The 72089-nt window shown below is 45.7% G+C and overlaps 1 protein-coding gene and 1 long non-coding RNA gene across 8 annotated transcripts in view; one reads left to right on the plus strand and one right to left on the minus strand.

The window, feature by feature from the left end:
• Nucleotides 1-37306: 37306 nt before the first annotated feature.
• On the plus strand, nucleotides 37307-58364 carry LOC112658769 (uncharacterized). 6 transcript variants are annotated; one of them, XR_007408389.1, is made up of 8 exons: nucleotides 41015-41214; nucleotides 49491-49628; nucleotides 51866-51993; nucleotides 52536-52874; nucleotides 53340-53403; nucleotides 53650-53798; nucleotides 54610-54703; nucleotides 57072-58364. It is a non-coding gene; the product is annotated as an uncharacterized LOC112658769 (long non-coding RNA). The 6 variants fall into 6 exon arrangements; XR_003135956.3 differs by lacking the exons at nucleotides 41015-41214; nucleotides 54610-54703 and adding an exon at nucleotides 37307-37466; XR_007408388.1 differs by lacking the exon at nucleotides 54610-54703 and having other exon boundaries at nucleotides 41009-41081.
• A 10909-nt stretch (nucleotides 58365-69273) lies between these two features.
• LOC112659916 (uncharacterized) overlaps nucleotides 69274-72089 on the minus strand; it is a 23971-nt gene continuing 21155 nt past the window's right edge. The window contains exons 2-3 of one of the 2 annotated variants that reach the window (XM_025447156.3): nucleotides 70894-71014; nucleotides 69274-70383 (exon numbers count right to left, since the gene is read on the minus strand). In XM_025447156.3, the coding sequence (XP_025302941.1) occupies nucleotides 70308-70383; nucleotides 70894-71014 (197 nt within the window). In that variant the 3' untranslated portion in view covers nucleotides 69274-70307. Of the gene's footprint in view, nucleotides 70712-70893; nucleotides 71015-72089 lie in introns of both variants that reach the window. The other variant, XM_025447147.3, reaches the window with a different exon arrangement.

Genomic DNA, 72089 nt, shown 5'->3' on the forward strand with positions numbered 1-72089 from the left:
AATGGTCTAGAGATTAGCCTTTGGTCTACTAAAAATGTTGCAAAGTTTCGTCCAAGACTCTCCCTCGACTTTTCCTCACTTTCTGTCATCTTTTGTCCTGTAGAACTTCTAGTTTTTGTATAATCCATAATACACTTCCCACTGAATCCTGTATTGCTAGAAATCAGAGTCTTCCAATCAACGTTCTTCTGAGGCAAAATAGTCTTGCCATGAACGGAAAGAATTTGGGAGAGGCAGTGGTAAGTAAAACTCAGGAGGGAAATAAAGGAATCAATAAAGGAAGAGGTGAAATGGGAGTCAAAGGTAGCTGCCATGGGGCAGTGACTCTCCACCAGGGTCTCATGTTTCTGCCCATCTCGCAGACAGAGGCAGGGACCACCTCTGCTCCAGATAGTCTTTTCCACAATATCTGCATAGAGAACAGCCTTGGAAGACAGAGATATCGTCTCCCTCTGGAGCTCAGGGCTAGTTTGTTGGCTGTCCAACATGATAAAGATAAAGCCTTCCCCAAGCAAAGGTTGCAGGTTTGCTTGTGGTCTGTTAAAACCCCAATAAAAGATTGGGGTTTTGTAAACTCGGAAAGATAGAGGTGTCATCTGGGTCAGTTTGCCCACCCTGTGGGAACTGTGGCTTGGAAAAGATGATACTTTGATTCCTGCTACTGCTCGGAGGATGAAATTGTCCTTTGTCCCTAACCCAGAAGTCACAAAGCAGGGACACCTGGGTGGCTAGCGGTTGAGCTTCTGCCTTCAGCTCAGGGCGTGATCCTGGAGTTCCAGGATCGAGTCCCACATCGGGTTCCCCGCAGAGAGCCTGCTTCTCCCTCTGCCTGTGACTCTGCCTCTCTCTCTGTGTCTCTCATGAATAAATAAATCAAACCTTTAAAAAAAAAAAATCTAAGACGCTGCTGGTGAGGAATGCTGTTTCGGTGGACCATCCAATCAGGTTTATTGTCATACCCAGTAATGAAGAAGGTGAGCTGATAGAGACAGCCGGGACTCTCAGAAAGCTGCACTTGGTGGGACCTTCATAGGTTTAAGGGCTTGGTCTTGTAGAAACTCAGTCAAAGCGAGCTCACCCAGGAGGCAGTTGGTGCTGGAGAATGGAGTCATGCCAACCAAGTTCATCAAGATAAGAAGCTGATTTACAAACCTGGGAGTCAGAGACTTATTTGTAAAGCAAAAGACGAACATTTCCAACAACTACAATTTTGTCATCCAACATACCGAGCACCCTACCCCTCTCCAGCTGCTGGGTACTAATGAAACAGAATTAATAACCACAGTGTTTGTCAAGTTCACCAGACCAAGCAAAAGGGATTGAATGACCCTGAAGCTTGCTTCTTCTGCTAGAATGCATTAGATAGTTGCATTAGGGGGTGATGAACATTCTCTTCCCCAATGAAAAATATACTTTTTTAGTGACCAGAATGTTCTTGTTCACTAAACACAATGCCTGTCTCCTTTGACTGTGCTGGAAATACTCCTCACTGCTTAGCGTCATCCTCCCTCACTAGATTCCAAGAGGCTCACCGCCTTACCGCTTGCAGTTTAAAACAGATTTGTGCATTTTAACATGCTCACACGGTGTGTGTCGTTAGGCTCCTTTTCAGTCAGCAGCTTTGTAAAAGATAACTCAGGAAATACCCTCATTCCCTCCGTAATAAAAGAGTGCGACACATCCCTAGATTTAGTCTCTCGGACTCAGCTCTTCCATCTGCTAGCTGGCTGTCCTTACACAGGATCGTAAATTCTACAAGTTTCAATTTCCTCACTTGTAAAAGATGACAATACCTACTTTGGATTAAAACTCAACAATCACGGGGCACCTGAGTGGCTTAGCGGTTGGCTCAGGGTGTGATCCCCGGGGTCCTGGGATTGAGTCCCACAACGGACTCCCCGCAGGGAGCCTGCTTCTCCCTCTGTCTATGTCTCTGCCTCTTTCTCTGTGTCTCTCATGAATAAATAAATAAAATCTTTAAAAAAAAAGATCAACAATCTTGTATATAAAAAATACCTTATAATCTCTAAATATCTAAAGGGTTATACAGTAATAATCATAAAAGCAGCAAATCCTAACAGCATATAGGTCATGTTACAACCGATGGCTTTCCTGCATCAAACTTATCCCAATCGTGGTGTGAGGGTCTAATTAACTTTTAGCTTTCATTTTCAATTAGCACTTTCTTTTCAATCTTGCCCTACATTCTAGCTTCCATCTGATTTTTGAGACCCATAGCTGCTTCGTAATGGTAAGAGCTGAGAGAGATTTCTTTGTCCTGTGCTCCAAAAGTGGATTGGATGAGAAATTGTGTGCAGAGGCCTGTTATCAATGGGAGTGTTGCAATGAGGAGAACCTGGTGTGGTGAGCAGTTTCACAGGGGCCCATCCGGGGCCTTTCACTGTGAGCAGGATGTTTTGCCGGTGAAGAAAGCAATGAGACATAGCTAGCAGACAAAGGGACACACAAGCAGTACAACCCCGTGGGCAGCAGAGCTGGCAGCTAAGAAGCCAAGATTGTTACATTTAGTACCACAGACCGGAGGATGGTGGGAAAAGCCTTTCACATCCCAGACCAGGGCGCTTCCCAACTGCTCCGGGAAAGACAGTCGCCTTGCTGCCACAGCACTTGGCAGTTTCTGCTTTGATCTGGGAGCCCTATCTGGAACAAGGAAACTCAGAAGTGTATCAAAAAAGAGAAGTGGAAAAAAAAAAAAGTGACCCAAATTCTCTTAAAATGAAAGGATTTTAACTCAAAGAAAGATAAAGGGCCATGACTTTGAGTTTTCCCAAGTTAGTTCATTCATGTTCAATGCTGAAAACCAACACCAGCCTTACTCGGTAATCCACTTACTGAAGCTGGAACCTGACGTGTGAAAAGTTCTGTGTTGACAAAGTTTTGCATCAGCTGCTGCTGCTGCTATACAACATGTAAAAACGTGTAGTTTAATTTTAGCTTTATAACAAATAAGTGCTTTCCCAAACCCACTCAGAAGTACAGGCTGTCACTAGGTCTACAGGTGTGCTCTGAAATCAGATACCACCAAGAGATTCCATCGTGCTAAAATGTGCAAGGGCCAGGACAAAGCCATCCATCATTTTTTTTTTTTTTATGTTTTTGTGAACCGTCCCAACAAGTGTGAGTGTCCCAAAGAAATCTTACAGTCAAGTTTTGTTGTGCATATATAAAGCCAGTGTGCATAAATGAGGGAGAAGGGGAGGGAAGGTGAGCCTGTGCAAATGTGCATATGTTCTATATTAAAAAGTGTCAGAAAAAGAGTAATAAATAAGATAAAGAGGTGAGGCTTCAAAGACGACAATTAAAGAAGCTTGGGAACAGTCAGATGGCATAGATCATTCATGTAACCCACCCCATTTAATGTGCTCCTTCTATGGTCCAGGCACTGTGCTGGGTCCCAGGAGTGACTTCAACCACAGAGCACTCTCAAGAAACTCCCAGCCTAATTAATATACGAACCATGGTGACACCATACAGAAGAGCCATAAGGTGGGTCAGGTGAAATGCTTTGGAAGCTCTGTGAATGACGGTCATCGCCACATGTCATCTTCCAGGGCTTCTTGGAGTCACCTGAGGAGGGCCTTATTGAACAAATCTTTCTATCAAGGATGAAGGTTATGGAGTGTCTTGAAAGGAAATATGAAGTACATAGGCAAAAAGAATAGATGATATGGTTGGATTTATGAAATGTAAGGAAAGGGAAAAGTATTGTATCTGGGTAAGAGAGACTTTTCTAATTCTTAGCCATAAAATGAATAATGCAAAATTAAACCCTGTCCCTGTGACTAAGAATAACACCTAAGCCAGGAAGCATCCTGCCAATGTTTCCTTTTCCTACTGACGTTAGATACAAAGACCATCCTCCTAGAGGGAACTCTCTTGGAAGTTGTGTTTTAGCTTGGCCTCTTAGGTAACTTCAACCACAACCTCATCACGATGTGTGAAGATTAATGAAGTAACTGAGGTGTCTGCAAGCCCAGCTACAGAACCTCCAGGTAAGAAATCACCTCCCCCAAAAGACTACACTGAGTCAGATTCATTCCTCTGATGATTGCTTGCCTACTGTGTGCCAAGCACCATGGTGGAGGGTGGCCAATGGACAGGGGTATGTGAGCCAGCATCCAGACTCCCACTGAGATGCCTGAGTTCTTTGCTCCTGACCCCCACGCAGCTAGATGGCCAGAGCTCTCACCACCCTCTTCTCTGATTGTTGAGTTGATTGTCTGAATCCCCTGCTAATCTGTGAAGTCCTTGGGCAAGGACGATGGCTTTTATCTTTATATTCCCAAAGCCTGGCACATTCTAACTGGGAATAGAAGCAGCTCACCTTACTCATATTTCTTCTTACTCATTAAAGCATTTCGTTTTACATGCTTAGAACACACACATAAAGGGTGGCTCATTACACAGAACTTTTTAGTGTATTTTTTATTAAATTAATATTTCTTTTCATGTACGGATATGTCTATGTATGTATATATGTATGTATGTATGTATGTATTTTGAGAGAGAGAGAGCATGTGAGCACGCATACGGGGGGGGAGAGGAAGGGGCAGAGGGAGATGAAGAATCCCAACCAGGCTCCATGCACAGCACGGAGTCCAACATAGACTCGATCTCATGACCCTGAGATCATGACCTGAGCCAAAATCAAGAGTCAGATGCTCAACCGACTGAGCCACCCAGGCGTCCCCATGTATGAATATATTGAAATCTTCCTATTCATCTTTATCTGGTACAGGGATCCTTTTACATGCAGATGTAACATTCAACTGGGATACAAAATCACTGAAATTGTATAATTGGCATTTTACAATACCATATAGCTCACATATGCCTTTTATTCCTATTGAAACAATGGAAACTCTGAGTAAAATGAGCCAAACTGTGTTTATTGCACCTCTTGTTATGTGCACAGTCTATCAACACTCTCTATCTTCAGCTTATTTAAAAGGAAGGAAGAACAAATGAGAAAGGAGCTCTTGGGTTACCCTAGCTTTCCCTATTCTCCATCATCATCTTCAGCCAAAGGGTGAGCTAACACAGGGAAGTGACATGAGTGAGACAGGAAATGATAGAGTTTCCTGGTCACTGGTGTTTCTTGGAACAGCACTGCCTTCTTTCTGCATTGGGAGCACGTTCCAGTTCTACCTGGAAAACATGGCCTCTCTCCCCTTTTCCCCACTTCCTCTCCTTACTTACTTCTCCTTCTCATTTCACTTAGTCATGGACATAACACACTTGCCTTGTACTCATTTTAAGTGTTGCTAGATTCCCATGTGTCATGGGTCGGCTGGGATTCTGTACTCATAGGGCATCATGAACAGCTACACATGAAGAGGGAAGCAGGGAAGGGCAGACATGCATATTACATGTATCTCCTCTGCTCACATGTGTATTCCAGTGTCCTTGGCCTTCACTAACAGAACACAACTACAAAGAGAAAATTATTGACAAGTTCGAGAGCCAAGCACCATCCAAGCGTGGGACCCTTCTACACACAGGACCCTGTGCAACTTCACAGGTTACATGTGGGTGAAGTGTGCCTTGGCTGTCCTGGAGAGTTATAATCAATCTGTACTGAAGAGTTACAATCAATCGGACTTCACTTTTGAGCAGCGATCAGATTGAAAATAGCTAAAAGAGAAGGCCTGGTAACTTCAAGACTGTAACAATAAAGGAGAATGCTATCCAAAGTCAGACACACTGAGAATATTACAATGTGACTTTAAAAGCCATCAGACAGGACTCTGACATTCTATTAAATTCAACAAACATTTATTGTGCTCAGCACTATCCAAAACCCCGCCAGGACAAGGGTGGGTGGAGGAGTATTCCTTGAATGAATAGGCACTGTCCCTGACCTCAAGAACACTAGTCTCACTGGGGAGACAGAGAGCTACAGAAAAACCATATTGCCAGACAGATTACAACCACTGCTGTGATAGTAAAAAAAATAAGCCATAGGGAAGCAAACCAAGGGAGCATCAGACTCTGAGAAGACAGAGGTCAATGAGCAATAGATGACATTGAATTTGCCCTTAAAGGGGAGTAAAATATTGATAAAGGACAAGGAAAGGAAATTTGTCTTAGCTTGGATTCTTCCCAGAAGTAGAGCCTGAGACAAGGGTTTGCATGCAGTTGGTTTATTTTAGAAAGTGATTGAGAAGAGGGAAAGCTAACCCAAATGTGTATTACTGAGCTTGTTAGTACTTTGGGCAAATGGAACTCAGTCCCGGTGGAAACTACTTAGGAGCCATGTAGAAGGTATCTTCACCCCAAGAACATGGGAGAGCAATATATCCACGGGCTTCCCGACCCCCATTGGTCCAAGGCTGCCCCGGGACTACTAATGAACTCCTTAGCATTTCCAGGTTAGCACATGCCCAAGAAGAGCTGAGCAGGCTCCCCCAGTTATTCCACACTGCCGAGGAAGAGAAGCCCAGAGGCAGAGAAGATATCTCTGCCGTGCAGCTGAAGTGAGGTGTGGTCAGGCTACACCTATGCACTGCTGGTTGCCACAGCAACACCTAGAACAAAAAGGTGTGGTGTGAGAGAAGCATCGGAGATGTTCTGCACAACATCTTGCCCTGTGCTCCTTAAACCTGAGCATGCGTCAGACTCCCCACAGGGCTTGTTACCACAGACTGATGGGCCCCACCCCAGAGTTTCTGGTTCAGTAGATGTAGAGTAGGGGCTGAGAATTAACATTTCTAATACGTGCTTTATACAGGCATCAAGACTTTTAAAGACAGTGGTCCACTCTGTACAGGGCTACAAAACTGATCAAGAAAGAGAAGTTTCCTAAAACAAACAAAGAAAAAAAAAACTATATACAGATCTCCAGAAGAGCAGAAATTGATTTCATCATAACAAGAATAGAACTGGCATGCATTCGTGTGTATTCATCACCATTGATAATCTACTGAGAATCGCTCATCTATTGATAATCTAATGAGCATTTCAACAGCCAAAAGGAAAGAAGAGGCTGATGTTAGTTATTGTTTGTGCCTTATTCCCACCTCAATCCAGATCTATTCTCTGCCCTCCTCTGTGACAGGGAAGATAACCTCTCTGGACCAGATCATCCAGATTGGTCAATCAGGGGCACCACTAGGAAACCAAAAACTGGGAGAAGAGATGGTTGGGGTTCTTAGTCTCCCTGCTCCTTCCATGTCTTCCCAAAGAGCTGTTGGTGGCTCTATCCCCATGTGGCTACCCTCCTGTTGAAGCCTCCTCTGGCTCTGACAATTCTATCCACACCCCTCATTGCCCCTTAGCCCTCAGGGAGCTCATGGCTCCTCACTGTTCTTGGTCCCAGGTGCCTTGCCATCCTGGGTTGGTTCCTCTAACTCTGCCCAAAGTGCTTCATTAATATTCTTTTCAATTCAGCCATCTTCTTTCTATCAGGATCCTGACTAATAACAGTACCTCAAGGGAAAAAAAAATTAGAGCCAGATAAAGCTACATAAGTAGATCAGTATTTTTGAGCCTTTGGCATGAAGAAAAACCCTGATAACACTCAAGGTGATATTGAAATTTTAAGACTTAAATAAAGGATAAAATTAGATATAAGGTGAAAAAAGTGAATGAATTAACACATCAAAATAAACCAAGGCCTTGAAATGATTGCAGAGATTAAAGTTATATGATAAAAGCCAAAAGGAACTCCGTAGAGTCAGATTTTTCTTTCACACCCTGAGGAATTTGCTACAGGCAAGGGAGAGGTCCCCAAAGCACCAATTTGTGTTACATAAAACGGTTCCCCATCTCCGTGCGCTCCGGGAACACGGAATAGTGGCAGGAGAAAAGAAAGTGTGATTTAGGCTGTGGACATGAAAGCCTTCAGAAGCATCTTGGGAAACACAAGATAAGATCAGACCAGAAATTAATCAGAGAACACAGTGATAAGGTAACATGTTGCAATCCATTTAAAGTTCACATCTTGCTTGATTTATGCATCCATAATAAAATCCATCAAAAGCTGGTGGTTCTTCAGTCAGTTTTAACTCTCTTCTTTGGCATTCCCCGTCCCCCACCCCACCCCCAGCCCCAGGCTCTGCCTAGAGTTCCTGGCTCAGCATCTCAGAGAACACCAGATGCTTCGCCTTCCATCGTCAGCAACCACGGGCAAGTTAGAGTGGAGGGAGGAGGCGCTATGTTCTTCGGCAAGGACGGCTGGTTACTTCAGACCTCAAAGGGACTTTTCTAAGTGAGGTGCTTAAGTGAGACAGTGGGTGTTGTACAGGGAGGGAGGATTTTGTTTAAGCCTAGCAGCTCTTCTAAAAGGCCCTCTGTTCTTTTTTTACTCTGTTTACACTGTGCCCTGTTGTTTTCCAGATTTCCAAGGTTAAATCCGGCACCCCTATTAACACTGTTTGAGTCCTTCAGAATTTCCAGAGCTTCTCTGCTAATCCGATGTGTGTAGTGCTTTTCTTTTAGCTGAGCATGAATGTAGGGCGAATCAATGCTTTTGTTCACTACAGCAGAACGTTTCCCCATGTGATCATCTAAAATGTGGTCTGTGTCCTTAATCTTCTTATTGCTGAGTTGTTCCAGTTTATTGGCTACAGTATTTTACCTCAGGTGAGAGGGTATGATTATCATCGCAAAAATAGGTGATGTTTATTGAACATGTACTATGTGCTAGATAATGCATATTTAAGTATTTAATCCTATAGTAATCCTGTGAGGTAGCCCTATTTTTACAGATGGAGAAATTGAGCTCAAGAGACTAAGAGACTTATCCAAGATCATGGAGCTAGTAGGTGGCAAAGCTGGGCCGTGAATCCACTTAGCCCTTTCTTTAACCTAGTTGTTCTTGACCAGGGGTGGTGTTACCCCCGAGGGGACATGTGGAATGTCTATAGACAGTTTTGGTTATCAAGACCAAGGCAATGCGTCTAGTGAGGAGAGCCCGGGGATGATGCTAGACACCCTACAATGCCGTGCACAAACAATTATCCAGTCCAGAATGTCAATAATGCCAAGGCTGAGTGAACTTGGTCTAACCACCATGCCATATGATAAGACTCAAATCCCTTTCTGTTTATTTTTATGTCTTTGTATTCGGTAGGATGCCTTTGTTGGAAGAGGTCCTCATAGCGTCGCTTTCAGATTTACCCTTGATATATGAAGTAAGAAAGCTCTGCTCTTCCCCACCCACTCACCCCCAGCTTCCTTTGTCTCTCTTCCCTTCCCTGAGTAGGAATGAAGGGCTGATTAACTGCTTAGTAGAGCATTCATTCTGTGAGAACAGAATGTCGAACTCAGATGTTCTGTGATGGGCTATCTGGTTCTGGGATTGATTCAGTAAGATACACCCAGGCAGCTTTGCAGATTTTTTTTTTCCAGTTACCATAGGAAGTTGAAAGGAAAACAATAATTCTCTCAGAATTTCTCTGGTTTTTGCTATACTTTGAAATATCATACCAGTTCTATAGTAGCTTGAAAAAAATACAGGAGCAGAGCTGAAAAGATATACTTTCAGCTTTTATAAAAAGTCTTTGATGCCTAGAGGCTCATCTATTTGGGGCGATGCAATGTTCAGCTCATATGCATTTGCCTTGGATTTGAGCCAGTGAAAGGCAGCATCAGGATGTGGCTGTTCCTTCTCCCCCAGATCCTCATTCTTGTTTCTTTGAGGCCAATACATCCTGGAAAAGAGGGAAAGCTTCCTTTTCATGCTGTTCATGAACTGAAGGGATGCTGGTAGGTTAAATAATGTTTGAAAAGATACCCGCAGAAAATGAGACCCCCAGGCAACTTTAGAAACTTCTAGAAGCTGGTAGAGAAATTTGGAAAATAAAGGTCACAACTGGGGATGTTAACATAATATTAGAGAAAGCCTGATAAGACAGAGAACTATGAGAACAGATTATAACTTCCAAAGGCTGGACATGAAAATCTGGTAAAGACAATTTTTAAGCACTTGATGAGCAGAAACATCTTGAAACACATCTGTGTCCTGGCTGCTAAATATAAATAACCTGACTGAGGAAAGCCATGGGATACAGACACGGATGAGCAGCCCTAGCAGCATTACAGGAAAGACAGCCTTTCAGAAAACACTTCAACTGAGCAATCCTCAGCCCCAAAGCCCCAGTACCCTGTGCTCTTCTTGCTCATGGAGCTCAGCTTTCCAGCAACACAATGGGGAAGAGGGTAGCATTTGTAAGGCAAATACTCTGAACCTAAATATGCAGTGTAGCCCAGACTGTAATGGTCTGGCAATCTGGGGGGGTCTCTGAGGTGGGAACTGAGATGCTGCATTGCTGATGAGCTCACAAGTGAAGCTAGCCTTGCTGGTCCTCAGAGCTAGCTCACTGGAAGCACAAAGGATGTAAGGAGGAAGTAAAAAGGATTCTGGACTGCTGCAAAGCCAGACAAGGCTTCTGAGACACAGATTTTGATCACATCATGCCACTGTACTTTCTGTCAGAATGAAGTTCAAATCCCTTGCTTGGTAGTTCAAGACTCTGGACAGCCTGGCACCAGCTCACCTATGCCATCATCTCTCCCTGCTCTGGCTGCACCCAGCTCTCCCCAAAAATAGAGCATCGAGCCCCTCCACATCTTCACACTTTTATTCTGTGGCAACCTCTACAGGCAAAACCCTCCTCCCAGAGCACCTGCACCCAATGAGTTCCTCCTCACCCCTTGACACTTCCTTCTCCAGAGCCTTGGCCACTTCCCATGACCTTCTTTATATACTTCTAATAAAGCACATAGGATGCCGTATTATATTTTACTTAAGTTTCCAAGTCCTGCACTAAACTCCGAATCCTCAGGGCCAGAAACTGTATCTTGTTTATTCAGGTTACCCCACATCTTCACAGAGTTATGTGGCACCAGATATTTATCACAAAAATATTAGTTATGTAAAGGAAGTGTCATGCCCATTCCCATCATTGTGCTCTTTTATTCTTTTTCAAAAGTCTCTAGGGTTTTAAAGTTTTGGGTATATGTTTTAAGTGGTTTTTAAATAATCATAGTAAGAGCTAGCTTTTATAGAATATTTACTATACATTAGACATTGTTCTAAGCACTTCTGTCTCATTAGGCACTTAATCTTCATAATGATTTCCATGACCCTATGTGGTTACTGTCTTTATTATTCCCATTTTTTAAAGACTTTTTTTATTTATTCATGAGAGACACACAGAGAGAGAGAGGCAGAGACATAGGCAGAGAGAGAAGCAGGCTCCGTGCGGGGAGCCCGCTGCAAGACTCAATCCCAGGACCCTAGGATTATGACCTGAGCCAAAGGCAGACACTCAACCACTGAGCCACCCAGGTGTCCCTATTATTCCCATTTTATTTTATTTTTTTAAAGATTTTATTTATTTATTCTTGAGAGAGAGAGAGAGAGGCGGAGACACAGGCAGAGGGAGAAGCAGGTTCCATGCAGGGAGCCTGACGTGGGACTCTCCGGGATCACGCCCTGGGCCAAAGGCGGTGCTAAACCACTGAGCCACCCAGGCTGCCCCATATTCCCATTTTAAATATGAGGAAATTGCAGCACAGAGAAGTTTAGTAGCTTGATCAAAGGCACACACCTTGAAGTGATTGCACCAGGATTTAAACCAAGACAGTGTGATGTTAAAAATAAGAATGAGTCTTTGGAGGACCCAAGAATAAGACAAATGGACCACAACTGTGTTCTGCTCTCCCTGTCATTCTTCAGCCTTACCCAGCCTACAAAACAAAGAGCCCTCAGTCAAGTTCTGCCTTTATAGTGGGCTCATCCTGGAGCTAGAATATACCCTGGTATCTTCTTTAAAGGTCCTCTCCGACCTTCTAAAAGGTCACTGGGGGCAGCCCTGGTGGCTCAGCGGTTTAACACCGCCTTCAGCCCAGAGCGTGATCCTGGAGACCCGGGATCGAGTCCCGTGTCAGGCTCCCTGCATGGAGCCTGCTTCTCCCTCTGCCTGTGTCTCTGCCTCTCTCTCTCTGTGTCTCTCATGAATAAATAAACAAAATATTTTTTAAAAATAAAATAAAAATAAAAGGTCATTGGCAATGTCAAGTATGACAGCCTCTTGCATCATTCATCAGAGGGAAAGAAGCATGGAGTTCAAAGATATGTTCACAACCAAGTTGAGAGGGTGTGGGTGCTGACTTCTATCTTCATAGAAAAGCTTGCCCTCAAGGTATTAACAGCAAACCCACAGCTTCCGGTCAGTAATTATAGCACATTAAGCTATGAACTGGCTTTTAGATTTTACAAGGTGGATCTCTTGATCACAATTGGGTCTTGGTCTAGGTGTAGCATCTGTGTTCACTAACACTGAGAAGTTAATAATAGCCAACCCATCACTGGATGCCACTACCCCAACTAGGGCCCTCTGAGAACTTCTTTTTTTTTTTTTTTTTTTTTGAGAATTTCAAGTAGATAAGTGGGCTGGCAGGGGCTGACTTCCTAAGTATGCTATTAAATGGTTCACTCTTCCATTGATGCTCAGAGCTAGGCAGTGGACAAGGGTTCCCACTAGGGTATAGTGGGTATGCTGGGATTCAACTTCTCCCTCTGGCCAATCCTGCCTCTTCCCTCCTTCATTAGCCCTGATGGCTGAGAAATTTCATGCTCACAAAATCCATCTCAGCATCTGGAAAACCCAACCTGCAACAGACTGGCCTTGGAATAAGATGTGTCCTTCCATTTTCTCCTCTACCTCCTTTCTCCTCAGAACTCTACACTAGAGAACCCCCAACCACACAGAACTACTGTTTATGCCTACAAGATCATGCATTTCTGCATGGCCCTGTGTTGGCTCATTACTATTCTCTCTGCTCTGAAATGTCCTTCCCCTCCCATCCCCCACATCAGCCATGTGACAGCCTTCTAACTATCCTTTATCGCTCAACTCAAATGGCCAGCCTCTCTAGCTTACAGCCAAAGATTGATTGCTCCCCCATCTTTCATCCCACAACACCTTTTGCATACTTCATTATGATACTAATTACATTTTTATATTCTCCCACTGAGCTGAGGGACACTTGGCAATAGATTGTTTCTTGTTCATCTTTTTAGCCCTAGCACTTGGAACACAGTAGGACACAATGTGTGTTTACTCAATTAAATACATTTGAATTTGGGATGCCTGGGTAGCTCAGCAGTTTAGCAGCTGCCTTTGGCTCGGGGCATGATCCCAGAGTCCTGGGATCGAATCCTGCATCAGGCTCCCTGCATGGAGCCTGCTTCTCCCTCTGCCTCTCTCTCTCTCTCTCTCTCTCTCTCTCTCATATATAAATAAAACCTTTTAAAAAATATATTTGAATTTGTGATGATCATCTGGTGGGACTTAGGTTCTTACATGAATATTCCCAAAGCCACTGGTTCCTTTAAAGCCCTCCCAACCCCCCACTCCCACAACAAGGGGTCGTCCACTATGGCACAGGTATGACCCATGCATAGTGAGCTCAAATTCTAAAGAGGGCTCAAGGATTCTCACATACAAACACACACGCACACAAAGTTGCCCCTCTCCTCTACTGAATGAGTCAGGATCAGGAGTAAAAGTCCAGGGTAAAAGAGTAGCCTCCCTCCACCTCCCTTATACACACAAAGTATAAGAGGATGTCCCTACAACCCTACGGCCAAGCTTGTATCAGGAATCAGATGATCAACCTCTCTGTGCCTCTGGCTCTTCTTTCCCTTGAATGATGGTGACCTGGGGCCATCATTCTTCTATATTAGATTACTGTTCCTTCTATATCACAGCTTGGTCACAGGTTATTATCACACATCTATCTTCCTGTGGGACTTTTTGGAGAGGAACACTGAATGGGCCGCAAAGAATATATATATGCTTTGGTCCCTGACCAAATATCATATTTTAGTCTTATAATGTTATGACCACCCCTGTCAAGTAATGAGGAAATAAGGTCAGAAAGCATAAGGACAGACTTGGGAAACTCTAAAAGAGATGAATTCTAAAGACGCTGAAACTGCTTCTGGAATGTAGATGTGAGGGTGGATAAGGGGGGAAGGGCAGGGACAGGTCAGGAGAAGAGTTATAATAGCATGCTCATTTCATAAAAAAGGAGATTTAGAGGATGTTTATAATTAAATGTATACTTTTGGAAATCTGTGGCATGAGGTTCATGAGATATAGACCTGGAACCAGGACAGTGGTAGTTCATTCAACAATATTCACTAAGCACTTACAACATGTCAGGCACTGTTCTAGACACAGGGGGTAAGCTAGGAGCTGAAAATGGTGGCCCCGTCTTGGGCCAGTGTAGCATTCAATTAAACACTAGTTCAACATCCAAAAATATATTGAGTTCTTTACTGTTATTTCCCATAAAAACACTAAAGAAGGAGTGTCCATTTGTTACATACAACACACTCTTTAAATCCTCCTCTCACCTCCCCCATTGGCTACTCTCACACTCAACTGCCCTCGAGTCCCTTTCCTCCTCACCGCATCCCCCTCAACTCCCTCAAGACCAGCTCAGCCACTCCTTTATGCAAAAATAAGAGGCTGAGATGATAGAGTTAAAGAAAAAAATAAATCATTACCCAAAGTTGTCTCCCAAGTCAGGAAGGGAGCCACTACCATCCAGGGTCTGAAACCAGGGAACCCCATCAGTTACCATTCTTTAAAAAAAAAAGAGGGGGCAATGATAAATTCCAGCAGCCACCGACTTCATCCTCCATCATGGCAGTGAATTGACTCTTGGGCGAAAGTTCCCTCCAGATGGTGTTTATCAAGGAAGATGGTGAGAAGGAACAGCAGTGTTTATGGTGAGAAAGTAAAAGACCCTTTGTCATTGTTTATTGACCATTCCTGACACATCCAATGACCAGCATGTTCTTCATCATTTTGTTGGATGGATATTAATGTAAAAAAAAAAAAAAATCACTTATCGAGTGCTAAAGAACTTGCGCCTAAGGCATTCTACAGACTTAAAGTTGCTAATAAATCCTGCCAGACATTTTCATCCTTTACAAACCAGTGAGCCAGTCTACATTTATCACATGACCCAGGGCTTGTAGGAAATGGAAAGACATTTGCTTGAACCCCCACCACCAAGAACTATTTGTTTCATTGTTTTTTTAGCTACCTGACCACCCATGCTAACAAGGATAGCTAACATTCATTCATTACACACCAGGTGCTTCATGTTAACCCTTTTACATGGATTTTCTTCATTCATATTCACAAATCCGTGAAGTGAATTCTACTGTCATTCCCCTTTGAGGTGAAGAAGTCAAGACTCAGTGGGATTAAGTGGCTTGTCCAAGGCCCCACTACTAATACCAAGAGAAGCCACATGGCCATTCCAGGAATTGATGCCCTAGCCTCCTGAAATTTTATTGTCCAGATCATTGTGCATCTCAGAGAAGACAGAGGAGCAACCCTACATTCAGTGTGAAGTTTGTGCACAGCTCACAGTGAGGCTGTGTCCGCAGAGAACTCTAACCCTTCAACCAAACTACTGGTTGCTTTCGTAGAGAAAGGACATTGCTACTTAAATACCAAAGACACAAACTAGCTGAGTGCATCCGGAAGCTCCCTACTAGACAGTGACTTTGGAAAATAGGATGTGAAATCCAAGTTCTGCTGTCTCTGGGTTATTCTTTGGCACACTGAAGCTCTGAACCTCTCAGGATAAACTTTGATCTTTGTGTCTTTTACCAAACCTGACATTGACCCAATCCCATTTAAAATGCTCATTTTTCCTCCCAGCTTTCTGAATAAGTTAAATTTTAAACAAGTAGAATTTTGCTTTCTTGCTAAACACTTAAGTAAAAGATGAACTATTTAACAGGTGAAGGAATATTCGAATATTATTGTAACAAAACCCAAAATCATGTCTGTTGTAATTTTTCTTAAATTACATATTGTTTCCATCACTTGGCTCTATGTCTTTCAGTTGTTTCTGACAACATTGCCTGCAGACAACTTAGTATGGAATATACAGACAACTAGATCTCATCCATTAAAGTTCAACATTCACTTTGGAAATTCAAAAAATTTTTTTAGATGTTAGTATTGGAATAAAGATGAAAAAAAATGAAAAAAAAGGAATAAAGATGAGTGGATACTTTTTCACATTTTTAAAATTTATTTTTCTGGGATCCCTGGGTGGCTCGGCAGTTTGGTGCCTGCCTTGGGCCCAGAGCATGATCCTGGAGACCTGGATCGAGTCCCACGTCGGGCTCCTTGCGTGGAGCCTGCTTCTCCCTCTGCCTGTGTCTCTGCCTCTCTCTGTCTCATGAATAAATAAATAAATTTTAAAAAATAAATTTATTTTTCTTATTTATTTTATTTTCTCCTTTTTCTTATTTATTTCATTTTTTTTTAAAGATTCATTTCTTTATTTGAGAAAGAAAGAGAGTGTGCAGGGGGTAGGGGCAGAGAGAATGTCAAGCAGACTCTGTGCTGAGTGTGAGGCCCAATGCCAGGCTCCATCTCAGGACCCTAAAATCACAACTTGAGCCAAAATCAAGAATCTGTCGCTTAAATGACTGAGCCACCCAGGCACCCCTTTGTTTTTTTTAAAATGGGAGTTATAGCAGTTTAAATCATTGAAGCACACACATATACACAACCTCATCTAGAATCATATCAACCTAGCATGTAAGCTGTTATTTTTCCTTCTAGATGTACACATTTCACACACCTGCAATCCTGTACACTTTCAACCCTGCTGAATAAAAATATAACTTGTTTTTGTACAAACTATTAATAAGGGTTTCTTCTTTCTCCATCCAGCACCCCCAGGAGCTGAGTATTTATGTACGTGACATCCTTTCTCAATATACACCCATTATCTCATTTACTTCTCACAGTAACTCATGGAGATATTAATGTTTTCATGAACACAAAAAATAAGAGTATATGTTTGTTCGGTGGTCAACAGGTACCAGCGAACTTTTCCAGTAAACGACCAGAGGGTAAACTTCGTAGGCATTGAGAGCCCCAAGAGCTCTGTTGCAATCGCTCATCTACTACCACGGTACAAAAGCACTCGTGGACCAGACACAAGTGAATATGCCCGTGTGCCAAGAAGACTTTATTTCTGGACACCAAATTCGAAGTCAGACCATCTTCACAGCTCACAGAATATTATTCTCCTTTTGATTCGTTCAACCATTAAAAATGTAAAAACCACACTCAGTTGACGGGTGGAACACAAACAGGCAGTGGGCTCCCGTTTGCCAGCCCCTAACCTACAAGAAGGGCTCTTGGAAGTAGAAAGAACCTTGAAAGAGTTCTGCTATTAGTTGCTTTTCCTCTCTTGGGCAAAGAATCCGATACCTCCCGAAGGCAGTAGTTCGCGGTGGCCTGGTTAAGACGAGACCCCAGATATTCTGACTCGTGGTTCAGTGCACTTTCCACCAAAAGGCACTGCTTGAAATAAAAGCAAATAAGAGGCCAATTAAAGAGATAACTGTAAAAGCTGCTCAGCATTACGCTCAAACACTAGAACACCCAGTGCTGGCTGCTCAGCCTGTCGCTACTTATGCAGACAGCTGCTGGCACGCTTTCAGAGGGCTTGAGAAATGATAACTGGTTAGGCAGAAATAGTTCCAAGAAATAGCACAGTGACTTTTGCTCTGCTACTTCCTTGCACTACTACAATTTAACTCCTCTTCTGCCTGAGTTGTGAAATCTGGAAAATAAGGAAATCGACACTTTCCATTTCAGCTTTTACGATCGTTTCACTTGTTAGACCAACCCGGCCCGCTGAAAAATAGAATGCAACCATCAGGCAGGGCAGATTTTTTTTTTTTTCCAGGTAATCTCTAGCAAAGTACTTGGTTGCATACCTACCACGTCAAAACAGTGTAGCTCTCTCTCTTCCTCCTCTTCGCTTGAACTCCATGCTTCGCTTGCCTCTATTTTTTTAGTGTCTACTGTCTCAGTAGGAACAAAACTTCACTGGCTAGAGGCTGCAGGGCAGCTGCCCCGAAAGCAGCAGTTGAGATCAGAAAGGCAAGTGAGCCCACGCCCTCCCTGAATCAGACATTCTGGAAGCTGGAGCAGAGACCATGGTGCTGTGTGTGTGTGTGTGTGTGTGTGTGTGTGTGTGTGTGTGTTCACATGCATATTTCTGTGCCTGTGTGCACGTACAGAAAATAGAGACAAGGTTAAACTCTTTGGGATGGGGAACAGAATGAGTCAGGTGAAACTGAGAATAATGGGAAAGAAAGCTACCTGAGCCAGAAGTTTCATCTTGCCACGTGGGACGCGCAAAGGACATTGTGCATATTTCCTCTTCTCTGAAGCATTTCCTCCCTCAGCCTCCTCCTTGCTTCCTTCGGCCTCTCTGGCCTGACTGCCTGAGTCATCCAGTCTGGACAAACGGCCCTTGGAGCCAAGTCACACCCGCAGTCTCAGCCCCAGCCCAGCCCCTCGTTTTGTGGTCTTGTGCCCATTGCCCCACCTGTGTGGTGGGCAGGTGTGAGCAAATGCATGTGTGTCGGCCTGCCCTGCTGGCCTGGGAGCCCCAGAGACCAGGGACTGTGCTTACTTTCTCCACCACTGTACGCTAGCACTAGCAGAATGCCTGACGCACAGCAGCAAAAACTGTTCAGTGCTGCTGAGTTAATGAATCTGGTTCCAAAAAAGAAAAAAAGAAGAGAAAATATGAATCAATGCTTTTTAGTGGAGATTTAGTCACATAAGTAACTACTGCCCTGATGGGAAAACTGGGCTGACCCCCGAGTCCACTTGGATGTCCAGCAAACAGGAACAGAGAGCTGAATGACCACAAAGAGCCCCTGATCTCCTAGGAAAGAGGACTGCAGAGGTGCTGGGGTTCATTTACACCGCGGATGTGCTCAGCGCGCAGGAGCCCTTGACTCTCCCAAGACCCTAAGACTTCTTCAAGGCAGTGATGTCTACCGATTCTTTGGCATTACCTTAGATAAGACTTTCAGAAGTGTCCAAAGAAGCAAAATAAATAGTACAACTAGGAAGTCTGAGCTGTACCCACAATATATCCTCTCCGTTGTTTAGCTTCTTCATCCAAAAAATGGGCAACGTTACCATCTTTCTCCCACCTCCACGCTCCCCCTTGCAACTTGGAATTTTGCCAGGCAAATTTTGTCTATTGGCTTTATTCAGGCTTTCATAGATGATAGATGATAGATTAGATAGATAGATAGATAGATAATAGATGGATAGCTAGAAAGACAGAGAGATAGATGATAGATAGATAGATAGATAGATAGATAGATAGATAGATAGACAGATATTACCACTTCCAACATTTATGGGGCATTTACTATGTGGCAGGTACCAAGCTGAGTTCAATGGAGTAAACAAAGACTAAAAACAGAATGGCTGCCCTAGGAAATTTGTAGTCAGTTGGAGGAAGTGCAGGAGTTCAGTGATTCATTTATATTTAACAAAGTTTTATTAAGCATCTATTAAATGCCAGGCACAAAAAGAGAGTAGGCCGAATGAATGAATTAGACCCACAATTCAGTGAAAAAGATGAGCAAACATGCAAATAAACCATAGTGCATTATCGGTGGTATAGCACAGTTGCAATAAATGACTGCGAGGCACAAATACTTCTCTTTGCGTAGGAGTCAGGGTTGCTGCCACAGTATGAGTTCTTAATTGGACCTTGCAGAATGAATAGAAGTCCATGGGGGCAGTGGAGGGAGGGACGGATGGGGGAGAGGAAATCGGGGAGGTAGAGTCTTATGGCCTGAGCATACCAATTGGGTAAGGACCTGAGCCGAAAATGTTAACATTTCGAACACAGCAAGCATGAGTAGAATTAGAGCGAGACCAGCAGAAAGAAAGGAATGGGGTGCCATGCTAAAAATAAAATTGATAATATACCCCCATAAGCAACAGAGAACCATGGAAGGCCTTGGAGCCAAGGAATGTAAGGACCACACTTGGGTTTAAGAAAGATCCCTGGTCACTGAAAGAAGGAGAACAAGGACAGGACAAATATTTGGATAGACCCATTCACATGAGTCCAACAGGACCAGGCCCAAAAGGAGGCCACCATGCTTCCATGCCAGGGGTGGCAGGGGGGAACCACCCCTGGAGGAGAACCCAGTTTGCACAGGGTCAAGGAAGAGAGCAGAGGCAACACTGAATGCAGCAAGACAGTAAGTGACATGTGTCCCAGATGGTGACCTCCTTGAGGACAGGGACTATGTAGTATTGACCCGTGTGTCACAAGGTCTTGCAGAGGAAGGACGTGAGGCCCCCAAGAAGGCTCATAGCTTCCAAAACCTGAGCAAACACAGGCTTTCGGAGGAACATGTGCAGTGGGTGTGGGTGGAAGTATCACCCATCGCATTTGTCTCCTACGTGGGGGAGCCAAGACCTCCCTGCTGCCATCTGCATAATAACCCTCTGCAAATTGCAAAGCACAGTCCCACATTCTCTCACACATAACTGGCTTTCGGAACAGATGTTGATGGGGAAGTTCTGCTGAAATGACTAATCGCTAGAGAGGACACTGGAAAGAGAAGCCGTGCTAGAAGGGAAGTCAGGCAAAGTTAACACCACAGCAGCTCTCAAGAAAGAAAGGGCCATTCATGGCTGACAGGTGTGTGACATTTGCAACTCAGGGGTTTATTAACGACTCAGCTCCAAAGCAGTCCTACTTGCCCATCAAATAAAATCTGAAAGCAAAAGAATTCCACAAGCCTTAGACATATACACACAGACACACCAATCACAGTTATCAGGATTTGCATTTTACATTTAGCCCTATTCCTGAATTGTGAAAGATTCCCATTTCACTCTTATATGCCCTCTCTACTATTTTTTGGAACTGCTAAATAGTAAGATATAGGTTGGAGTGTTAAAATAACAAATGCAATAATGCAAAATAACATGTCACTGGGCATTCATTCACAAGCCAAGGACTATTAAAGTACCTCACTCAAAAGATGACAATGTACTGCAGCCCGGTAATATACTGAATATAAGTTATTAATGAATTGATTTTAAGTGTTAGCTAAATGCTTCCTAGACTGTTTTTAAACACTCTAACGGCATAAACCTCAGTCATACAAAAGCAAGTTGGTAAAACTATTATAAAATCTGGTAGGGAATAATTTGGTCTTAGCACACTAGGACTTAATTGATGATTGGTCTTCTGAGGCCCTTTGCTGTTCTATTCTACATAAAAAAAAAAAATCCACAATTCTTGCTGTGTGGTCAGGAACATTTTCTAGATTGCTTATTTCTACCTCTGTCTTGATATCTCACTATTTCTACTACCAATATTTTCTTCTTAAAAAATGCACTGTTGGGGCACCTGGGTGGCTCAGTGGTTGGCCATCTGCCTTGGGCTCAGGTCATGATCCCGGGGTCCTGGGATCAAGTCTCTCATCGAGTCCCCACCCCACAGTCTACTTCTCCCTCTGTCTATGTCTCTGCCTCTCTCTCTCTGTGTCTCTCATGAATAAATAAATAAAATCTTAAAAAAAAAAAACCACTGTCATTTCCTTGCAAATGCCCTCCTGGAATGGGGGAAATGCAATAAAATGAATTAAACTCTACCCACGATTTAGCTGTGTAATTATAATCAGCAGCACGTCAACTCATATGAAAATATTTATAATTTTTACGATATTTTTTACAATTCACAATTATTACCATTTTGGATACACACTGACTTCTTATAAAAATTACACCCCTTGGGATCCCTGGGTGGCTCAGTGGTTTAGCGCCTGCCTTTGGCCCGGGGCGCGATCCTGGAGTCCCGGGATCAAGTCCCACATCAGGCTCCCTGCATGGAACCTGCTTCTCCCTCTGCCTGTGTCTCTGCTTCTCTCTCCCCCATGTCTATCATGAATAAATAAATTTTAAAAAATCTTTAAAAAAAAATTACACTCCTTTACGCTCCCACCTGAAATATAAGAGAATATCTCGCTGCATTCACATCAGCATTCGGTAGTATCATCTTTTCATCTTTGCTAATTTCAAAATAACACGTCTGCTAATTTTAAAGCAGCATATGATTATAATGTTAATCGTATTTCTTTGATTCTAAGCGAGGCTGAACATACTCTAGCCTCTCTGTGCCTCTCACGTGATTTTTCTGCAGATGTTCCTCGTCCAGCTTTGGTTGTGTTTGTTGTTGTTGTTTGGGCAAAAGAAACAAGAGGGTGGGAGGGAAGGGAAAGGGTGGAAGTACCTAAGGTTTTGAACTCCACATATTTGAACTCCGTGATTGACTCACTTATTCTGCAGGCATGTACTGAACACCAACGGGTTAGGCACTGTTTATCCAGGCTCCGGAAAATACAGCAGAAACGGCCTTTCCTCCCATGGAGCTTGCATTCTGCTGCTGTTGGCCATATCGATTTATGTTAAGCTATCAATGTTTTGCTGTCTGCTTTGAATTGGAGTTACCTACATGATGACACCTTGCAATGTACCCCAAGCACAAGGCTTAGCTCTACTGCAGGGCACGGCCTCGGTTCATGCTGGACACTCCCCAGGAAACCTATACACTCACTCTCCTCTTCTTTTAACCAGCTACTAGTCAAGACTGCCCCCCCACTCCCAAATCCTACACAAATCAGTTACTGACCTTCCAGCTATACTTCTGGAAGATCTTACACAAAGCTCCTGCGATCCTTCCCCTGCCGAAGCAAACCACTGAGCAAGATCTCCCCTCAAAAAGCTAAGCCTCCGAATTAGTCAAAGCAGGAGGGACTCTATGCTTTAGTAATTTGGCAGAAACAGAAAAAGAAGTCAGAAACTGGTTTTATTCCAAGGCAGCTGGGGGTACAGAGTCTGACCATATATAGGCGTCCAATCACATCCAAGCACCCCAAAGAATTCCAGACCTTCGTATTCAGACTGAACATGCTCTGCACTCTCTGGTAAGGGGTCACTGTGACACAAGACCTGAGATTCCTCTTGTTCCAGAATCCCTGAGTTCTCCTCTGACAAAACAAAGTGTGTGTGCATGTGTGTGTGGGTGGGTGTGTGTAATCTCTTTAACTCTGCTTCCTCCATTAATTACAAGATCCTGCCAAGCCCGTGTCAACTCGTTCTGCCTCTAACATGACTCTGTTCTACCTCCACCCAATGCTTCTGTGACATGTGATATCTGCATCCTGTACACGGGATGGAGCGCTGCATGCACGCAGCCCAACAACCATCCCGCCCTCGCCCATTCTCCTGGCTCCTTCATCCCAGCTGCCTCCTATCACCTAAATCCCTGCACTGCGGTGGGGAGAGGCATCTCTCCATGATGCAGACTTCTCCTCTCTCACCTCTTTCTTTGAACTCCTTGCTCTCCCTGGGAAATGCATCCCCCTCCTCTTGGCTTTTCTCACTCCCTAAAGTTCATTGGCTTAGGTGGCTGCGGTTTGCCTTCTTTAGAATCCCAGTGCTGCCTCTAGGCCCATAAGGGATCTTCTCCCCTGTTCCATCTGTGATAGTCTGCTAGGGCAGCAATAACAAAGCACCACTGGCTTGGGGCCTTAATCAACAGACATTTATTTCTCACAGTTCTGGAGGCTGAAAGTTCAAGATTGAGGTGTCGGCAGGGCTGGTTTCTCCTGAGGCTTCTCTCCTTGCCTTGCAGATGCCTTCTTCTCACTGGGTCCTCACGTGGTCTTTCCCCTGTGTGTCTGTATGTCTATGTCCTAATCCTCTCTTCTTATAAGGACGCCAGTCTTGCTGGATTAGGACCCACTTCTATGACTTCATTTAACCTTAATTGACTCTTTAAAGACCCTATCTCCAGGCACCGGGGTGGCTCAGTCAGTGAAGCATCTGCCTTCACCTCACGTCATGATCCCAGGATCCTGGAATCGAGTCCCATGTCAGGCTCCCTGCTCAGTGGGGAGCCTGCTTCTCCCTCTCCTGCTCCCCCTGCTTCTGCTCTCTCTCTCTCAAATAAATAAATAAAAAATAAAGACCCTATCTCCAAATGCATTTTGAGGTGCTAAGGGGTTAGGATTTCAACAAAAAATATTTGAGGGGACACAATTCAGCCCATCACATCATCCATGGATATGACACTTATCAATGTGTCTGTACATCATACCCAGCATGGCCGTAGCCCAGACCTCAACCACTCACTCCCCACTCACAGCCTCCTCTCGGGCCATGTCTCTCTGGAGGCCGTCTTTGTTCTCTGGAGCCTCCAAATTCCCAGTCCTTATTCTCACCAGGATTTTCAATTACTCAATCCTCTCCACATTTGGCATCTCTCTAAGCCCTCTAGCTGCACCGCCTCCCTGTTCTCTCTGGAATCCACAGCCAGTCCTCCATGCTGCCCTCTTCCTATATCACTCAGGCCAGTACAGTAACCAGCCTGAAAGATGTTCCAGCCATTCTGTTGTTTATGGCCAGGATCCATGCTGAACCATTATGATTTGTCAGGGCCCATGCCAAGGTTTCCTTCTGCAAATGTGTATCATTCCCCTCTACCCACTACTTCCACCCCCAATTCTACCTCTTTCTTGGAGAACTTACCCCCATCTACTCAGAGGAAGCCCACCCTCTGCTCCCACCATCTGGCCACAGGCATTTGGACCAATCGGATACCTGCCTTAGGAGTTCCAAATAGAGTCACACCTGTTAGAGAGCCCTGGGTCCCTGTGCTGTAAGACAACGTTGAGCTGGAGCCCTCCTGGGCACCATGACAACCCAACTCCACATCAGACCCATGTGATGGGAGGGCGGAGAATGTGAGAAGCCGGAGACAATTCTCCAGTTGCCATGATGTCAGCCCCTACTTCCTTCAGTTGGGTTCCTGTACCATCAAACAAATCCCTCTGTACTCGAGCTGTGTAGGTTTTTGTTTCTTACCACCAAGCCATCCTGACTAAGACACCTTTCAACACAGCTGCCGGATTGTCCCCGCCGCCCACTTTTTCATTCTTTTCCTCCACCGGAATCTGTTTGCCCATTTGTTTCTGTTGCTACAATCACACCGCACATACAGAGCCTTATTTTTCACTTGAACAAATGCTGCCTGGCCTGGTCCCAAAGAGAACAAGCGGCAACCTCATGACTTAATCACACAACAGGTGAGCCGGTCCATGCCAGCATTTACACCAACTTGTCTCAGACCTGCTTGGGTTATTTGCCAGCTAGAGTTCCCTAACTACAGTCTGGACTGCTTCACTAATTTGCAGACGATCTGGAAATTCACAGCACCCGTGGTCCCCGTGGCAGCAGGGGAGGTGGTGGGGAGCACCCAGCTGCCAGGGCAGTCGTGTGCAGGAAGAGGGGCCGGGGTAAAATGTTTTCGAGTGAACATTCTTCATCTCAAATCACTTAGAACTTCAGTAGTGAGATTAATGGTTTCCATGGCAACTGATAAGCCCCAGAGCCTACAGAAGACTAGAGTTTTCTCAAAACTCCTCAGGACAAGTGGACCCTCTAAGACACTAAGATCTGCCACAGGCCAAATTTTTCCCTTCAGCTTTGGTCAAAAATAAACTTTCTCCTGCACATTTTGTGGCTTTTTGTAGAACATTCTCTCCTGAGAAAGATCCACTTCTTTCTCTTGGTGGCTTTCTGATTCTACACTATTCCTTTGTTCCTAAAGGTAAGAAGTTTCGACAGCTTTTCTAGAATTTTTCTGTTGAGTGTCGCAGTTTGGGAGCATGGAAGAAGACGGTTTCAACTGGTTTCATTTGTTTCTTCTCCCTCTCTCTCTCTCTCTCTCTCTCTCTCTCTCTGCCTTCCCTGTCCCTTCCCCTCCCCCAGCCCTCATCTACTTTCAGATAAAACATCAGATATCACACGGTTTGTGGACTTGAATGCATCCTTTTAGGAATACTTCCCCATGAAAGGGACACACTCTGGCAAGCATTCAGTTCTAACAAATGGCAGGTATTTTTCCCCTCTGGAGGATAGGCACAGCCCTGAGAGCCACGGGTCATGTTACACGGTGACATCCACAGCATCTACTTCCCTGCGGCCCGTTCTCTGAGGGACCACTATTTGAAATAAAGACTGGAGGTCCACATGAGAAGGGCTAAATACACATCCTCTCTGTTTTCTTGTTTCATTTTGTTTCTCGGTTGATTCACAGAAATGGTGATGACTGTACGTACAGGAGAGCTGCCTTAGCACATGTGCTTGTTAGTGTAAGAAATAAGGCAATCATTCTGGGAACATGGTTTGTATTACGCCTATTGTGCTTGGCTCTCACATGATCATCACCAGGCACCGACATGATGCAAGGAGGAGAAGCTGGTGGGGGGCCAGCGTAGGGGGAGGGGGTCCACAGGCACACTTGGTTTGAGTGGCCCATTGCCCAGGCACTGGTAGCCATGAGCTGTGCAAGGGTTCCTTGTCCTGGTTTGTGGACATAGATTTTATTTTCAATCTTATATGCCATTTAGGCTTTCCTCTGTGATATTTAGGATTGTTTTTTGTCAGTTTTGATTACATAGTTAGAGTTTTAAGTTTTCAATAACAAAATAGAGCTTTGAAATACCTTTATTGTTGAAAATACAGCAAGAAAAATAATTTAGTGATGGTAAGACAGCTTCTAGCTTTTTTTTTTTTAACCATCAAAACAGTTCTTTGTTAATTTAGTTTTTGATAACCTGAGGTTTCTTAGGAATGCAGTTATAGCCTTATTGCAAAATAGAGTGTACCGTGAAATCTCAGTTAACCAGATGCCATTTTCTGGTGAAGCAAGTGTTAGATGTACTATATGTACAGAGGACTGGGCTAGGGGTCAGGATACCTGACAATGAGGGCACCATTGCCGATGGAAATATTCCTTGCAGAGACTTTGTTCCTTTTGTTCTAATTCTGGGCACATCAAGTCCCCACCTGCCCTTCTCTTTAGCACACCAGGATCAGCCCACTGGGAGGAAGGGCCTTGGGCAAATGACTGTCCCTGATTTTCAAGCCATGTTCCTTCAGTGAGAAATAATTAATTTCATAGAGAGTTAGTCCAATCTATTGTCAACTAAAATCCCAATTTGAAAAATGGTAAAAAAAAAAAAAAAAAAAAAAAAAGTGTAAAAGGTACACCCCAGGATTGGATTTAGAGCAGGCTGGGTGACCAAAGAGAGAAAGTACAGGAGGCAGTGGCAATTATCCAGAGGTGAAGGTGGCTGGGACCAGCACACTGAAGAGAGTGGGAAGTACACAAATTAATTGGATTTTGATTAATTGGCTTACAGGTCACTGAGATTTTAATGACAGTTTTATTAAAAACTTTATTTGGCCTCAAGCTCACCTCTCATTCATGTGCATAGACTAGATTCTATCCACTGTTATATTAGAAGGAGCGGCCAATCTACTGTATCAGTCAGGATAGGCAAGGTTATAAGCCTTACAGCCAACCCTATCACCTCTGTTGACTCAAGAGGAAGCTTATTACCCTCTCCCCCTACTGCCCAGCCCAGGTCAGCTCAGCACTAGTCACCCAAGTACCCAGCTGACCGAGGCTTCCCCCTTCAACACATGCGTCCAGGATCGCCACCCTGCTGGGAAGGAAACGTGGCAAATTTTATCACTTTTGCTCACACTTAATTGCCAAAGCAACACCTATTGTATCAATCAGTTTGGTCAGCATGAGTCAGTCCCCTAGGCAATATTTAACTGATATGATCCATTTTCAGAACCTAAGAATTTGAGGACTCCATTAAGGGAATGCCCCCAGTAAGTTTCTGCCTCTATAGACAGCATCAAGGTGTCACCTATATACATAGATGTGTGTGTGTGTGTGTGTGTGTGTGTGTGTGTGTGTACACATGTAGACATAGAAATTCAGTTAAAATGTTTATGGAAAATAAATAAATAAAAAATAAAATGTTTATGGACTCTGGATGGACTCTATAAGAGAGTTCTCTGAGGCAGAGTAGCAAAAAGAAACCCAGGCTTTGGAATCAGATAGTCTTGGCTGTATCTAGCCCTATGACCCCCCCAAGAAAAGCCACTCAGCCTCTCAGCCCTAGCATCCTCATATGCAAAATGGATCCAATATCTACCATGTGGCTGTTACAAAACAAAGTACCTAGAAGCATAATGGGCAGTCAGCAAATGGTAGATGCTATTTAATTCATTTTGTTTGCTAAAAGAAAAAAAAAAAAAAAAAAGCTTTGTGATTATTTGCCCTGTCTTCTAAAACATGACCTGTGTAAACACGCCAACTAATCCAAAATTGCGATTAAATGGATGCTGATTGATAAATATTTCCTTTAAAATGTATGATGCTAGCCTCCAAGAATATCTTCTCTGACTTCCTTCTGCTGGGACAACTTGGCTCCTCTCTCCCAGAGTGATTCTATTGACATGTTGAGGAGAGCAGTTATCCTCTCATCAGCTAAGCTTTGGGATCATGAACAAATTTCAACTTCAGGAGCTATTTATACACTCCCCCTAAAGCATTTGACTTTGGAAACGGAATGTTGAGTCAGATCTTGAGATCAATCAGCAATGTGCCAATTTTCTACTCGAAATTGTCTAAGACATTAAAGGATTTTGCATCCTGTGTACTAGCAACTAATATTTTCATTCAATTTCAGTTAGTACTCTTTTAAGTGTTAGCATTCATTCTATCATGCAAGCTCACCCCCCTCCATCACCTCTGCAATTTGGTGAACAATGTGTTTCCATTGCTGATTCCAATTTCCATTCAGTCCACAGCTTTGTGGGTGGCAAGTGCATAAGCTTATTGTGTATGACTCTTCGCAGAACATCACTATAATGCACTCACAATATAGAGTCCTGTTTCTCACAGCGGTACACAAGGAGTAGATCCAAATTTTAAAACTCCCTGCTCCAAGTCCCTTATACCGTTAGAGGTATTGGCTTCCGTTCCTGAAAATGCAAATATAAATCTAGAAAGAGCATCTATCTATCCCAGTCAAGATGCATGGGTATCAACCTGAGATCATGGCTAAGAGGCCAATACAATCCACCTGCTGGCTGTGGGCCATCCTGGATTTTCTCAGTGAGTGGTCCATGGCTGATTTTAGCCTCTGATCTTTTTGTTGACAGTCAGAGCAACTGTTAGTTGCATTTCTAATTTATGAGAGATATAATAGGAGACCTTTTTTTCTGTTCTTAAGTCGTGCATTTATGACTATGGTTATCTTCATTTCCATCCAAAACTTCTTATTACATTAAATAGGAAACGTAGCATAACAATTGAAACAAATCGAAAATGACTATGACCGTAACTTTTATGAGTTCAAATTTTATGTGAGCACATGGAAATATTTAGTGAGTGTATATTGGCAACATCCAAATTACACCTAATAAGATGGCCAAAGAGAGAAAGGTAATATAAGATGATTTATTTTTCCTGCCTAACGTGCCATTTTATTTCAACCCCTAGCTGTTCCCAATTGGCCGAATCAAGCCATTCTGTTCACACTGAATTTTGTGTAATGGCTGCCAGTGTTGTCCATTGGTGATTAGTTGGTTTTCTTTGGCTGGTCAGAAATTGTAGCACGTGTAAATCAGGGCCCTATTCCCTTACCCTTCTTGTTGGTCTTCTGGGTGGAGCTAAGAAAGATCCCCAAGATAAAGAGCATTCGCACTCATTTAGCTGAGTAGCACCCTGTATCCAGACACCAGATTAAATCTGTGGGCTTGTCCGAGATGGGAGAAATGCTCCTGGGTCAGCTGTTCCTTAAAGAATGAAAAAAATGCCTTAGGCTGACCTTGGTGTGGGGTGATCCCCTCTGGCAAGAACGAGGCTCACCATCCCTTCAAATACCCCTCAGCTTCTCTACCCCCAGGCTCTGTCCATGTAACAATGAGCTCATCATTGTTCTGTAAAACTAGATGTTGGAATCTCCATGCTGGCATATATGACTCCCACTAACTATCCCCCCTACCACACCGACGTCATTTAATGAATAAAGGAAAATATTTCTGACACTCGTGGCACTCTGTAAGATCCTATCATGAAAATAGATCTGAGCCTAAACACTTCAACTATAAACCCGGATGAGCAATGCCCACCCTGCCCACCATGTACGAATGTTTTAAGGATCAAATCAGATGAGGCTGAGAGCAAACGTGAACAGCCCAGAGAAACTGTCAACCCTACCCAAATGATAGCCAGTATTATTGAGGCTGGAAACATGCAGTATGCTTCAGAGGACTTTTCAAGCCAATTTATCACAAACATAGAAAAGACCTACTTGGGGACTGTGATCATTTGGGGAAGAGGCAAAGTAACAGAATTACAGCATGTGAAGGCCTCAAGATCCTTTCCTTTGGGATCTGCCTATCCAAGAGCCAGAAAATTCTGCCTTTGAAAGCATACAGTGCCAAGTATAACTGAGGACCCGGCCACCTCCTCTCTCTCTGCCCACAGCCCTCTATCCTCTCCTCTCCCAACAACACAGAGAAACCGTCCAGACCACAGACCATCCCAGTTCTCTGCTTTCCCCTCCTCTCTGCTTTGTAAGAGACCTGACTAGTGAATCTGGGTCTCCTCACACAGACATGTGACAGGTGGTCAACAAGTGAGGGGGACAGCCGGCACGAGGGAAAAATGGAGCAAAGAAAGCTTCCCTAAAATCACTAAAGGAGAATTGGAGGAGATTTTCCATATCCCCTTCCATCCACAGACCCTCAAAGACCCTGCTGTGATGTTCCTGTTCTTAGGGGCAGTGTGGGTTCTTTGTGAACTTTGTGAACCAACGAAGCATGCATGTCTGATAGGTGGGCAGGTACAGGGCGCATATGGCATGGATGAGCTGCCCTCTCATCTGTCCTGTGTCTTAACCCCCAGCAACCCCTGAAGACTTTGAAGCCATTGTCTCCGGGCCATAGGGACAATGAGCACGTTTCAGGCCTCCTGCTCCTAAGCCAAGAAAGAAGAGGGCTTGATTCTAAGTCCTATCAGCATTCTCTCCTCCATTGTCTTTTGTTTTCTTCGGGCATAGAAGATAAGACTCAGGCCCATGTGTCCCACTGTAAAATGTAGGTGACTCACCATTAGCCAAGAACTGGTGTTAATTCCTAAATGCTGATCCTGGATGAAGTTATACACCCAAATTTCTGAAACATCAACCCTAAGAGGGAATGAAGCTTTACAGAAAGAACATGACACATAAAATGGGTCCCTGCCCAGAAGAGCTTACACACTAATACATATACGGGCAGAAGCAAAACATGTTTTTCCCATACGGCATGTTGTTGAGATCTTGCTCTTAATGGTATAAATCTTTGTAAATCCTCCAGATTGAAAGATGAATTGAGGGAAGCTGGTGTGTATAGCAGGAGGCATTTCAGGCTGCCTGTGGATAATGTGACAAGCCCAGAGACTCATGTTCAGAGTAACGGATGGAGGGTCCTGCCAGGAGGGGCAGGTGCTGCTGCTGGGAAGGATGTCCCCTTGGACTGTCCTCTCTGAGAGCCACTAAGCCTAAGCAGCCGCCTGGCCTGGCCCAGCCCACGGCCCACCTCCACATATCTTCCCTAAGAAGAACCTGCCAAATGTCAACCAGAGTTCTGTTGAGACCAGGCTTCAGTTACCATTGTGTTCCCAGCACCCAACACCAAACAGGCCACACACAGTCTGTGCTCAACAAATATTTGTTGCATGAAGCAATGATTAATGCACTTGCAGCAAACACCCTTCCTCAGAGAACTTTCATGACAGGACCAACATGAGATGCATCCTTGGTCACTTTATAAACGAATGTCTTAATTATGGCACACTCATCATGCACCATCACTGAGCTATAGTTGCTCGAGCTGGAAAGACTCTTAGATATTGGCTAATCTGACCATTTCCTCTTCCACATAAGAAATCAGATGGATTCCACCAAGCAGGGAAAGTCCTCATTACTTACCAAAAGAGGACCTTAGTAACCTGAAGGCAAATGATGTCCATGAGCTAGCATAAAGGACCACAGAAAATCCAGCTAGATCTGCTGATGGTCTTTGGTAAGAGGTTTTTTTCCCAAGTCTTCAGGTTGTAAGTCCCTGTCTTATCGTAAATTCTACACGGTTAGAGAGTATATTCATAGGTGAGAAAGAGATCAGCTTGGAATTTTTGTTTTGTTTTAGGTTATAAAGATTTACCTAGCATCAAGCAATTCTTTTTTTTTTTTTACTCTTTTTTTTAAAGATTTATTTATTTTAGATAGAGAGCATGAGTGGGAAGAGGGGCAGAGGGAGAGGGAGACAGAGAGGAGCTGACTCCTCACTGAGCGTGAAGCTGTACTGAGGCTCAATCTCACTACCCTGAGATCATGACCTGAGCCAAAATCAAGAGTAGGTCACTAAAAAAAAAAAAAAAAAAAAAAAAAAAGAGTAGGTCACTTAATGGACTAAGCCATTCAGGCACCCCTAAATTTCTTTTAAGCTTACTGTTTATGAATAGCTGTTAAGTGTAGGTGCTCTGATAGGTACTTCAGAGGGATCCAAAGGTGAATTCAATATCCTAGCCCCTCAAGGCTCTTGATTTCATGAGAGGCCAGACAAGTGATCCTGACACATCCTGACACAGGGTAGACCAGGGCACCCACTATGACTGAGGAACAAGGTTCAGAGAGCAAAGTAGAGGGATGTGGGCGCAACAGGTAGAGGGGGAAGGCATGACCAGGTTTGAAGGGTGGATGGCATGTGAAGGAATCCGCATTAGCTAACGCAAGGGATGGAGGGGAGTATTTTTTATTTTGCACCAACTGTGTTGGGCACTTTACAAGTATAAGCGTTTACTACTCACAGCAAGCCAGGGAATTAGGTGCTTCCATTTTCTCTTCCTTGGGGAGACGAATAATGTGCCAAGTGAGGGTCAAGATTATATAACAATATGGGGCAAAGCCAGGATTTAAACCCCTGAGTGGCTGCCTCCAATGTCAGTGCTTTTTCTACCTCAGGAGGCTGTCTCCCAGGGAGGAGGGAGAGGGCCAGGCATGCTCCAGGGACATTAGCTCAGTGCAGCTGGGTCCTGGGGACACGGGGAGGTACCCCACTTGGGAGGATGAAGGAAATGCTAGGGACAGGAGGGAGGCAAGGCACAGGACAAAAGCCAGGCTTTGTGACTCCTTGTCCCTTAAAGCAAAAGAAATCGGGGTGAGGACGCCTGGGTGGCTCAGTGATTAAGTCTCTACCTTCGACCCAGGTCGTGACCCTGGAGTCCCAGGTTGGAGCTCCAGGTCAGGCTCCCTGCAGGGAGCCTGCTTCTCCCTCTGCCTGCATCTCTGCCTCTGTGTGTGTGTGTGTGTGTGTGTGTGTGTGTGTGTGTGTGTGTCTCTTGTGAATAAATAAATAAAATTAAAAAAAAAAAAAGAAAGAAAGAAATCGGAGTGAGTCTCAGGACTCAGAGCCAAGGGGAAATGAGGGCTGAAGTGAGAAGAGGTGACAGTGGAGCAGGGGGGCAGAGAGAGAAGAGGGGACACAGTCAGGGGCACAGAGGGAGGGCCTAGCCTTGGAAAGCATCCCCCCACCCCCCACCCCCACCCCCCATGCCTGCCCAGAGCGGGAGGAGAGGGAAAGGCCGGGGAGGGGATCCCTGTACACAGGCCAAGGGAAGACAGGGTCCCCGAGCACAAGGCGGGTTTGGGGGGGGACAGAAGCGGGGAGCAGGGCGGCAGGGACTCGGAACAGCTGTCGCTGCCACGTGATAGGGAGCTAAAAACAGAGCGAAGGGAAGCTGGCCCGGGCAGGAGTCCGAGGGGGGGCTCGGTGGGGGGGTCGGCCTCTCCTGGGGCAGGCGGGAGTTCGGGACCCAGCGGGGGCATGCATGGAAGGGACCTGGGTGCCTCTGAGACGGGGGCCCAGGTGGCTCGCCAGGACGCAGGGAGGGAACAGGTGCCACCGGTGTGTCCAGAACACCCCGGAGAGGCCCGGCCGCGGGGCCCCAGGGCAGGCCCGGAGCAGCCGGTGGGCATGAGCCCAAGAGGCACTGAAGGCCCTGGGAGGGGGGGGTGCAGAGGGCGCCCCAGAGGTGGGGCTGGCACGGTGCAGCCTCCTGCAGGGGGAGCAGGCTGGGGGAATCTGGGTGCCCATGGCAGGGTGCCCGAGGGATGCCTAGCACCGTCCACACGGCCGAGAAAGGTAGGGCAGGTCGAATGGGCCCCGGAGAGGCCGCGCCAAGCAGAGGGTGCACGGCAGGAAACCACACAGTACAAGGGGAGGCGAGGGGCAGTGAGGGGGTGCAGGGGGAAGGGGCAGTGGCCTGGGGTGCAGGAGGCCAGCCGCAGGGCTGAGCTTCAGATTGAGAACATGTCCACTTGCCTCCGTCTACCTGGTGTCCAGAGCTCAACCAGGAGAGCCTGGGAGCCCAGCAGCCCTAGACACCCTAGACCCGCACCCACTCACCCCCATGGCTGGCTTCTTCATCCACCCCTGCTCCAGGCCCACCTGGACCAAGCTCTGCTGCCTGGCCCAGCTTCACCTCCTTGACTTGAGAACGGGTTTGACTCCCCCTGGCTTGACCTCGGGGCTCCCTTCAACACAGCTCTAGACTCGCCGAGGACACCCACACCACCCTGCCCGCCCCCGTCCACTGCAAGAGAACGTCCACTAATGGCTAACGTTTGGTAGCGCTCAGGACATGCCAGGTACGGGCTCGAGGAGGCCTTGCGGGTCCTTTCGTTCCATCGTGACTCCGTTTATGACATTTCCACCAAAAACTGTCCCACTGCTGCTTGAATACCCCCAGAGCCTGGAAACTCACTCCCCACGACACAATCCATCCTGCTGCTAAATGGCTCCGTTGGAAACTTCCCATTGCTGAATCCCTATTCTTTCCTTCACAGTCATGCAAAACAAACCACATTCCTTTTCTGTCTGATAGGAATCTGAAGACACCCATCATATTCCAACAAAGCTGCCTCCTTTAAAGGAGAAATAGGTTCAATTCTCTATACCTCTTCTTAGGTTCCCACACCATCCCGCCCGTGCCACTGGAGATATGCTCCCCAGCGTAATAAATGGCTAACACTTCTAACATACTAACCCTGTGCCAGCCAGTGCCCAAGCCCTTGGTATGTGTTTTTTACCTTTTGGATTAGCTGGATGATTCCTCGCACCAACACTGTGTGCTCTTGTTGGCACCAGTATTATTCCCTCTGTGCAGATGAGGAGACTGAGGCAGAAAGCGGCATATAACCTGCCCCAGGCTAATTCCAGGAGCAGCAGAGCCAAGAGCTAATTCCAGGCCATTGGATGTGCTCGTAACCCTCTGCCAGCAACTCTCAAATTTGGCAGCCACTGCAATGACCTCGGGAAGTTCTAAAAACTCTTGAGCCTGGGATCCACCCCTGAAGATTCTGCTGTTATTGGGCTGCGCGTTATCTGGGCATCTGGACGTTGCAAACGTGTCCAGGTGATGCCAGCGGGGGGCCAGAATTGACAATCTCTGCTCTAAGACTGTGGCACCCGAGGGCGGTTTGGCCACTGCAGGGTATTATAGGGAAATGATGGAAATTTCCAAGTTCCCGTCATGAAGGATAACACAGGGACGAGCCCAGACGTGGGTGACGAGAGCCAGCCTTGCAGGAAGGCTAAGTAAACAGTCATTCAGCTGGTGTGAGTTTGGAGGCACTGGGAGCCCCCCCCCAAAAAAAAGAAAGGAAAAAAAAAGACAAGCATAAGAAGACACGAAAACCTCTCCTGATGGGGGACACTTGGCTTCGGGGGCTTCCTCTGGGAAGGACATGGACCCGTCATGAAGCCCACCTTGGGCACAAAGTGACTGCTCCCTCACAAAGTGACAGTTGCCAAAAGCACAACCTCCTGACCTTCCTTCAAGAGCTGGAGGCCAGAGAGAGGCTGGTGGTCCTTCCTGCCCCCCACTCTCCCGTACTGATTTCATGAATTTGCTCCAGAAAGCACTGGCTAAGGAAAAGCCTGACCGTGGTCTCCGGTCCCCACCGACCAGGGACTCAGGGGACAGGGACACTCGGATCCGGCTTCCTCTGCACCGGGGCTCCCCTTCCCCACCACTCTTCTCCTTCCTGTCCCTCCCCTGGGACTCTTCCCTGACCCCAAACTCGGATCATTGCTTTTATAGCATGAAAGGGTTTCATTGGTTGAAGACTGGCCTCCAGATGTTCTCTGGTCATTGCTGGAAACTTCCATGGCTTTCCGTTCCTTGGCCTTGCTCTTGGCGGTGTGGGCCACTGCGTTGAGGGCACAGGATGGGGGCCTGAACCCTGAGCCACGTGCAGGGGAGCGGCTGCCTTTCCCTCCCTCCTGCTTCCCCCACTCCTAACCGGAGCCAGCTCTGCAAACCCCAGACAGCCATGGCAACCTGAGTCTGAATAAAAGAGAAACTACCCTCACCCTCAAGCCCTATTAATATTTAATGCAAACATCTGAATGCAAATTGACTTCACTTTTGTTTTATTCCTTTTCCTCCGCATCCCTCCCTAAGGTAGGTGGGGTGGGCCAGGTGCATCCCTCTGCTGGAAGCGTGCAGGCAGGACTGAATACGGGTGGAGCAGATTCTCCTGCTCCAGATTCCATATTTTTAGAATATTTCCACATGAGAATGCATCTCAGGGACACTGACTCTCTGTGGAGGTCACAGTGACTTGTGGGAGTCTCAACCCCTGGTGAGGAATTATGCAAACAGGGATAGAATATTAGTAGCCTGGAAGCCCCTAGAAATAATCTGCCCCCAAAACCTGTAAATCCTCTTTTTCTACAGCTAAGAAACAGCAGATGGTTCAGCAGACAGCTTTGTTCCCAGCCCTCCACAGTCTATGAACCAGGTTATTTCCTGGTCTGGGTCGCAAGACTGTGGTTCACGGGGCTTAAAAGGGGGGTATTCAGTTTTTAAAGGAGCGCGAGAGAGGCAGATGTTGATATAGACATATTGAATTGCTTGGGTGGCAAAAGAATAAGTAGGTGCTTGAGGAATAAGAACACTGAACAGATGTGAAGTATTTATTAGTGAGTTACTTAAATTTCTTGGGCCTGGCTAGAGGCGATATTCTTGCAGAGACAACAAAGAAGTAGCTCCAGGCAAAGGCCTGTTGACTGATGGTGCTTACTTTTGGTGTTTCTCTGTGTGTGTGTGTGTGTGTGTGTGTATTTGTGCCTGCACAAACACACAGATTTAGGAGCTAAGTGTAGATCTTCTCACATGAGGGATGTGTGTTTGAAGAACCCGTGTATGTAGGGAACAGGGGCCAGAGACCAGATCCAATACCAGGGTTCTTCCTACATCCTCGCTGAACATCTAGGAGGACGAAGATGCAATAATTCCTTGGGAACAGCTTTCTAGATTTATAGGGGATGGGTCTCCAGAGGAAAGGGATTTAGCATAGCCAAGGTCACACAGCTGTGGAGAGAATCCCCACCCACTGCCCTTGTATTCCGATGTGCTCAGGCCTTCGCAGGCGGGGGGGGGGGGGGGGGGGGGGGGGGGGGGGGTCACCCACTGGCACCAGCCTGGGATCCCAGGCTCGTGGTGGAGGAAGGACCTCACTTGCCAACGGTCCGTCAGAACCTTCCACAGCAACACCGAGCTAGGAAAACAAAACCGGGCAAAGAGAGAGAAGGCCGGGAGAAGGACAAAATAAGGCAGAGGTAAAGTGATTCTTTTTTCTAGATTCTAGATTGTTGGATGTAGATTTTTTTTTCTAGGTTCTAGATTGTTGGATCTAGAAGCTCATCTTTAAATTAGAAAATATAATCAGTGACAAAGGCGACTTCTGCAAGTAGGAACTGTATGTACATTCTGGATACTTTTTAAATTTTATTTTATTTTTTATTTAAAGTCAATTAATTAACATGAATGTATTATTGGTTTCAGAGGTAGAGCTCAGTGATTCATCAGTCTTATATAAGATCCAGTGCTCGTTCCATCCATCATTCCATCCTCCTTAATGCCTATCACCCAATTACCCCCGTCCCCTACACCCCTCCCCTCCAGCGACCCTCATTCTTGATACTTTTTAATGGGAAGTGAAGGAGAGAAAATAAAACCCAAACACCTTGACTTAAAACCATAGTAGAAGTGTTTTCTTTGCGGACATGTGCAAAATATGAGCATTACAATGGAAATGAAATGTCTGGAAAAGGAGGCTCTATAAGGAGAATAGATGCCATTTCTTTCCAGGGGAGACTCGTCCTACAGCAAGACCAGCTGATGGGGCGCCTGACTCAAGTCCTGAGAATTGTGGAAACAAACAGCAAATGTGAATCCTTGGTGGGGACCTATCTCCTCTCTGGTGTAGTGGAATCACACCAGGTCACTGGACATTATTTGGAATTCTATATTATTAATGCCCTGCATCACCTCCATAGGTCATTGTAAGAAATTCATGAAGATGGAAGGCTCCAAGGAGAATTTTAAGTTTCTCACATGAAGATAGTGTGAGAAATATGCGATGATAATCAGAAAAATAATTGTGGCTGGGAAGAAAAGGGACGGGAATCACATGTGCCTTGAAATTCTTTTCCCCACGATATTTATGTATAAATAAATATATTTATTTGAACACAAAAGGTATCCTTTTTGGAATGCCTTTTTTTTTTTTTTTTTTGGAATGCCTATTTTAAAAGGAAAATTCACCCAGTTCCTTCTGGCTGGTACAGATGCCCAGAAGATACTGGGATTCTCAACCCAGAAGACCAGCACTGTCAGAGGTGTCTCCGAATCTGGAAGCAGGGTGGGTGACAAAGAGTGTGTAATTTGCACATTTGTCAACAGCAAGGATGTTTTAAAAGGTGTTAAAAAAAAAAAAAAAAGAAAACAAATAATCCCACCAATTTAAAGCCTGGCTATTTAAAGCCTGGTCGAGCCCAGCAGTGTTCCCATCTTCTATAGGACCTAGTTCAGAGGAGGAAATCTCAGGCCCCTCCCAGACCTAGAGCAGCAGAATCTGGGATTTATCAGGATCCCCTGGGGTGATTCATATGCACATGAAAGTTTGAGAAACTTTGAAGACCCTTTGCTGTGTGTAGCCAACAAATTCCTCCCAAAGCCCACCACCCGGTGTTGGAAAAGGAGTTTCATTATCAACTAGGATATTGGAGGTTTGGGGGGCGGAGGGAACAGCTGACAAAAGCCAAGTGGCTTTTCCTGGCAGCGCCTCCTGAAATAAGCTGCCATCCCCCTTTTTTGTATTGTGCACGTCCTAATTACTCTAGCTACTTTGCACTAACATTTCTGACAATTCAATCAGACCTTTGTTATTTTCTCTTAAACTTTAGGATGTGACATTTGGCCAGCATTTCTTAGCTACTGTGAACACAAGTGCCTTTAATCTCTCCCTATAGAGGACACCTCTACACACTGTGACAAATTTATAATCAGTGGGGTTGGCTTCGTCACTTATTATCCTGTGACCCCATTTACATGTGTTAACGGGGCCCACCTGAGAATCCTTTCAGGGCTGTATAATGACATGTCCTAGCTGGTTTGCTGGACTCCTTCCCTATTTGGGGACATTTCTAATCCCCCACTCTTAAAAATGGTACTGTGAATTGCTGTGCACGTTACTGACTCCCCCCCTCCCCTTTCATGTTATTTCCTGGGGATATATTTACAAGGGGATAAAGCATGGTTCCTAATTCCAAGGATCTTCCATGAGACTGTGTGGGGCAGATGTGCAGGGTCACACAGTTGGACAAGGGCTGGACAGGTGAGCAGTAGATGCTGGACACTCTGCCCTCTAGGCGCACTCACCCCCCCTCTCCGCCCTGCTCTGAGCTCCAGGCTGCTGGCCATTCACAGTCCTACCCTTGCCTCCTGGTGTCCACGGTGCTGATGAGCAGGAGACTCCAGCGGGAGATGGGAGAATGAGGAGAGGAAGGACACCCTCCCTGCCAGGCCACAGGGTGTCAGCCCGTGTGCACCTCTACCAAGCTTCTGTTGGGAGTCTTCTCTGCACCCCAGGAACCCCTTCTTTTCTTTCTTCCTTCAGGCAGAGCTGGTTGTGGTTTCCTTGTGCTAGCCTGGAGTGCTCCACCTTCCTCTGTTGGCTTTCTGTCACCCTGCCTACACCTTTGTAAATGGTCTGTCCCCACAGTCTCCTCCCTGACCTGCTTAGACTGCACCTTCTGTTTGCAACCAGGAGCATAAGTGATAAGCCAGGGTGCTGTGGGGCCACTGACAGGGACTCTAACCAATGCAGGGTGGGCATACGGCAGATTTGCCAGAATGTGTGCTAAGCTGGAACCTCAAGGCAAGGACAAGTTCGGGGTGGGCAGTGGGGCGCAGGAGGCAGAGGACACATCAAGCATGAAACAGGAAAAGTGAGGAGAACTGGTGTTCCCCAGATCCTCAGAGAGATTCAGGATGGTTGAGGCATGGGAAGACACGCAGCGGGGGAGCAAGGTGGTCTCACATACTTCTGTAAATTAGGCCATGTCTGTAAGAACTTCATGCAGCTATTCAATGCTGTGTTCACAAAGACATTTTTTAAGATTTTATTTATTTATTCATGAGAGACACAGAGAGAGAGAGGCAGAGACACAGGCAGAGGGAGAAGCAGGCTCCTCGCAGGAAGCCCGATGTGGGACTTGATCCTGGGACCTCGGGATCACGCCCTGAGCAGAAGGCAGATGCTCAACCACTGAGCCACCCAGGCGTCCCTCACAAAGACTTTTTAATGACCTAATTAACATCCATTCAACAAATAAGCTCCTTGTGCATCTGCCAGGCATTGTGCTAGGTACCAGAGATGGTGGGAACACAGAGCTCCTGATTCCATACCTGAATCACACCAGAAAATGCCTATGACATGACAATAGTGAAGAAGGCAATGAAATTGCTTATCTACATAGATTCCATATGATCGCAAATCACAGGGGAAAAAACCAGGAGAAAATACACTAACAAGCCAATTGTAGTTATCTTTAGGGAACAGAATTATTAGTTGTTCTTATTTTTTTCTTTATATTTTTCTTTGTTTTCCAGGTCAGATTTTTTTTTGTCAATGTTTTGTTTTTTAAATAAGGATTATTTTTAAAATGATAATTAAAAAACAAAATTTTTTAAAATTATTTTTAAAATTTTCCTTCAGATAATTCTCTCTTTATAAAAGATGAAAGCATCTAATAATAATTGGGAAATACTGTTTTGTGTGTCTTATTCAAAGTTTTCACCCAGTGTATTATTCACCGGTGCCTCTGAAACTCTGTCTTCAAGACAAACCAAAAGAAGACAAGGAAACAAGTTCTTGGGTTTTTAAGAAGGTGCGGTAAGCCAAGGGGATTAATTGGACGACCCGCATCTGCTTCTCAAGCTCCATTTCCTACTACCTCATTCACCTGGGCGGGCCCATGACTTCAGCTGGTATCTGCTCCACAAGTTTCTCCCCAAAGTCTGGTGAGGGATCTTACCCGCTTCCACCCTCAACTCCACCCTTGTCGTTCAGGCTCACGTTGACATTTTGATTGATGACAGCTGGCAATCTGCTTTCCTCACCCTGCTTTTACTTCCTGGACTCTACTTGAGCACTCCCCCATCTCCTTCAGGAATGACACACTCACCTCCACCCCTCATTGTAAGGCCCTGGTTTCCGTCTTGCTGTGTGCCCTGCCCCATGATGTATAAGTGACTTCTCCAAGCTGACACCCTCCAGGGCCTCCAGAGGATACAGCAGGTCATCCAAGTTTGACATCCATTGAGAACTGTGGAATTTTCATTGCCAGCTGATAGCAACAATTTTTTTTTTAAGATGTTATTTATTTATTCATGAGAGATACAGAGAGAGAGAGAGACAGAGATGTAGGCAGAGGGAGAAGCAGGCTCCATGGAGGGAGCCCGATGTAAGACTCCATCCCGGGACTCCAGGATCCAAAGGCAGATGCTCAACCACTGAGCCACCCAGGTGCCCCCAATAGCAACAATTTTTAAAGAGGGGCTCTTAAAAGAACCATCTGATGATGGTCACCAGAGAGGAAGGGAGTGGGGGGATGGATGAAATAGGGGGCAGGATTAAGGAGGGCACTTGTCATGAGCACCGAGTGATGTAGGGAAGGGTTGAATCACTATATTGTACACCTGAAACTAATTTAGCACTATGCACTAACTGGAATTAAAATAAAAACTTTAAAAATAACAAAATGTAAAAAATAAAATAAAGTGGGACTCTTAATGAGAGGCTTATTTGAAGAGGGGCAAATACTACTAATGTTAGAGAAAAACAGGCAGTTGATAAAATTCAGGAGCTATTCCTAATTTTTTTAAGTGTGATAAAAACCTGTTTACCAAAAGCCAATGATAGACATTAAACTAAGCAAATACCAAAGCTACTCCATTCAAATTTGGACTAAGACATACAATACACATGCCTCCCTCATCAAAATTATTCAGTTTACTTTTACGAGTTCTCGCTGATGTGATAAAACAAGAAAATTAAGGAGAATAACTATTAGAAGAAATAAGAATATATACAATGATTGTATACTTAGAACACCAAGAGTCAAATTTTAAAACCTATTATAGATACTAGAATTTGACAAGGTAGCTACATATAACAAATGCACAGAAGTCAAAAGCTCTTAATTATTCTACCAATAACCAGTTTAAAACAGAAATGGAGTTGCAGGATATAAGATGACTATACAAAAATCAATCTATATATTGCCTATATACCAGCAATGAATAAGTGAAACTGGGAATTAAAAACACAGTACCATTTATATTAGCACCCCAAGAATGAAATATTTAGGTATAAATCTAACAAAAGATATAAAAGATCTATATGAGGAAAACTACAAAACTCTGGTAAACCAAAGCAAAAAATAACTAAATAAATGGAAAGATATCCCATGCTCATGAATAGGAAGACTCAATATTGTCAAAATGTTAGTTCTTCCCAATTTGATCTATAGGTTCAATACAATCCCAATCAAAATCCCAGTAAATTATTTTGTGCTTAACGAAATGGATTCTAAAGTTTATATGAAGAATCAAAAGACCCAGAATAGCCAACACTATATTAAAGGAAGAGAACAAAAATAGATGATTGACACTTCCCAACTTCAAGATTTACTATAAAGCCACAGTAATCAAAATGTGTGGCACTGGCGAAAGAATAGACAAATAGGGATCTCTGGGTGGCTCAGTGGTTTGGTGCCTGCCTTGGGCTCGGGTCATGATCCTGGAGTCCTGGGATCGAGTCCCACATCGGGCTCCCTACATGGAGCCTGCTTTTCCCTCTGCCTGCCTCTGCTCTCTCTCTCTCTGTCTCTCATGAATAAATAAATAAAATCTTTAAAAAAAATAGACAAATAGATCAACAGCATAGAGAGCCTAGAAATAGACCCACATAAATATAGTCAACTGACCTTTGACAAAGGAGCAAAGACATCCAATAGAATAAGGACAGTCTTTTCAACAAATGGTGCTGGACCAACTAGACATCACAAGCAAAAAAAAAACAAAACAAACAAACAAACAAAAAACCCTAGACCTTATATCCCTCATAAAAACAAATTCAAAATAGATCCCAGACATAAACGTAAAATGCAAAACTATAAAATTCCTAAAAGATAACATAAAACTAGATGACCTTGGACATGATTGGATGACTCTTTAGATACAGCACCAAAGGCATGATCCATGAAAGAATTGATACACTAGACTTTATTAAAATTAAAATCTCTGGCTCTGCAAAAGAGTGTCAAGAGAATGAGAAAACAAGCCACAGACTGGGAACAAATATTTGCAAAAGACGTATCTGATAAAGGACTGTTAACCAAAATACACAAAGAACTCTTAAAACTCAGCAATAAGAAAACAAACAACCTGGTTTAAAAACGAGGCAAAGACCTTAATGGACACTTCACCAGTGAAATTATCTACATGGGAAATAAGCATATGAAGACATGCTCCACATCATGTCATTAGGGAAATGCAAATCAAAACAGTAACCTAGTAGACTGGTCAAAATTCAGAACATTGACAATACCAAATGCTGGTAGGATGTGGAGCAAGAAGAATTCTCATTTGTTGCCGGTAGAGATATAGAATAATATAGCTACTTAAACTTTGGAAGACACTCTAGCAGTTTCTTACAGAAGTAAACATACTCAAAAAAAAATAAATAAGTAAACATACTCTTATAATCCAGCAATTACACTCCTTGATATCTACCAAAATGAGTTGAGGATATACGCGTACACAAAAACCTGCACATGGATGTTTGTAGCAGCTTTTTTCATAATTGTCAAAATTTGGAAGCAACCAAGATGTCCTTCAGTAGGTGAATGGAAAAATAAACTCTGGTCCATCCAGACAATGGAATATTATTCAGCACTAAAACGAAATGAGCTATCAAGCCATGAAAAGACACAGAGAAACTTTGGATGCATATTACTAAATGAAAGAAGCCAATCTGAAAAGTCTACATCTTATATGATTCCAACACTATGATATTCTTGAAAGGTATCACTGGAAACAGTAGTACTAGATATAGTAAAAGGATCAGGAATTGCCAAGTAGGGGAGGGATGACTGGCGGAGCACAGATTTTTAGGGCAGTGAAAATACTCTGTATGATACTATAATGATGCCTCCATGTCATTAGACATTTGCCCAAACCCACAGAATGCACAATACCAGGAGCGAACCCTAAAGTAAACTATGGACTTTGAGTGATGATGATACGTCAGTGCAGGTTCATCAATCACAACAAAAGTCCCACTCTGGTGGGGGATGTTGATCATGGAGGAGGCTGTGCATGTATGGGGGCAGAGTATATCCGTAATCTCTGTGCCTTCCTCTCAAATTTGCTGTGAACCTAAAACTTCTCTAAAATAAATAAATGCTCAGTAGGTTAAGCATCTGCCTTTGGGTCAGGCCCTGATCTCCAGGTCCTGGGATGGAGCCCCATGTCGGGCTTCCCGCTCAGGGAAGAGCCTGCTTCTCCCTCTCCCTTCACCCCTTCCCCTGCTCCTGCTCTCTCTCTGTCAAATAAATAAATAAATAAATAAATAAATAAATAAATAAATAAAATATATAATATAAAATAAATAAATATACAAAATCTTAAGGAAATAGAAAAGTCATCTTATTCATAATAGAAGAGAAAACACAGGTATCTTTGAATAAATGTAATAAGAAACATATGCAGTTTAAACTAAGTAAGCCATGGAATTTTACTGAAAGATAAAACAAAATGATCCTGGATGGGAAAACAATGAAATAAAATGTATCTTCCGAAATTAGTATAATGATTTATTAAAAATACTAATCAGAACACTAAGAAAATGTTTACATGCTAGATAAGATCATCTTAACATTTCTATGAAGAATACATGTACAGAACCCCGCCAAAAACGGTTTGAAACAAATGGTAAGGGAGCTTGTCCTTCCATGTATTAAAATTAATGATTAAAACCATGATAAACACTGTAGAATTAGCATAAGAACAATGCCAAATAGACAAATAGATCAATGTAAAAGAACAGAGAAAAAAAAAATGAACAGAGACCCCAGAAGCAGAGACAAGCGTGTACAGGAACTTTAACTATATGATAAAGAAAATATATTAAATCAATCCAATATCAATAATGGATTATTTCATAAATGATGTTGGTATAACTGGAAAGCATCTAGAAAACAAATTAATTAAATGCCCCTTTCTCCATATCATATTAAAAAATAAATTCTGGGCAGCCCAGGTGGCTCAGCGGTTTAGCACTGCCTTCGGCCCAGGGCATGATCCTGGGGATCCGGGATCGAGTCCCATATCGGGCTCCCTGCATGGAGCCTGCTTCTCCCTCTGCCTGTGTCTCTGCCTCTCTCTCCCTTTGTGTCTCTCATGAATGAATAAATAAAATCTTAAAAAAAAATCCAAGACAGAATAAGAATTATACCATCAAAAATAAACAATAAAAGTTTTAGAATCAAATACTTACAGGGTAAGTTTGCTTGAAATAGAGAAGGTGTTAGGCAAAGCAAAAATCTCAAAAGTGAAAAAAGAAAGATTGAGAGATCTGACTGCAAATATTTTGCCATGGCATCTGCATCACCGAAGACATCACGAAGTCAAAAGATGAACAGACACTGGAAGAAAATACTTGTTATCATTTTGACAGCCTTGGAGTTAATGTCACTAATTTTTTTAGTCATATAAGTTAACAATAAAAATAGAAGCAACCAAAAAATATGAAAAATAACATATAAGCACACAGTCACATGAGAAAAAATGCAAATGACTGATAGTTTACAGAAAAAATGCTCAGTCTCACTAGTGATCAGAGAATTCTAAATGGAGACAATAATGAGATAACTGACAAGCTGGAGCAGCATCAGTATTTGTAAGAATGTGAAGAAATGGGCATTCTTAAGCATAGTTGGTGGTGGTGTGAATTTCTCTGCTTTTGGAAAATTAAACTGTTTCAACATATGTTAAAGTTAAATTTGGGCATATCCCGCAATCTCACTTCAAGACACATACTCTGCAGAAATAAAAACTTCCGTACTTATACACAGGATTTTTGGTGGCAGTATTATCTATAACAGTAAAAAATAAAAAAATAAAAAAAAAGAGAAACAATTGAAAAGTCTATCCACAAGAATAAATAAATCATAGCAAATTTTTGCATATATTATGCAACTCAAATGATTTAAGTCTCAATACATAGATCTGGGAAGATTTCCATGATATATTGCTAAGTGAAAAACAAATTGCAAAAACAATAAGTAAAATATGACTCCACTGCTTTAATATAAAACAATCTGGCATATGATTTGCACTTCCATATAATCAGAAATCAAAAGGATTCACCTCCAATTCTGTGATGATAGGAGAGAAGCCAGAAGAAGAGGGATAAGTTTTTTGCCCTGCTCTGTATTGTTTACAACTGTCTCAGTCAATATGTGGTCCTTTTATAATAATAAAAACAAATTATAAAAGGCCTAGAGAATTGTGTGCCAGGTAGAAAGAGGACACAATGGTTTTTGTTTGTTTGTTTTTGGTTCTTGTTTTTTTTTTTTTTTGTTTTTTTTTTTCACAATGGTTTTTATACCAGTGGCACAAAGCCACAGCAAAGGTGGAGGCTAGATCCAGCTCTGGTGTGGGGAGAGAGAGGACCTGAAAGCCACCAAGTTGCTGTGAGGCTTCTGACCTAGAGATTGGAAGTGTGTTCCCTGAGTTAGTGCCCCACACAGCGCCAGGCCACCAGGCCACTAGACCACCAGTCCCAAATGCACAAATAGCTCCCAGGTCTGCAGGGCAGGGAAGGTGACCCCAGACCAGCACTTGAGATTCTGTTCTTCACTTCAAGGTCACTCCTTCACCCCCAAGGTCACACTGTGAGACCCTTGGTTTGGCTTCCAAGTCTACCTTTCCCTTAACCTCTTTAAAGAAAAATTAAGGGGAACCCTGGGTGGCGCAGCGGTTTGGCGCCTGCCTTTGGCCCAGGGCGTGATCCTGGAGACCCGGGATCGAGTCCCACGTCGGGCTCCCGGCGCATGGAGCCTGCTTCTCCCTCTGCCTGTGTCTCTGCCTCTCTCTCTCTCTCTCTCTCTGTGACTATCATAAAATAAAAATTTAAAAAAAAAAATAAAGAAAGAAAAATTAAGGGATGCCTGGGTGGCTCAGCAGTTGAGCATCTGCCTTTGGCTCAAGTCATGATCCCAGGTTCTGGGATAGAGTCCCCATTGGGCTCCCCTCAGGGAGCCTGCTTTTCTCCCTCTGTCTATGTGTCTGCCTCTCTCTCTGTGTGTCTCTCATGAATAAATAAATAAAATTAGGAAGAAGAAGGAAAAAAGAAAGAAAGAAGAAAGAAAGAAAGAAGAAAGAAAGAAAGAAAGAAAGAAAGAAAGAAAGAAAGAAAGAAAGAAGAAAGAAGAAAGAAAGAAAGAAGAAAGAAAGAAAGAAAGAAAGAAAGAAGAAAGAAAGAAAGAAAGAAAGAAAGAAAGAAAAGAAAGAGAAAAGGAAAGGAAAGGAAAGGAAAGGAAAGGAAAGGAAAGGAAAGGAAAGGAAAGGAAAGGAAAGGAAAGGAAAGATTCAACCTGGGGCAGTTGGCTGGCTCAGTTGGTCGAGCATGTGACTCTTGACCTTGGGATCATGAGTTCGAGCCCCACACTGGGTGTAGAGATGACTTAAATAAAATATCTTTTTTTAAAAAGAAAGAAAAATAAAACCTTAGGCTCTTATAAACTACCCTAATAAACTCAAACTCATGCTATGAAATTCCTTTGGAGAAATAAATAATTAATGCCTTGAGACTTGGAAACATTTTGTTTACTCAAAGCTGTGTGTTAGTTAATAGACCTTTGGCTTATCCTTGACTTGTTTGAGGACTTGCCGGTTAACCTACTGTAGACATGGCTACTCATAAACTGAGGAGGGAGGTCAGAATTCACAACAGGACTCACTTAAAAATCGCCATGTATGTATATATGGCGATTTACCTCACTTGATTATCCATTTGTTAAATTTTAATTAAAGGGAAATCTGAGACTCACACAAAGAGAGGAGCCTTTTATGGAGACTTCCATCTGGGGAGCAGATTTACGAGGCCTCTTGAGATCCAGAATAACTTAACTGTGATGAAGCACAAGGCAAGACTACCCCTCCTCCTCCATCCCAACAAACTGAGCGTGTAGGGCACGGAGAACTGCAAAGCAGAAAGATCCCCAGATGGAAGGGTTCATGAGGCATTATGGTTGAGGCCTGAATAAAGTCAAACTTTTTAGAGTGAGTTCAATAGAACTATTCTTTATGAACTGATATCTTTCTTTTTCTTTTCTTTTTCTTTTTTCTTTCTTTTTTTTTTTTTTTAAGACTTCTCAACCAGGCGGCTGCTTGGGGCTTTGGAAGCTCAATCTGAAATACAGGGAGGGAAGTGACAGAGAGTGATGCAGCAGGGCAGCTGCCAGTCTCAAGTGAACATGTGCACAATGTTATAAAGGAGCAGAAGAGCTGGGAGCCCCACATCGCGCAGGAATGGGTCACTCCACTCTCCACAAACCACGTGTTGGCAAGCAAACAGAAAGATCAATAGCTCGGTGTGCCCTGAAGAGGAATTAAAAGTAGACAATTTGGGACTCCTGGGTGGCTCAGTCAGTTAAGCGTCTGCCTTCAGCTCAGGTCATGATTCTGAGGTCCTGGGATTGAGTCCCACATCCTGCTCACTGCTCGCAGGGAGTCTGCTTCTCCCTCTCCCGGTCCCTCGGACCCTCCTCTCTGCTGTGCTCTCACTTGCTCTCTCCCTCTCAAATCAATAAATTCAAAAATCTTTTTAAAAATTTAAAAAGTGGGGGCACCTGGGAGGCTCAGGTGGTTAAGCCTCTGCCTTCGGCTCAGGTCATGATCCCAGGATTCTGGGATCAAGCCCTGCATCAGCTCCCTGCTCAGAGGGGAGTCTGCTTCTCCCTCTCCCTCTGCCCATCCCCCCACCACCTTGTTCATGCTTGCTCTGTCACTCTCTCAAATAAATAAATAAAATCTTAAAAAAAAATTTAAAAAGTGGACATTTTAATAGCAAGATTCAAAGCAGGATTCTCTCTCAAATCAATAAATTTAAGAATCTTTTTAAAAATTTTAAAAGTAGACAATTTAATAGCAAGATTCAAAGTAGCTTTTCCCACAAGCTTATCATCAGAAACATTTTTCTAATCATTTTTTTCTTGGCTTTACAATAGAGTAATGAAAGAGGACCCCCAAATCCTAGTCTGGGATACTGGAAAGAGTATGAATTCTCAAAACGAACAATGACACAGATGTGAAAATAAGCAGACAAGATTGAAATCTGCAGCAGCGTTATTCCCAACAGCCAGAAGGTGAGAACAACGTAAGCTCCCATCAGCTGATGAACAGAAAAACAAAATGTGATTTGTACATACAACAAAATACAATTCAGCCTACAAAAGGAAGGAACTTCTCTAGCACAGGCTACAACTTGGGTGAATCTTGAGGGCATGATGTTCAGGAACTAAGCCAGCCACAAAAAGGACAAATACTAGATGATTCCACTTATAAGAGGTCCCTATAGTAGTCTAAATCGTAGAGCAGAAAGTAGCATCGTGGTTACCAGGGGCTGGGAAAAGAAGAGAAATAAGGAATTAGTGTTTAATGGCTACCAAGTTGGGGATGATGAAATAGTTCTGGAGATGGATGGTGGTGATGGTCAAAATGAACGTGAATGTACCTGATCCCACTGACCCGTATGCTCAAAATTAGTGAAAATGGTATTTTTTAGCACAATTAAAAAAATAAAATAAAACAGGCAAGGCTACATTCTTCATGAATTCACCAAGCCCGGCTAACGCTTCTCTCCCAGGCTCAGGACATGTGTGCGAGTAAACCTTAACATCAAGAAAACAGAATGAATGATCCAATTCAGGTTGCCTCCCTGCTGCCAAACACCTCAATGAAAATGGAAGAAGTCAGCACACTCAGTTATTTAAATATCTCTCTCAAGGTCCAGAGTCCCAAAGACAGAATATATGCTCCAAAATCTGACTTTCCTTCTGCACTAACTTAACATCCCCACTCTCATCACATTTTCCTGTGGCCAAAAAACACGTTTGCAAATAATCAATTCAAACGTTTTCAGGATCGCCCGCTCGTACTGTATTCAGTATAACCTTGACCCCAAGCACCTTCAGAAGACACCACACTGTAGCTTCTCTGAGCCTTCCTACTCTTCCTTCTGAGAGAATGTGCCAGGTGAAGACAGGCTTCCTTCATTCAGGCGACAAGGAAAACCCAGCAAGAGACCGAGAAGGGAAGTCTCTGCCGAGGGTGATGCACTTGGTCAACAGTAAAGTTAAAAATCAACCCAGTTCTCCAGAACTTTCAGTGCATGAAACAGCACCTGGTGGTGTGGGGTAGTAGGAAAAGCCAGACAAAGGTGCATTTTAATCCTAACTCTGCCACGGAATTTAATTATGTGATCTTGAGCCACAGCAAGGGTCTGAACCTTGTACGCTCGGACGTCAAGTGGGGGAAATAATTGTAGCTTCACGGGGCCGAGTTCTCAGTGGAGGAGCCTGGGGGAGGGAGGCTCCCCTCTCACCCTCCCCGCACCTTTGCAGAGTCCTGCGGGGGGTGGAGGAGCAGATCACAGTTGACACTTTTTCATTGCCTCTAGTAGTTATAATACATTCTGCAGCCAACAGAGGATCATTATCATTGTAGCTTTGGGAGGATTTAATAAGGAAAAACCTTGAGCTCATCTGGCAAAGTACCTAAGATGCAGTCAATATTATTAATATTAGCTTCCCACTGGTCTCTAAACAAAGTGCTTTCGAATTAAGTCCCTTCGGATCAAGGTCTATAATTCTTTTTGCATCCCTTGAAATCTTTGCCTTCAAAACTCCTACATATAAAATACGGAGCTTTGCCTTTTCCAGGTCTGCATATGTTCTCTGTGATATTTCCTGATTCCTGAGCATCTTCTACGTGCAAGGGAGGTGGGCCTGGCACACTGCTGTTGCTTTCTGAGGCTGTGGAAACTAGACCCGGAGCAAAAGGACTTGTTTCCCCCGGGGGTTGGGGCGGGGGGACAGGTAAACCCAGGTGAGTGGATGTGGCCCAGCCCCTAGCCAAGCAAGTGGAAGACTGAGGGCTGAAATGACCCCAGATCTGGGGGAAGAAGGACCTGGGAGCTTGTCCACTGGCTCTTTTGTAGCCATAACTCATATTTCCTTTGCATTCTTGGGCGGCTCAGAAGTAAGCCAAACTGAGAGAACGTTACCCCAATTTAACTCCAAACCTAACTTCTCTGGGTCTCCATTTCTTTGTCTGTAAAATAGAAGAAGAAAAAAAAAAACTTGCAGAGGTTTGTGAATAGTAACTGAGGCAAAGCAGGTAACACAAGGCTTAGCAATTGCTCAATGCGTAATAATAAATAATATTACGCAGGAATAAGGCTCAGGCTTGCTGCTCACAGTAATGATGCCTACCATCTCTTGAGCATTTGCTAGATGAAAGGTACTGTGCTAAAGGTTCTATATACATATATATCAATCATACATTTTCTCTTAAGTCTCACGGTAACTGTATGTTTTCATAGATGAAAACCCTGGGTGTGGACAGGTGAAGTGCCCTGTGGAAAGCCACAGAGGGAGTGATGAGCGGTGCCCGGACTTGAAGCCACGACAGCATAGCACCTGGGCAAGAAATTTAATCCACACTTACTAAGTGAGTATATAACAGTGATGCCCAGTTTGTCTCCCTCCCAAAGCGTGAGGGTCCCCTGGGGTGATGTCTGTCTAAGAAGGTGGCCAAGGACAAGGTGAAGTCGTTATTAAAAAGCACGATCCTGCTTAGAAATAGCTCAGTCCAGAGGAAAACACAAATCACTATAACCCAGTGTAGGAAACCATCCTCCACGAGAGTGGTACCACTGCTGGACAAAGGGACTTGAAAAGAATACATTTAGGGGCGCCTGGGTGGTGCAGCTGGCTAAGCAACTGCCTTCAGCTCAGGTCATGATCTCAGGGTCCTGGGATCAAGCTCCGAGGTGGGCTCCCTGCTCAGTGGGGAGTCTGCTTCTCCCTCTCCCTCTGCTCATGCTCTGTCTCTTTAACTCAAATGAATAAATTTAAAAATAAAAAAATAAACAATAAAAGAATACATTTACTTTGCCATTAGTGCATTTCGGTAGGAGAGGCTGTACGAGAAATAGCTACGACATACACACATGACCTCTTTGTACTTGCTTTGAATGATGTTGCATTCAGACAACTGGGCCTCCGGAACGAGTTGCCATTTACCTACAGGACAGCGAGGCGCTCACCAGGACTGCCTCGTGAAGGCCCCTCCTGCTCCTGGCAGCCCTGGGAATGGGAAGCCTGGTAAAGGCAGAGGCTGGAATGTCTAATCCGGTGTCAGACTGAGGAGGGGCCTCCAAGACTCCAGGGTCCCTTCCCTCCCCCTGCCTCCAGCCAACACTCGCCACCCCTGATTGGGATGGCAGCTCAGCGGCCCTTCAGCCTCTATTGGAATATTCTCCAAGGACTCACCACCCACAGGCACCCCCTCCTTCTATCACTATGCTGTGGCTTCTGATGAAACACTAGGTAAGACCCTCGGGCAGGAGTCTTCTTTGAAGTGGCTTTAGAAGTATGTTCACAGATGAGGTGCTTTTGCCAGCACTTGGGAGTTTACAAGTGAGAATGGAATTCTCTTCATTTGAAAACAGGGCCTGATGCGTGTGTTATGTGTGAGGGCCCCTTCTCCATGCAGACATGGTGGTTTTGTGGTCTGCTGCATGTGGATCCATCTGCACTTGCCCCCTATGGCCTTGGTCAGTCCGTCACTGACATTCATCCCACAGCTGAAGCCTGCAGACCCTTCCCTGCAAGCCCAGCCCAGCCATGGTAGCCAGGAGCAGGACAGACCCCAGGCAGGAGGGGTTTAGGGGTGGTTAGCCCAATCACCTGGCACGTATTGCCATGTCCCTCTACCCTATCCAGCGCCACCTCACCCTTCGCCCAGCTATGGTCTTGTGGGCTGCTCCAGATACCACACACTTACCCTTTCAGGTCTGGAAAATGAAATCTCATCTCACTCTCTGGAAATCCTGGAAACTTCTGGAAACCTGCCCAGGTATGCTAGTTCTTCTCAAATTCCCCTAGGACAGGGGGTCTGCTTTGCTTTTGCAAGGTATGGTGCGTGCTACTCTGAGGACCTGCCATGCCCTCTGGCAGCCCCAACACCTGCTCTGCACCAGATCGCCTCACCACCTTGGTCTCGGTTTGCTAGACTAGCCTGAGAGGCGGACTGTGACCCCACCCTTGTGCCCATCCTCAAACTAGGTCTTCATCCTTAAGAATTCTTAAGTATAATGCACAGGAGGAGAATGCCAAGGAGTGGAGCTGTACACAGGAAGGAGAGAGCAGTACGGGTCACGGCAGTATGGCGGAGCCACAGTTGCAGCAGATGCAAGGGCCAGTCGCAGGCAGCAAGAGACCAGAAGCGGAGAGAGGTGGAGGGCCATAAAGGTAGGAGGTTGTACAGGGTGCAGGGCTCCCAGCACCCTCTCCATTTTCAAGGGGGAGAACTATTGCTATAGTAACACTAGACCTTGAAGAGCATCCCTGTCCTCCTTGGGGCCTATGGAAATGTTCCCCACCTCTCTTCTTTCTCTGGGTCCTCTCCCCCAAACGCCCATCCCCTGAGGCAATGCACCTTGGGCTCCTCTCTTCCCCAAACTAATTCAGCAATGAGCCCTTCCAGGGAGTTGGGTCCATCCCTGAGACACGGTTGAGCCCATCCCACTGTGTCCATTGAGTCACTCCCAGGCCTGTCCTCAAAGCAAGGCAACTTGAGGCCCTCACCAGCTTCCGGAAATATCAGGATCCCCAGAATAGGAAGACCCGAGCTCTGCAGCTGCCCCAGCCTCTTCAGGAGAGTTATGTCATTCCCTCTGTGGTTATTTCCTTATCTATAAGCCTAAAGTGAGAGAATCTTCTTCACATACTCACAGGGATGCTGAAAGGCCAAATGAGGTAACAGAAGGGCGAGTTGTTTGAAAGACCAGCAACTGCAGACAAGTGGAAGGAAGCATGACATTTGTGATCACTCACTGGCCACAAGTCAGTAGGGAGTGCTGGTCCACCCATGCGGGCATCACGCTCTGTGAATCTCCTTCCCACCTGTCCTTCCTCCTGCCCTCTCTGGGGCTCCTGTCCAGTCCACCCCACCCTGGCACGTGCAAGTTCTTCTGCAGCTGCCTTTTTTGGATAGTAACCCCTGCTCTACTTCATCAGGGCAAGATCCCAAACCTCATTTCTCATGGCATCCCTTTTGCAGAAGCTGACCTTTCCCCAGAAAAGTCTCACTTCCCTGGGGTCATCACCATCACTCCAAGAGCCAGCAACTTCTCCCAGTCGCAGTGGATTCAAAGGTGAACAAGAGGACAAGGATTCAGACTTTGCCAATTTATACCCCCCACTGAGCCCATCAAATTGCTACCTTTTGCCTCTTTTAAACTTTCACTCCCTGGACTTTATCACACAAGGCACTAGGATTCAACAGCCTGCTCTGGCCCTCACTGACCTCGTTGACCTTCAGGGGATCTGTGGCCAGGGGACTGCTCCAGTATTTCTCAAAGCGGGGCCCTGGGACTGGCAATATCAGAATCATCTGGGAATTTGTTGGAGATGCGTATTCTCAGGCCCCACCCCAGACCTCCTAAAACTCTGGGGGTGGGGCATACTCTGGGTCCGAAAAGCCCCTCAGGTGATTCTGATGCTCATTCAAGTTTGGCAAACCCTGGCCTAAATCATGATCTTTCTCATCTCCCGGACTGCAGGGAGTCCATCCATATGCCTTCTCGGCTTGCACTTAGGGCACAGTTGGAGACATCCCCCTTCAGGGAACAGAGGATCTCATCCACTGCTGACTGAGGAAGGGCCAGCAGCGAGTTGGCTCTAATGCCACCTGCTCAGCCTCTCTCCCCACCCCTTGGCTGATTCCCTATAACGGTGTGTCCAGATGCCCATCCCTGTCTCTAAGCTCCTATTCCTACTCACCCTCCCTTTCGGTAATAACAAAGTTCTTTCCTGTCCTGGAGAAGGCTGCTGGAATCCAAAAGATCTCGCTCTGTGCTTGGAGTCAGACCTGGGCTCACCACTTACAGGTGTGTGGTCTGAGGAAATTAGTTAAGTGTGGAGCAGGTGTAAAGTATTGGGCTGGGAGCCCCGAAAGGATCACCAAACATCGCTTTTCAGAGCCCCTCTTGGCCCCTCTTCCCTTCTCTTAATCTCTAAGTCCTTGTCTGCATAATGAGGACAGCAAGATCTACCCAATAATGAGCCTCATATCATAATTCAGATGCAAAACAAGAAGGTCAACATGAAAGCACTTTGTAAACCTTATGCCTTGCTAACCAAAATGTGGTCCGGCAGCAGCAGCTTCCCCTGGGAGCGTGCTGGAAATACAGACCGTCAGGCCCCAGCCAGCCCTACTGAGTCAGAACTCGTAGTATAATAAGATCCCCAGGGGATTCATCTGCACATTAGAGTCTGAGAAATGTGAAGAAAAGAACTAGGAAAATACATGACATTACATATTATTATTATTTTCAATTTCTCCATCAGCCCTCTCTTCTTCTCCACCTCCACCAAAAATACTGCCCCCTCCCCTAAGCCCAAAGTGGTTATTCTTAAACAGCTGGCACATTAGAATCTCCCAGACCCACCTGGGTTGAACCCCAGGCCAGTTGGAGAAAGGTCCAAATCAGTATTTTTTTTTTTAAGATTTATTTATTTATTTATGATAGACATAGAGAGGCAGAGACACAGGAGGAGTGAGAAGCAGGCTCCATGCAGGGAGCCCGACGTGGGACTCGATCCCGGGACTCCAGGATTCCTCCCTGGGCCAAAGGCAGGCGCTAAACCACTGAGCCACCCAGGGATCCCCAAATCAGTATATTTTTAAATTCCCCAGGTGACTGATGCAGGACTGGGGGTGAAACTCCCACAAGCCACCCACACTGCTGTTCCATGGCCTCCACTGTGTCATCTCCTGGGGAGCTTTGCTGCCATTCTGTTTGCCTGACCTCTTCTCCTCAGAACTGTACCTCTCTGCCCCTCCACCCACTGCCCAGGCCCCACCTCACCCCCTGAGCTCCCCTTGCCATGCCCAGTGCCTTGCTTGCTTTTCCCTTTGGCTCCATCACCGTGCCCTGTAGCTTTCACTTCACCAGAGTTTAAAATACTCACTGACGTGGATGTTTAACCTTACACGTGGACAAAGCCCCCCAGCAGGATGCAAAGTCTGCCCTTGATCCGATCCTCCTTCCACCTATCACTCCACCCTGCTCTCTTTACTAGCCAATTCCACAAACTCAAGGTCTCCACCTGCAGCCTCCATCTTCCTCAAAAGTGTGACACCCCACTCCAAGTCAGAAAGCCTCTCTGCCACCTTGCCACCTCCCTGAGGCAGTCTCGCAGGGCAGCCTATAGGCTACACTGAAGAACTCTGGCAAGAAATGGTTTGTTGTTAAGAGTTCATTGCTATTGGGTAAACAAGGGAGGATTCTTCAAGGGACTTCCAGTATCCATGAAACAATAGATCAAAGAGGAGCCCAAATATGCCAAGGGAGGCCAAAAAAAGAAGAAAGGGTTGGTTGTGTCCCACCTGGGAAACACCTGCCCTAGGAGTAGGGATCTGAAGGGACCTTTCTCTTTCCATAGCAAAGGAGCTAGAAGGGGACCCTGTCTGGACCTGAAGCACAAGCCAGACAGAGAAAAGCATACTTTCTTTTCTAGGGAACATGGAGAAAAGCCCATGGACTGGCCTCTGGAGCTGAACAAAGGAGTTAGGAACTCGTTGCTCTCAGACTCATTGCCGAGTCCAGACAAAGCTGTACGGACAATCGCCGCCCTGTGTTGTACCCTCACACACACATACCTGCAGCCTGCAGGTGGTGTTGAATTCGAGAAGCCAGACTTGAAAATAAACCATTGTCCACTCCTCGTAAGCCCTTCAATTATTCACTCATCAAATCTGTGATCAATGCCTTCTCTGTGCTCATTGAGAGAAACACACACAGTCACAACACAGCCCCTGATCTGAGGACCCAAAATCTTAAGAGGAAGAGCAAAACAAACAGATTACAAAGTGATGCCAGTGATTTAAAAAATAAAATAAAATAAGTAACCAGTGTTGTGAGACACCGGGGAGGGACCCATCTGTGGGGTCAGGAGATAAGGCAAGGTTTATGGTCCTGAGGCCACCAAAGGCTCCAGGATGAAAGCAGGGACTCCCGCCTTAGGAAATGTGATCTTTTTCACCTCTTTTTCGCCTTCCACGCACAGTTCACTTCCCTGAAGTTGGGAAATGAAAGGCTACCATTTTTTAAATGTTTTACTTAAATTAGTTAACATATACTATATTATTAGTTTCAGGGGTGGAATTTAGTGATTCATCAGCTGCATACAACACCCAGTGTGCATTACATCACGCACCTTCCTTAATGCCCATCGCTCAGGTACCCCACCTCCCCACCCACCTCCAGTAACCCTCAGTTTCCTATAGTAACCAGTCTCTTATGGTTTGCTTCCTTCCCTATCTTCATCTTATTTTATTTTTCCTTCCCTTTAGCTAGGTTCATCTGTTTTGTTTCCTAAATTTTGCATATGAGTGAAATCATATGGTATTTGTCTTTCTCTAACTGATTTCTTTCACTTAGCATAATAGCCTCTAGTTCCATCCACATCACTGCAAATGGCAAGATTGTATTCTATTTATGGCTGAATAAAATTCCATTGGGTATTTATATATACACCACATATCCTTGATGCACTCGTCCATCGATGGACATTTCCATATTCTGACCATCATAAGACCACCATTCTTTGAGTTTCTCATCAGAACTGTGAAATGGTTGTATAAGAAGTTACAACAATCCCACTGGAGATCATGAGAGTTGTTCACTTCCCCAGCCCCTCAAACATCTCAGGCACACTCACTGAAACAATGAGAAAGTCACACTGATTGGTGAAATGGAACCAAATGATTGTGCTGATTTGCATCTCTTTGGGCAAACTAGTAAAATTAAATCAGTCCAACTAAAATGTTCAAGTTCAACGGCATGGAATTCATCTTTAATTTGCGTCTTTGTTCTTTGTCTTCCCACTCCAAAGCCACGTTGTCCGTCCCCGTCTCTTCCTCTCTGATGTCCTCAGCCCAGTCTAAGCGACATCACCGCTGCCCCAGTTTCCTGGCCTGACTTGTCCCCACTGTCCCGGTACCCCCTGCGTGCATCGTGCAGATCTTGCTAACACATCATTTTCACCAAACCACTCCCTCTGTTGAGTTCCCTGCCAGCTTTCCAGCTTCACCGCAGAGGCCCCTCCCTGCCCTCCCGACATCCTGCCACCCCGCCCTCCTCCCCATCCCTAACGCCCCCGCCAACACAGCGCTTCTTCAGAGCATCATACATCTGAGCTCTCTGCGGAATCTTTCCCTAGTTACTGGATGGGAAGTCTACAACTCATCTTCCTACCCTGCAATGTAGTCAGCCACTTGTGACTAAGAATCCAGTGTCCTGTACAAACATGTTAAATGTTGGTAGGATGACTCCCAAAAATAGCCAAGAACCAGAAGAGAGCCGAACCAGGGCATTGACGGTCCTCCCCCACATGCAGGGTTCGGGGCAGGGTGGGGAGAGCACTCAGAGAAACAATGCGTTGCCTCCCAGGGACCACAGCTCTCCCACCCACTAGACCGTGACCCTGGGAGGGCTACCTAATCCTGTAAGCATCTATTTCCTTGGCATCACAGGGTGGGCTTTCCAGAATGAAGATGCTCAGGTGGGGTTTCACTTCTAGGGTATTTATTAGGAGTCAGCAGTACAGAGGGGGCAGGCAGAGGAATCAAGTTTGGGCAGACGGAGAAGCAGAACTTCAGCTAAGCCGATGCCAGCTCCATGAGGTCTGGAGCATATGTTGTCCATTAGAGCCCACCGTAGTTGGCCCTTCTTGGGATCTGTGATCAGTGTAGACAGCACAGACTACACATGATGTTGAACAAGAAGTTGAGTGCTGGAGGCTACCTGCTGACAGCACCCCCTGCCCTGGAGCCACAGCCTTTCCTTGAAGGAGGACTCGGGCAGAGTTGCTCGGTGGCCACCACACTCGTTTGTAGAAGGAGGCTGATAATGATGAGACCTGCCCTCTGTTGTTGTAGGGATGAAATAAGCTAAGCACTTAGCACATGGTATACCCGGTGCAGAGTGGGTTTCAGTGACTGTTCATGTCATCGCCAGAAGAGTAAGCATTGGAGGAAGAGGTCCGAGGGAGGTCCCCCTCCCTATCTTTGACTTATCCAGCACACACGTAGTGAGAGGCACCGTAGTGTGACCAGGAGTGCTGATATGAGGACATATGTACTCAATCAGTGGCCATGGCAGGTCTCATCAAGAATGGAAAATTAGAGCCCCCCCCCCCCCCCGGGGTGGCTCAGTCAGTTGAACACCTGACTCTTGATTTTGGCTCAGGTCACAATCTCAGGATTGTGAGATTGGGCCCCACATCCGGCTTGGCACTGAGGGCAGAGTCTGCTTGAGATTCTCTCCCTCTGACCCTACCCAGCTCACACATATTCTTTCTCTCTCAGATAATCTTTTTTGAAAAAAGAAAGGGAAATTTTGATCAACGACTTAAAGGAGATGAGAAACAAGGCACCGGGGGTACAACAACCCTACAGAGGGAGCATGCCTAGAATGTTCAAGGCCAGGGGACAGAAACAGAATGAGCAAGACAGAGTGGGGTAAATGAGGTCGGAGAGGTGACAAGACCACTTCCCAGATGGGGTTGCATCCCAAAACAAGTCAAGCTCGCATGTAACCAAATCTCACCAACTCAAAGGTTCAGAAACATGGGAGACAGAACAACATGATCAACACCCCCCTCCCCCGGGATATATAATCAGCAACATTAACAGTATGGGAAACTCCACAGGAAACAATGACTTCATTTTTTTTCAAAAACAACCAAAAAATTAAAAAATCAAAAAGAAAAAAGTAAAGGGGAGATTATAGATTTAAAAAGACATTTCCACCAACCCCACTTTATAAACTTATATAAACCTTATCAGACCCCAGTTCAAAAAAGTAGCTGTATTATAATTAATAATAATCATCACCATCTTATAATTGAAAAATGATGAACCCTGGGTGGGTAGTTAATGATAATAAGGAATGCCTAGATGGTTCTAGTGGCCACATGACTTAGAGAAGACAGATTGGTGAGCACCCGGCGGGGGCAAGGGGGTGGCAGTCCCAGCACTGCAGACACATATTCAGATAATAATTCTGTCTTATGTTCCCAGATTCCTGTCCACTGTGTGCAGGAAGCTGCGCCCTGGGCTACGCTGGACCGCATGGCCAACAGGCCAGGGAACGTTCCCGGTCTTGCCCATTTTGCCTCTCTTCCTTGTAGTCCTGTGTGAGAACCAAGAAAACTCATCCACCTCAAATTCCAACTGCATGGTCAGCATAAAATCTTATGATGACTCTCTCTGCCTTTAATACCCTGTCGTCTTTTGTCAGCTCTGAGGAAGCTCTGTCCTCATGCTCTGGTCCTGCAGGGAAGTTCTTACCTTGCCTCTAACTTGACTTGAAGACTGACTCTCCACCAATCTCTTCATACATTTTCCTCCTTAAAAGAAGATTCCAACTCGGTCTTCTCTGCAAGCCAAATTCATTGCATGTGGGGAGAGCACGCCCCCCCAGATCATGTGGGGTATTTTTGCGAGTATTATAGGAAAGTTTCTGAATCCAATGATTTTTTTTTAAGATTTTATTTATTTATTCATGAGAAACACGGAGAGAGAGAGGCAGAGACACAGGCAGAGGGAGAAGAAGGCTCCATGCAGGGAGCCCTGATGTGGGACTCGATCCCAGGTCTCCAGGATCACGCCCCGGGCTGAAGGCAGTGCTAAACCGCTGAGCCACTGGGGCTGCCCTGAATCCAATGATTTCTGTGGACCCTTCACCATAGATTCTGAAAGCACCAGGAACCAGAGTATACAACGACCACTGGAGGCTCCCCACGCAGACAGGGGGCCTATCACCAGCCTCTCCCTCTTGTTTAAGTAAGAACCCCATCAGCACACGATGCCATTTTTCCCACAAAACCTATTCATTCCACTCTCTTGATATACCTAAGAAACTATTCTTGGCTTCCTGCATGGTAACATGGCTGTCAGGAGCCGCTTCCTGTTAAATTAGTAAAGATTTACTTAGAAAACACAGTACCCAGAAAAGACAAGCCAATGATATGAAGGGGTAACAGGCGGGGGGCGGGGGGGGGGCGGGGCGGGGACTTGAACTAGACTCTGTTTTCAGACTTGCCATTAACCAGCTATGAGACATCTTTGCCTCCTGAAAAACTTAGTTTTCTTTAGTTTTCTCATCTGTAAAAGAAGGCATTTGTACAACAAAATCTCCATGACCTCTTTCTGCTCCAAAGCACTATGATCTTTCTGATTTACTGCATTATCTCTTACTCAGTTTTCATCATTTATTTCCAGTGCGGAGTTAACAGCAAGTTGGTGTGTGTTGAAAACATAATAAGGTACATGTAATAAGTAAATGATTACAATGCGTGCACAGTAAAGATTAAACAAGTCAACTTTGAGAATACAAAGGATAAACACATGTTGCAACGACGAGACACAAAGAGCTGATAAATATATGAAACGATGCTCTACCTCACTAGTAATCAGGGAAATTAAAACTAAATGAGGTGCCATTTTCTCTCTGTTGAGCTGATAAAAATATAAAAGATTGAGAATGTCAACTATTGGCAAGGATGTGGAGAGATGGGAATATAATTCGGCTCAAACTTTGCGGGACAATTTTGCATCATCTTTCAAAATGTGAACATCTAATACCCTTTAACCTCATTCTGGCAACCTATACTGTAGAACACTCACATACATTAATTACATCATTGGGTGTAATTTTTAAAAAATTGGAAAAAAAAATTGGACCAAACTAAATGCCTTCCTAGAAAGGAGTGATTGAACATAGTACAGCCATGCTATTGGGAAAGCAGCCACCAGAGAATAACGTAAAGTTATATAAATTGAGAAGATTACATCCAAGATCCCTGTCAAGGGGAAAAAAACAAGTGACTCAACAGTATGTAAAATATGGCCCTATTTCTATAAGTCTCTTGTTTTTTTCTATATATATATTTCTGAGTATGTGTGTCAGTGTGTAAATATATGCACATGTACACATACATGGATAGATAGATATCTGGCCACCTCTGAGGAGAGCAGTGGACTGAGGGAGGCTTGCAGAAGCAGGGTGGCCAAATGTGGTAGGTTAAGCATTCATACCGTAGACATCACAGGTTCACATGTGTCCTGCTAGACAATGTTTTGGCAGACAGCAGCAGTGGCTTTTACTAATTCATGCAAGCGTTCCCTACAGCCAGGGGCAATCCTATGAAGGGAGACTTGCATCTTCATCCTGTGTACCTGTGCATTATTTTTACAAGCATGCATTAGTTTTATAATCAAAATAATTGGAAAATTTGAACATTGTCCTTGACTGCGATCAGCTAACAATCGAATGGAAAACTGAAGAAGGAAAGGACCAAAATCAGAAATTAGGCTATAGACTTCCAGCCTGGTCACTCCTAGTGATCAACCTTGAAAACAACTTTTGCTTTCTGAAAATCTTCTAGTTCTGGTAACTCGTGTGATTTTTCAAATCACAAAAATCAAGACAGCTTCATCTTGAAATTCCACATATTCTCACAGTTCTCCAAAGTCTTCCCACATCTCTAGATACACTATTCTTCAGGCTTCAGGCTGTCTCCCATTGCCCCCCAACCACCCTCCCTCCTAGAAGCTCCCAGTCTGCAATCCATCATTGACCACAAAGCTTCCTTGAAAAGAATCATGTTCAGAGACACACTGACTTGGGCATCAGCCCAACTGAATAAGTACTCTTCCTAGGTTTGGGTAGTTGTACCCAAAGAGCCCTCTATTCTAAGGAAACATTTTTACATTTGTTCATGAATCCTCCCTTCCATGTTGCCCCCATCCCATCCCATCCCATCTCATTCATTGATTCACTGATGATGCAACATGAAAGTATTGATCATTTGCTCTGAACCAGACCCTCAGTTTAAACAGACATGTCAAACCCCCAAGTCCCCCAGCCTAGTAGGAAACACAGAAGTGTCAAGAAAAAATTGTGAGTCAAGGTGGTAGTGCTATAATGCAGGCATGGTACAGAAGCCCAGAGGAGAGATTCAGAAGACATTGAGGGCTTCAGAGAAGGACAACATCCCAAAGGATAAGTAGAAAGGCAAGAAAGGGGATGCTTTTGGGTGCATTGAAAGGAATGTTGTAGCTAGAGCCGTAGTGAGGTGAGAACTGACCGCGTGAGAAGGCATCTGGAAAGGGTTCAAAAGGTCATAGGCAGCCACTGAGCCATGGAAGGAGATCAAGTAGAGGAAAAGCAGCAGACTCTGGTTTGGGGGCAATATAGCTATGGCAATGGTTCAAAGATGACCTGGAGGAAGCAGGGCTAAAGTCAAGAAGACCAGCTAGGCACACAGCCTGATGGGCTCAAATCAGAAATGATGCTCCCAGGTGAGCCAACCTCATATAGTCTGAAATAAATTGCATTATATTGAATTTCCAATGTTCTTCTATTTGAAGCCAAGTTTGGATTTTAAGAGAATATGGAAATTTAAAATTCTGGTTCCATTTACACATCCTTAAGACTTCTACCAGAAGAATAAAAGTTGGCTTGATTAGGTTTCATCCACAAATTGATTAAAGGCACTTAACTTCCCTTTAGGACTCCGCACATTGGACTCTGGGATTAAAGGGGAGAAAAGTGAAGCTTTATTATTCTCGCAGCCACAAACTATAATTTGCATTTGGCATCAGCCACTTTAACCCGCATCCTTGCATCAAGCAAACAGCTCACATTTTACAGGAAAAGTTCATTTCTCTACTTTCCATGCCATTCCTCAGTGAGGAATAGGAAGGAAATCAGATCAGGAAAAAGAGAAAGCCCATGGAAAGGCTCTCTGTCTCTCCAGGTAGAGAGTTTCTTTCACATCTGTGAAACAAATGCCAGAAAATCAGTCCATCAGAACCCAGGATGTTAGTGGCTCTTCCAGTTTAAATTAGACCCTAGGGCTTTCAGAGGGGGTGCTGCCCGCTGACCAAAGAAGCTGAAGAATCTCAATAGTTTTAGGAAAAAAAGTGTTTCAAAAAGAAAGGTAAGGGGGTTCGAAGAGTTTTTGAGATGATATACACTAACTTTTTAGCTGCAAATGTGTAGCTTTTCCAAGTGCAATTAAAAATTAATCTAAAAAAGTGGTGTTTGGCTCATTCTCTTTATATTTGAGATGTTTTGTGAACCTGGAGTTTGATCAAGAGGACATACTACTCTCTGTATAAATAAAAGAAAGTCTATATAAAAGCAAACTGAAGTATTTTTATGGAAAGAGACTAAATATGGATTCTAGGCTAAAGAGCTAACCATTAAACACACACACACACACACACACACACACACACACACACACAGAGTAAGCAGTGACTATTGCCACACCAACTAAATGCCTCTAACAATCAATGTCCTAGAGGTTTGAACTTTTCCTCCAGGAGCCCACTGTTTTCACAAACACCATCTCGTGTCTATACACAACATTCCCAGGCTATTCTCAGAGGCAGAGACTACCCCCATTTTGTAACTATAAAAAAGCAGAGTGCCAAAAGGCGACCTGGCTGGCCCCAGGTCACCGAGTCATTCGTCAGAGCCTACATGCCAGGCAGGCAAACCGAGTTCAACAGGAAACCAGCTGTGCCTCTCCGGGCTGAAGCCATCAACACTAAAATAGTATTTTAGTATTTCGACAACTATTTCGGACACGATCTTTCTGCCAACCACACCGTAATAGAGTTGTCACTTTTGTTCCAAGAATGCCCTTTGATGGTGAAGAGCTCAACAAGCTCCTTCCTTGATCCAAACTGGTTTGCCCAGGACTCCTCGTTCCACAGGTGGGAGGAACTACAGATCTGGGAACCAGGACCTGCACACAGAGCCAACCCAACGCAGCATCCAACCACCGCCATAAGTTTCCCCAACCTGGGCGTGAGGCCAAGCCCTTACACGTAGTGTACGTAGCCACCAAGCACGGAAGCCCCTAAGACATTTTCTCAGTGTCCCCAACACTGTTCACTCATCCCTGCAAAGCCTTGGGGATCGGGGCCCAGTTCTTGGCGCCTGTCATCCTAAACCAATGCCAGTCAGGGATTGTGTCCTACATGCTCTGTCTCACCTCTGGGCCAGCACCTAGGACACTCCTTCACCACTCCTTATCTACCCCACCCGCACCCCCTTGCCAAACGTTACCTCTTGCAGGAAGCCTTCCTGACCTCCCCAGGTTATGTGTTCCCACAGCACCCGGCCCCACTCCTAGCTTAGAAGGTAAGACAACTCTCCACATGGAAAGTACTTACTAATTTGCCTGCATCTCCTATTTAGATCATCAACCCAATGAGGGCAGGGGCTGCATCTGTCTCCTTTGCCATGAAATCTCCAGCACCCACCATAGTGCCCCATTGTGAATAAATGATCGAGCATATATTTGAAATCAACAGGCATTTCTAGCTTATCACTGAGGCAAGCGTGTTGCCAGACACTGAGAGTCATGTCATCAGCCCACAGATAAATCATCATCTAGGAATCCATGACGGCTTTCATCCTCGTTTCATGTACAGATAGATTTGTACACAAACACAACTACCCAATTGGTGACTGGTAAGAAGGGTCCCAAGGAGCCAGGGGGCTGGTTACAGCTAGGACAGGAATGTCTTTCTATTTGGTGACAGTGATGTTTCCGAAATGTTTCGACTGAGATCTGGCCTTTAAACTGCTGCTTTATGAGAACTAACAGATGAGAGTGCTCTAGGCCGGGCCGCAGAGCAGCGTCCTGTCTTGAGGCCAACTGGACAGCCAGCTCCAGGGCAGGGAGATTCCAAATGTTAATCAAGACAGGGACAAAAGCAGAGTGAGAGGCGAGGGAGACCAAGGCTTCCGTTTCTTTGCAGCTGTCCCTTCCACAAGCAAAACTGCAGATACGTACAGCCTCCAAGGACACCAGGGTGGCTCAGCGGTTGAGTGTCTGCCTTAGGCCCAGGGCGTGATCCCAGGTCCTGGGATCGAGTCCCACTTCGGGACCCCTGCAGGGAGCCTGCTTCTCCCTGTGTCTCTGTGTCTCTCATAAATAAATAAATAAAATATTTTTTAAAAAAAACAGCCCCCATCCTTTTTGCCCCCCGCCAACCGAAGGGAACCCTGACCCCCGTCTTCCTGAGCGCTGTTGCTAAACCAGCCCCCTCCGCATCCCTTCCTACGTGTACAGAGTCAGTGATTCTCAAAGTGCAGCCCAGGGACCTGCAGCATCAGCATCCCTGAGGACCCATTAGAAAGGTCACCTCTGCAGCTCCTCCCTGGACACTAACGAGACAGGCTGAGGCTGGAGCCCAGCCACCCGTGTTTTAACTGGCCCTGCTGGTGAGTCTGAGGATCGCTTGGGTTTGAGAACCACTGCCCAGTTCTTCATCATCACACCCTACTGCCCACTGAATGCTCTTAGTTCTTTACTTAAACACCTGTTTGCCCCCTGTCCTCCCTTCGTGAAATGAAGCTGCACGCAAACTGGGGACCTTGTCCGTTCAGCTCAGGGCTCTCGGCGTCTTCTGCGGCTTAGGACAGGTCTGTCGCATAATGGTGCTCAGTAAATATTTGCCAAGAAAATAAACAAACCTTCCTCTTTTTTGTATTCCCTAATTTCCTAAGAACTAGCCATGAACGATCCCGGAAGGAGTTAAACCAGCCCGTGAGTCATCTGGCCAAGACTCCAGTTATCTGTCAGTGGATGATAAGCCTTCAAGGACGGGAGATGCAATGCCCGACTTCATGACCCTTTTCCCCAAATCCCCGAGGCTGCAGGGCTTGCTCACAACCGTTCTGAACTCACCTTTCCAAATGTCAGAGGTTCGAGGAGATTCCAGAGTCAAGATAACTTGGGCCCGAGAAAAGATTCGGGATCACTAAGGAAATCCCCACTGGGGTGAATCAGTGATTTACAGACCCCACCCCAGCACCTGGGAGGAGTCGGCGCAGCCCAGCGCGGTGCCCCCCAGCTCCTGTGTGGTCCCCACCCCACCCCCCCGACACAGTCACCCTCCTCGCATCCCCGAGCAAAGCAGAAACCGGCTGCTCCTCGCCCCCCACCCCCCCGACACAGTCACCCTCCTCGCATCCCCGAGCAAAGCAGAAACCGGCTGCTCCTCGCCGTGCACGAGATCCCATCTCCAGGTTTCACAGCAGAGCTGTTTGAGAAGCTTCTCTGCGGGCTGTTGTGGCAGGAAAGCCAGGACTTGGGGAACATATCAAGGGAAAGAGCCATTCAGAGAACGGAACCTAACAGCTGCCACTTACACGCCTTGTCGCTCATGAAATGGACGTGCAATGAGGTGCTTTTCCCGGGGTGAGGAAACCCCGGCTCAGAGTAACCGGTCCACGGCCCCATAGCCACCGACGGTGGACCTGGAACCTCTGATCCTGCTCTGACCCTCTGAAAGCTCAGGAGCAAGCGTCCTGGGGCCCCCAGCCCCCTCCCCTCCGGGAGCCAAGCCAGCGGCCCTGGGTCACGGGGTCGGAGGAACAAGCTGCAGGAAGGGCTAAGCTGGGCAGCTCGGGGCCCAGGTTAGAGCACTCGGCTTCTCGGCTGGTCCATCTGCCCCGAGGACGCCACGCCTCTCTTCCCGGACTTGCCTTGGACCTGCCTGGACAGTTAATATTAACCCGAGGTGATGAGCACCCTCGGTTCCCAGAGCCTCTTGGAGGATGGGTGCTGACTCACTGCCTATGGGGCGGCCGCGTGCTCCCGCCGTTCCCAGCCAGCGGGCGGCCTCCGTGCTAAGCAGGGGGCCCCTGGTCGGGGCAAGGAAGGGGAGAGGAGGCCGTCCTCGGAGGAGGAGGGGGAGGCTGTGGGCGCCTTACAAAGGAGGGAGAAGCAGGTGCAGGGCGGCCGAGCAAGAGGCGCCCCTGCCTGGCCCCCCTCCCCCTGTGCCCCGCGCATCTCCAGGTGTTTACCTCTTTTACCCAACCACGCCAACCAGGCAACGTGCTGGGGGCTGCGGAATGAAGATCTGCAGAAAGATCGCAGGCCGGCCAAGGAGAGGCTAAAGGCCACCGGGCTCCCGCCACCGGCCCTTAGGGCGCTGAGCCCCCCAACAAGCCGGGGCCGGCTCTGCCTCCCGGCTCCACCCCCACCCACTAGCCCACACTCACCCCTGCCCCAGAGCCGGAGGCACCCCGGGCTCTCGCCCACCTCTCGTGTGTTAGCAAATCTCTGGGTAGGGAGAGAGGAACGGCCTTGGCACACCTTGCTCCCTGGCCCCGTGTGCCTCCCAGCAAAAATAAAGCGAAATGCAAAAACCATGGGCAAATTGACACTGCAGAAGCGGACAGCTGCAGACGGCACACGGCCTCGGAAAGAAAGGAGAGAGCGTAGGACCCACAGATGTGACGGTCACTCGGAATGGGGGTGCCCTTGCCCCAAGGAAGCTCGCCCCACTGTTTGTTTCTCTCGATGCCTTTAAGCTGAAAATGAGTGTGGCCGCGCCAAGGCAGCCTGGGGCATTCCTGCAGGGGCACGTTCATTCTCTCAGCTCTGATACTCTCAGGAAGGCTGGACCCCCCGGGAGTCACAGGAGAGACACTCTCCACCCCCCGCCATCCCCCTGGTTGTGGGATCTGGGGAGATGGCACCCCAGCGCGGGCCCCAGCCTGAAACCAAGCCCCGGCTTCCAGGTGGCTGGAAGCGCGGCAGCTCCTGTTGAGCTGCAACACGCCTGGGTGCCCCGTGCTTGCGGGTGCTGCTGGCTAATCACACTTTCTGATTCACACATTTATTAAACCGGCAGCCTGGGCGAGATGCAGAGCAGCCCAGGGCCCAGCACTCTGGGCATACACAGAACACACAGGTGGGTAGGTCAAGAAATGGGGTGTCACTGCCCTGGACTGTGCTACGCCATTTCCCTCCAGGGGAGACCAAGGCCTCGACCCTGGCCTCCCCTTTCTGCAGGGGAGAAGCCTGGCTCCGCCTGGACCGCATCTCCCACTGGCGTCACAGCAGCCCGCTGGGCGCTGCCACCCCTCTCCAGCCTGCGCCTCGCCGGCAGGTCGGAGCACGCAGCTGACACCAGGCCCCGGTCTGGCTTGGCCGCACGGGGGGGCCCAGATCCTGTGGCTCCTGCGCGTGACCCCAGTTGCAACAGCAGGTTAAAGTGCACGAGCTGCCTGGCAAAAACATCCATGGTGATAAGCTGCACCCTCCTTGGCAGATAACCCCCGGCGGGGTTTACGATACCTCTGCGCAGTCCTTCCGGCGGCCCGGTTTACTAAGGGCCCCTCATTGGTCCTTCTGGTGCTGATCACCAATCACACGGCATTAACAGAATTTTTATATTTCTCCCAAAATAAACAATGACCCCGTTGCTTTGCTTTTCAACTTGCTGCTTCAATATCCAGCTTATTTTTAGTAAAATAAACCACGAGTCTTCCAAGGGCTTCACGTGGTGTCAGGGTTTGGGAATCCACCAAGCAGATGCGAGAGATGTTGACTCGGTGAGTCAGTCCTGGGCCCCAGGTGCTGGCAGGAGGGACACAGGTGCAGGGCTCTCGGAGGAGAACTGAACTTTGTCCTCCGACACCGTGTTCTTCGGCTGGACCCAGGATCTTCAATGAGGGATCCTACAGCCCTCAGAGGGCGGATTGTTACTGGATGGAACTGATATAGAGTAAGGTGGGGGAGAGGATACAAAAATAGAGCCCCAGCCTGAGTGAGCTTACGGTTGGAGTCAGGAAGATAAGAGCGAGACACGTGGAAGCTACCAGAAATACAGGGAGTTGTCAGAACCCAAAACATCTCCGGTCTGGTGACTGTTTAGCCAGTGGTTTTTACTTCAAAGGAGGAGTGGTTGGGAGACACTCTGGGGGCTGCAAGCGGTGGCAGAAGAGCCCTAGAGCAAGATTTGCAAGGAACAGAAAACAGGATTCCGTCCAAGGGTCTCCACTCTCTCTGCACCCCCAGCCCCCCAGGCAGTCTCACCTGCAGCTCCAACCACCACCTTGGTACACCACCTTGGTACACAACCACCACCTTGGTACACCTTGGTACACAGTGACTCACAAATAGGTATCTGCAGCCTGGTCCTCTTTCCCCAGCCCCAGATTCCAGTGGTCTGAGAGATCATTTCCCCGCTGTCCTGACTAGTGACTCCAGCCAGCGTTGTCACCTCCCTGTACGTACCTGCACTGGCTCTTCCCTTAGCTCCCATCTCTGGGCACCTACAAAAGGGAGACACCCAAACCGGGCAACCTGGGCTCATCCTGCACCGCCCCTTCCCCGACCCAGGCTCCTGTGCAAGCCCGGCCAGTTAGGCCTTCTATTGGCTCACCAGCCTGCTTCCTCTCCAGCCTGGGAGCATCGTGTCTGTGTTTCAGGTCTTTATGTTTCTGTTGCCTTTTACCTGGTCTCCAGACTGCAGTCTTGGTGCTCTCCAACTTTCACAGCAGGTTGTCTTGCTATGACAAGGGTCTTCTCCTGCGACCTTCCACACTGGCTCCTAGCGAGTACACCTGAAGCTCTCCCTCCAAGCGTGACCATTAAGAAAGAGAGAGAGAAAAAAAAAACCTTAGCTTTGCCCCAGGGCACCAAATTTAAGAGTGTAGCATTTTAAAATAAGGATTTTTAAAGCTTAGAGTGTACTTAGCAAGACTAGGGGCGCCTGGGTGGCTCAGTTGGTTAAGCATCTGCCTTTGGCTCAGGTCATGATCCCAAAGTCCTGGGTTCGAGCCCTGCATTGGGTGCTCTGCTTAGCCAGGAGCCTGCTCTCCCTGTTTCTCTACCTACTGCTCCCCTGCTTATGCTCTCTCTCTTTCTCTCTCTCTCTGTCAAAATAAATAAATAAAATCTTTAAAACAACAACAAAAAAGACAAATTAGTTATAGCAGGAAGCTGCCAGATGGTGCATATTGTTAATGACACCCATGGTAGGCTACCCAGTAACACCTCTAGCTGATGGTATAGTGCTGTTCCCTGCACCTAAGTGGTTAGTGCTCTGCACATAAGACTTTCAAAAGGCCCATTTATCTTTTAGTCTCCAGGTAATACTGAATTCCACCCACTTCTGAAGCACTAGCGGTGCCCAGATGGGACGGGCTCTCTCCAACCTCTGTGCCTCTGCATGGGAAGCCCTTTTTTTTTTTTTTCTGATTCCACAAGTGACTGACTCAGTGAAGCTCGACCTTGTCCCTCAGCGGACAGCTGGCTGTGTCTCGAGGCATTTGTTTATTGACACAAGCTGGAGAGAAGAGAGTTGCTATCACTGTCACCTAGTATAGCGGCCAGTCTCCATATCCCACCATGCACAGGACAACAAAGAAGGATCTGCTCCAAGTCGTCAACAGTTGCAAGGATGAGAAAGCCTGGTCTAGATTCAGCTCAATTCTCATTTGCCCTCCTTCCCGAACACTCTCCTTTCCTCTGTGAAAGGGAGACAAGCAGTCTCCCCAAATCTGGTCTGAATATGTACAGTAACAATGGTCACATTGCATGTTACTATTCACATCTTAGCCTCTTCCCCAAGCTTCTTGAGGGCATAGAATTTGTCTTCTTCTTCTCCTTATGCCACTGGAACATGGTATGACCGCAAGGGCTCAGGGA

Source organism: Canis lupus, chromosome 35 (assembly GCF_003254725.2).
Source record: "Canis lupus dingo isolate Sandy chromosome 35, ASM325472v2, whole genome shotgun sequence".
NCBI lineage: Eukaryota > Metazoa > Chordata > Mammalia > Carnivora > Canidae > Canis > Canis lupus.